The sequence below is a fragment of the Hydra viridissima genome, unplaced genomic scaffold (genome assembly GCF_058129835.1).
Source record: "Hydra viridissima isolate aposymbiotic clone 2 unplaced genomic scaffold, HvirCarnegie_v1 scaffold_12, whole genome shotgun sequence".
NCBI lineage: Eukaryota > Metazoa > Cnidaria > Hydrozoa > Anthoathecata > Hydridae > Hydra > Hydra viridissima.
Genome location: NW_028324311.1, coordinates 6792380 through 6864468, shown reverse-complemented (window position 1 = coordinate 6864468; position 72089 = coordinate 6792380). Strand labels below are relative to the sequence as shown.

General features: G+C 28.0%; 4 protein-coding genes and 1 long non-coding RNA gene across 12 annotated transcripts in view; 4 read left to right on the top strand and 1 right to left on the bottom strand.

The window, feature by feature from the left end:
• The window catches only part of LOC149881012 (uncharacterized), a 1407-nt gene extending 20 nt beyond the window's left edge, over positions 1 to 1387 (top strand). Inside the window, exons 1-3 of the long non-coding RNA XR_016445776.1 lie at positions 1 to 19; positions 529 to 583; positions 714 to 1387. The exon at positions 1 to 19 is cut by the window's left edge and continues 20 nt beyond it. This is a non-coding gene — a long non-coding RNA (uncharacterized LOC149881012). The remainder of the gene's footprint in view (positions 20 to 528; positions 584 to 713) is intronic.
• A 16627-nt stretch (positions 1388 to 18014) lies between these two features.
• On the top strand, positions 18015 to 52282 carry LOC145194259 (centrosomal protein of 192 kDa-like). Of its 3 annotated transcripts, none has more exons than XM_090068434.1 (36): positions 18015 to 18149; positions 18387 to 18589; positions 18742 to 18815; positions 18965 to 19039; positions 21755 to 21933; positions 22082 to 22145; positions 22594 to 22705; positions 22901 to 22962; positions 23436 to 23633; positions 23808 to 23936; positions 24055 to 24126; positions 28166 to 28308; positions 31236 to 31420; positions 31622 to 31658; positions 31851 to 31959; positions 32189 to 32326; positions 34144 to 34185; positions 35652 to 35716; positions 36364 to 36504; positions 36724 to 38037; positions 38123 to 38476; positions 38849 to 39008; positions 39139 to 39269; positions 39701 to 39909; positions 40944 to 41533; positions 41740 to 41929; positions 42153 to 42424; positions 42624 to 42931; positions 47850 to 48048; positions 48153 to 48328; positions 48457 to 48516; positions 49355 to 49411; positions 49617 to 49717; positions 50124 to 50328; positions 51510 to 51574; positions 51752 to 52282. In XM_090068434.1, exons 2-36 carry the CDS (start codon positions 18408 to 18410, stop codon positions 51882 to 51884), a joined length of 6531 nt encoding a protein of 2176 aa, XP_089924560.1. In that variant the 5' UTR covers positions 18015 to 18149; positions 18387 to 18407; the 3' UTR covers positions 51885 to 52282. The 3 variants fall into 3 exon arrangements, with proteins under 3 accessions (XP_089924560.1, XP_089924561.1, XP_089924562.1); XM_090068435.1 differs by having other exon boundaries at positions 18020 to 18149; positions 22597 to 22705; XM_090068436.1 differs by lacking the exons at positions 18015 to 18149; positions 18387 to 18589; positions 18742 to 18815; ... (4 more) ...; positions 22901 to 22962; positions 23436 to 23633 and having other exon boundaries at positions 23893 to 23936; positions 24055 to 24170.
• Positions 52283 to 54892: 2610 nt separating this feature from the next.
• LOC145194387 (ubiquitin-like FUBI-ribosomal protein eS30 fusion protein) lies at positions 54893 to 57287 on the bottom strand. Of its 2 annotated transcripts, XM_080072017.2 has the most exons (3): positions 56990 to 57285; positions 55290 to 55345; positions 54893 to 55135 (listed from the first exon to the last, which is right to left on the bottom strand). In XM_080072017.2, exons 1-3 carry the CDS (start codon positions 57207 to 57209, stop codon positions 55004 to 55006), a joined length of 408 nt encoding a protein of 135 aa, XP_079928143.2. In that variant the 5' UTR covers positions 57210 to 57285; the 3' UTR covers positions 54893 to 55003. The 2 variants fall into 2 exon arrangements, 1 of the variants encoding a protein (XP_079928143.2); XR_016445637.1 differs by lacking the exon at positions 54893 to 55135 and having other exon boundaries at positions 55288 to 56605; positions 56744 to 57287.
• A 502-nt stretch (positions 57288 to 57789) lies between these two features.
• On the top strand, positions 57790 to 61871 carry LOC145193919 (transmembrane protein 208-like). Of its 2 annotated transcripts, none has more exons than XM_090068767.1 (5): positions 57790 to 57918; positions 59092 to 59181; positions 59738 to 59791; positions 61068 to 61256; positions 61538 to 61871. In XM_090068767.1, the coding sequence occupies exons 1-5, from the start codon at positions 57913 to 57915 to the stop codon at positions 61673 to 61675; spliced, it is 477 nt and encodes a 158-aa protein (XP_089924893.1). In that variant the 5' UTR covers positions 57790 to 57912; the 3' UTR covers positions 61676 to 61871. The 2 variants fall into 2 exon arrangements, with proteins under 2 accessions (XP_089924893.1, XP_089924894.1); XM_090068768.1 differs by having other exon boundaries at positions 57893 to 57949.
• Positions 61872 to 64531: 2660 nt separating this feature from the next.
• LOC145194409 (uncharacterized) lies at positions 64532 to 71098 on the top strand. Of its 4 annotated transcripts, none has more exons than XM_090069550.1 (5): positions 64532 to 64556; positions 66818 to 66863; positions 68051 to 68084; positions 69480 to 69576; positions 70325 to 71098. In XM_090069550.1, the coding sequence occupies exons 3-5, from the start codon at positions 68053 to 68055 to the stop codon at positions 70646 to 70648; spliced, it is 453 nt and encodes a 150-aa protein (XP_089925676.1). In that variant the 5' UTR covers positions 64532 to 64556; positions 66818 to 66863; positions 68051 to 68052; the 3' UTR covers positions 70649 to 71098. The 4 variants fall into 4 exon arrangements, with proteins under 4 accessions (XP_089925676.1, XP_089925672.1, XP_089925675.1 ...); XM_090069546.1 differs by lacking the exon at positions 64532 to 64556 and adding an exon at positions 64794 to 64938; XM_090069549.1 differs by lacking the exon at positions 64532 to 64556 and adding an exon at positions 66051 to 66132.
• The last annotated feature ends 991 nt before the right edge of the window (positions 71099 to 72089 follow it).

Below are 72089 nucleotides of genomic sequence, written 5' to 3'. Positions count from 1 at the left end.
AATGCTTTAAATCTTCAAGGTAACTCATAATTTAAAGATCTTTTTTAAATTTGTCAATAAACGGGTAAAATTAAGTCTAATTAAAGCCGATCAATCTTCATGTTTAACACATGAAACATAAAAATGAAAGAAGCTTAAGAATAAACAATACACACTACAAAGTGTAACACATTACTAGGGCAACCAAAAGCATGAAAAAACATTTTCTTTTTTTTTTTTCCTAATTTTTAACAAATAAGTAAGATATTTGTCTGTTACGTTAAAAAAAAAAAGATACATTTTGAGATTTATTACTTAGTGCTATTTTTGCAAATTGTGAATTTCATTGAATATTTTTGCAAATATATGCATATTAATGCATATTTGAGTATAAAAGCATACTTTTTACAGCATAATCAAGCACATTTTGCATAAAGGTATATTTTTATAGAATATTTTTAAAAAATTTCTCACATGCAGTGAAATTATATCAATCTAATTTAATAACTTTACTTTATTTTAATAATTTTTTAGTATTTTTTATTTTAGAAAAATTCTTCTCTAATAAATTAAAAAGTTAAAGATTTTTGTAAACTATTTTTGTGTAAGTCTAGTTTATTTATTTGCTGAGTAAATCAGATTTTATTTCATTATTAACAGAAAATATTTTTAAGCGTTGCAAATTGAGGTGGGTAATTTATGTAAACTTTTTGCGTGCAATAAATCTGTTTCAGAGAAAAAAAATATTCACTGTAAAACAGCACGACTCTGCAGCTTCTACACAGAAATTAATTGGGGAGACAATCAATTTTAAATCCAATCAAAATTCAAATCAATTAAAAAATTCTGTAAGATATTCACATTTTGCAGAGGATTAGTGTGACGCCTTTGTAGCCGCAAATATACCCCTATTTTTTTGAAAAAGTAGACGAAGTGGAAAGTCTCATCTAAAGCCACTCCTCCGATTACTGATGCTGCAGGAAGATGAGTAGAGATTCGTAAGATTCGTAGCAAGTTTTATTATTGGAATATTAGATCCTGACGATGAGTTGAATAATACAAATTATTATTCAATACCGAATACTTGACAAAGCTAACCATAACACTATTGCTTTTTGGCTTTTTGGTGAATCTTTCAAAATTTTGGCTGAAGGTTTTGAGAAAGATTCTATTTTTTGTTTATTTCAGATGCTGTACCATATATGGTAAAAGCAGCACGAACAATTAAATCATTTTACTCAAAAAAAACCCATTTAATTTGTTTAACAAAGTATTTTAAAATAAATGGCCATTTTTTCAACTAAAATATCTCTTAAAATACTGGTTAGAAATTGACGTTTTCTTTCAAATTCTTTGTAATTTATATTGGTCAAAGCGAGTACAAATTTTCAGGATTCTCGTATAATTAATTTAAGAGTTAAGTTTAAATTAACTGACCTTATACTTTTGACACTTTTTTATCGTTGTATTTTGACCGAAATCTCTTTTTGATTGATTTTGATACCAAAATAACATTTGTATTTTAATTCTTTTTAATTTTGGTTATACAATTTATTCCAAATAAAAATTTTAAAAAAAATCTGTCTTCTTTTTTTTTTATTTGTTTAAAAAAAAACATAGAAATAGTTTAAGTAATCGCTAAAAAAATCTAAGTGAACCTCATATTTTTGAAAGCCACTGTACTACCAGGAGCCTGCAGCTAAAAAAAAATTCCATCAAAACTTAAATATCTTGAGTTAAAATGTATTATTATTATTCACGCACGTCCTTAAATTATTATTATTATTCACGCACATCCTTTGCCTAGAAAATGCATGTGCATTTATGGAAAAAGTTCTTATTAAAATTAAAATTAATTAAATGCTTGTTTCATTTTAAATAAAGTGCTAAATTTATTTTTAAAAAAATGTCTTGCTTGTTAACTATAAAATGAAAACATTAAAAAGTTAATAAATTTTCATGTTTTTCATTTATGTCGTTCTACGGATAACACGTATTCGCCAGAATAAAACATGAAGCATGTAAGTCTATTCATTTTCTCACTACCACTAGATTACCACCGAAGTGGCTGCCCTGAGGGAAACTGTTATAAAAATCACTCCGTGGAGAAATATTTCTTTAAAGGTGCTTATTAGCAAGTTTTTACAATATATCTATCGCAAATATTTATTTTCTAATTTCTAAAAAATTGATGAGCGTTACTTTAGCATCAGAATTTTTTTTAAAAAAAAGCCAATAAGAAAAAAAAAAAAGACATTTAAATGTTATAAGTGTGGACAGCAGTCCACACTTATAACATTTATAACATTTATAAGTTTCTATTTTAACTATTGCATAAAATTATTTGATAATATAGTTTAATGTAAAGTCAAAAAAATCTCTTTCCTTGAAACAAAATCTGCTTATCCCAGCTTTAACCAGTTTATGTTAACCAAATCCATATAGATTCCTCCCCCTTCTTTTCCAGCCGGAAAAAAGTGTATGGTTCAGCAAAATATTTTGGATATTTTTTTATTAGTTTTAAATGATTTAGTTAAATATTTTTTAACTCATTTACTTTTAACTCTAACATTTATTTTTTATACTCTTTTTTTTGATGGTCACCTTAAAAACTGAAGCTCGTGAGTTAAATATTGCAGCTTCATCTGTAGTTTGTAATAACTTAAAATTTGTATACCAATTTCTTTCAATTGTTGCCTTATGTCAAAAGCCTACAGAGTAACCTTGTATGGAAAAAAGGAAATTTTTGCATCAACTGTAATACCATTAAAACATCACCTTTAATCTAAAAACCTACGAAACTCGATAATATTTCAAAATTTCTGTAAAGTTGTATCGCGACTTGTACTTTCTGAATTAATGACGTCAGAGCAGTATTGAAAGTCATTTTTCAAATTTTTCACGAAAAAAAAGTTTCTTAAGTAACCTTTTAAACATATTTAAAAAAAATCATTTTTTTTACAAAAACCTAAAAATATCTTTTTTTTTCCTTTTTAAAAGTTAAAATTGGAAGTTAATATCACAAACGAATTTCACTTTTTTTTTGTTTTTCAATAGTTTGATTTTAAGTTTTCAATTAAGAGAAATTTAAGTTGGAATTTATGAGAAAATAAAATACGTTGGCTAAACTTATTTTGCTGTACAAAAATATTTTCGTTAGCATTCCACATTTTAGGGGTGAATAAAATTCTTAAACGCTGTTAAATTTTGGAAATAAAATTTTCTACATATATATAAATTGATGAAGGCAAAGAGCAGTTGTACGGACTTACTTATAGAAATCCCAATATAATTATTTGCTCGATAACTGATACATCGGTAGAAGAGATAAAGCGAAAAAAACAAAACAAAAAAAAAAACCAAAAAAAAAAACCGGTATAGCAGTCTAAAGTTAATCCCGTCAATAAATACTCCCGGAGTATTTATTTCCTAGGAAATATGTACTCCGGGAGTATTTTTATCCTAGGAAATAATTACTCACGGGAGTAATTATTTCCTGGGATAAAAATACTCCCCCAGGATATAAGTACTCCCCTAAAGTTGAATTTTGAAATATATAAATTAACACTGAATTTGAGGTGGCGCGTCGCATCTCTCTGATGCGTACTGATTAAATAATTTTAAGCGTAACAACATTGGGGTAATTCCACATCAAATCACCCAGTCCATTGAACCATGTGTCTTCCTTTTGTGTTATATTTTGACACATTATTCCTTATTATAAAAAAATATTACATGCAAAATTTCAGCTAAAAATGTTGAGCGGTTGACAAGATACTGCAATTTTAATATCGACCTGGTTTCCCAAAATGACCCGGTTTTCATAACATTCTGAAAAAACATTTTTCTTAAAAAAATAAGAAATAAAAATGGCAAAAATATGAAAATAAACATATATAATGTTTTTTTGATGCTGAATTCAATAAAAGTACTTAAAATGCTAAAATATAAAAGGAACATGCTTAAAAGTTAATAAAACAACTAGTTTCTATAAACCAACTTTGGGGCCCAATATCTCAAAACACCCCTGTCAAATTTTTTTTTTTTTTGCTGTTAATATTTTCAACTGCTTATAATCTTACTAGGCACAAAAAATCTAACTGGAAAAACAACTGAAACATATGGAACTTTAATTTCAATGATCTATTACTTTTTCAAGAAATTCCCAAAAAATATTTGTAAATAAAATAAAAATAAGTTAATCGTAATTTAAACAGTCACTTAAATATACAAGATTTTTAAAGGTATTGAAAATGTCAGTTATTTTGACTGTGTTTGTAATAGTTTACAATATTGTTCCCATTTTACTTGTACTTCCTCTATTTCAGTATTTTCAAACACATTGTTTCTACCGGAACTGGAGCAAGCTTGTGGAACAGATAGTTTTTTCAATATGTTGGTGTTGGGAATAAAACAGTAGTCGTCTCTTTCAGGCCAGTTAAAACAGATTGATGGACCATTTGGGTGAAGAAATTTAACTTTAGCATCAACTTTTTCTAGGTTGGATTTAGTTACAATGCCGATCCATTACTACACAGACTACAGCTACATAACAACCTAAAGCAACAGTATCAAGTTGAAATATATCTTGTTTCTTTTTAAGATTGTGGATTATTGAATAATTAATGTCCGTACTACACCTCTTTGCCCCAACCCTGTTATCTCTAAGATCATAAATTGATGAAAGCTACCAGTACCAGGTAGAGTTGTTACACCAGTGTATCTTTCTTTTTGCTCTTCATGTTGCAATTGTAAGTCCAATCCCTTTATGTAAATGAAGTTAACAACCTTGATTTTCTCAATACAAAATTCATACATAGCTTCTGATGTGAGAATTTGGTTTCTGTATGGTCGTTTTAAACTTTTTTGTGCTGTTAACCTTTTTACAGTACCACCAATCCCATTGCATTGTGACTTTCCATGGGACGTGGCAAAAAAGTTCCATTCAACTTTAAGGTCAAATTCACTTTCTAGTTGGCATAGATTGTAAAAGATTTTACAGCTTTTGTACTGTCCTGCGCAACCATCAATTAATATATGTAATTTAGACAGATTGAAAAATTTTTTGATAAAGAAATAATTCAAACCTTTTCAGAATCCCTCTGTTGTATATTTTTTTACACTGATAGATATTGGTTATTTTCTTTATAGATATATTTATATATATATACAATCTACATATATATATATGAAATATATATATATATGAAATTGTTAATTTGTTAAAATTTAAATAAAATTTACCAATAAATATTGTTTTATAACTGAACTTTTTATAAACTAGTTATTATAAACTTTTACAAAATGTAGTTACCAAAATTTTAAAAACAAATGCACATCAATATCACACTTATTCAGTTTTTATATAAAAACATAACAGGATGTTTTTTTCAGTTGTTAAGATCAAATAACTAAGTTATCATATAATTAAGACTTCCTTAAATATAACAAAATTCTTTTTTTTTTTTTTTTAAGGAGTCTATAAACTAAATATAATATTTTACAGAATTCTATTTGCATGTTTTTTAAAATAATTTCTTTAAAAAGTAATAGATCATTGAAATTAAAGTTCCATATGTTTCAGTTGTTTTTCCAGTTAGATTTTTTGTGCCTAGTAAGATTATAAGCAGTTGAAAATATTAACAGCAAAAAAAAAAAAAATTTGACAGGGGTGTTTTGAGATATTGGGCCCCAAAGTTGGTTTATAGAAACTAGTTGTTTTATTAACTTTTAAGCATGTTCCTTTTATATTTTAGCATTTTAAGTACTTTTATTGAATTCAGCATCAAAAAAACATTATATATGTTTATTTTCATATTTTTGCCATTTTTATTTCTTATTTTTTTAAGAAAAATGTTTTTTCAGAATGTTATGAAAACCGGGTCATTTTGGGAAACCAGGTCGATATTAAAATTGCAGTATCTTGTCAACCGCTCAACATTTTTAGCTGAAATTTTATGTGTTAACTTTTCTTTTTAAGATGCAACAGCCAAAGAAATTTTTAAAAAATTTGAGGACCCATGGTTCAAAATTTTCTAAATTTTGGGTGATTTGATGCGGAATTACCCATTGGTTAAAAAACAGATGGTTTTTACAGTATTTTTACATTGAAAAGAGGTTGCATCTTTTATTATTTTACTTCCTTTAAAGTTTTCAAAAATATTATAAAAATACCGTGGCACCTCCAAATTTTATCAAGAGGATATTTTTTCTTTCTACTTGTACCGTTTTTTTTGGTAATCGGCTTTAATCGGCATTTTATTGGGTTTCCCATGGTTAATTTTTTATTTTTATTTTAAACAGTTATATCTTGTAGTATTTAGAATCCTTATGATTCCTTGGGATTATCATGAGAAAATCCCTTATTAAAAATTTCTTCCTAATTTTTCTTTTCTAAAAAAATGCTAATACTGGAACCCAGCACTATTTTTGGCCTGCGGTTTTGGTACAAAAAAATAATTATAAAAGTAATTATTTACAGTTTATAAAGTTTTACAGTTGTAATTATTGTGTTTGAATACAATATTTATAAACAAAAAAAATTCTTTTGAGGAAAAGGTAAAAGATGCTGAGACTTTAAACATGATAACAAGTGTCCCCACATTTTCAATACATCAAAGTTCGTTTCCATAGGTGATTTACCTGCTAATAATTCGGCTGCAAAGGCAACAGCAAACAATCCACAATTAAAATCATCTGTTTGTTTTTGTACAGGCAGAAAAGTTATAAGTAAGTCTTCATTACTATTAACATTGTTTTTATATAAAGACTGAACACATTTCAAAGAAACAGGATTCAGTGAATCATAAAGACTATCACAAATATTGACTCTTCCATTAGAACAAAATGTAAGAAACCAATGGCATGAACCATTATGCATAAGTTGAATATGTTCAGTATTGACTGGCTGGTATGGATTATTTGAACATTTTTGAGAATTTAGTACAGATTGGAATTCTGCATTTGGTCCTAGCTGTTTACAAATAAGCATTTGGGCAGCATCCATGATGTTGTCATTTAGCCACGAATTATGAGACAACAAAATCTGTTTATCTTCATTTTTAAGATGATAAAGATTTGGAAAATTTAACCATAGTTTTTGAGGTTTTAAAGCCTTTTTTGAGTCAACTGAATTGATTATTTGATGTGATTTCCAAAATGTTTGTTCAACTGTAAACCATGAATGTTTTTCTGCACAAATGATAATCCATGCAGACTTCCATTTTTCATTATTGACAATATTGTTCAAGCAAGCTGCAACTCCACTAAAAGATCCAAATATTTTTAATAACTTTTGAATACTTACTTTTATTCTATTGTTCCGTTGCATTAAACTTGAGAGTTCGTGATCTTGAAATTTAAGGAAAATACGCGGAAGAAGAAACTTTTTTTTTTGTTGCAAAATGTTTTTAAATCTCTTACAGGTATGATACAACGATTGATATGTTTCCGTAACAATAATGGATGTTTTCACTGCACTAATCAATACCATTTCAACAACTTCGTCAGGTAACATGCACCATAAACCTGTAACTTTTTCTTCAGTTTCAACACAAGAACTCAACATATCATTATATAATGACTTTTTATTTTTATCAATGTATGGCTTAAGTAAAGTAACGTTGTATTTTTTCTTTAGAGTAGTATTTTTTTGGTTAACCAAAGTGCACAAGTTGTTTTTAGAAATTGAATGTACTGTATATGGACCAAGCCATTTAAATGAAAATTTTCCTCCTTTTCTATCTATCCTTTTTTGATTTTTTAAAAGAACTTTATCATTAATTCCAATCAAATGAGGTGCTTGATGGCGTTTATTATAATCTTTCTGCTGTTTATTTTGAGCAGTTTGAATGTTTTTGAATGCGGTATGGTAAACTTTTTCTCGTAAAGAAATAAAAGAAGTAAGAACTGCATCAAAAGTTTCTCTGTCAAAACTTTCAATGTCATGCTTTTTAATATCAACCATTCCGTATTTAACATCTACAGGTAAAGTGGGTTCTCGATTATATAATAGAAAAAATGGTGAATATTTTGTTGAAGTGTGCTTGCTAACACGATGTGCAAATAAAATTCCTTCAATAATGTAGGGCCATTCTACAGCTTTTTCATCAAGAACTTTAACTAATGCTTCTTTTATAGTTCTATTCTGACGCTCACATAAGCCATTAGATTGGGGATGGTAAGCAGAAGTTACCCTTTGCTCAGTTCCTGTCATTGCATGCAATTTTTCGCTGACTTCATTTACAAACTCTCTTCCTTGATCATTAATTTGTATTTTAATGCACCCGTGTCGACAGGTTACTTCATATAAAAAGAGTGCAATTGAATCAGCAGTTTTGTTTTTAAGAGGTTTAGCTTCTGACCATTTTGTGAAATAGTCTATACAGACAACTAAATGTTTAAAACCATCAACCTCTGGCAAATTACAAACATCAATTCCAACTTGTTCCATTGCTTTACTTACAATTGGAATGGAATGCAGTTCTGTTGAAGAACTTATTATTCTACCATGTTTTTGACATTGATCACACTTTTGAATAAACTTTTCTACGTCGAATTTAATATTGTGCCAGTAAAACCTGCTAAAGATTTTGTGATGAGTTGCATCTCTTCCACGGTGCGAGGCCATTGCTTTTGCTTTGGAATTTTCACTAAGACCAAAATGAATGTCAGATATTATCTTTTGCTGTTGATCTTTACAAGCAACGACTAACTTTTTGCTACGGTATAGTAATTGTCCAGATAAAATGCTAAAATTTTTGAAAGCTTTTCGAAAATTAGATTTCTTTCCTTTATCAGCTTTAATTTCTAGAGGATAAACTTTTTCTTTAAGGTACTTTTCAATTGCAACAAAATCAACATGTCTCGCCATTTTTTATTTTAAGTGTGTGTAAAATTTACTTTCGATATTGAAGGAACAATTTTACGACAAGCGATGCATCGCAATGTCTTCAAATCCTTTTTCAGCCTTGATATACTACTAAGTTCACTTGGTTTTTAATAAGTTTAAGAACTTAACTATAACATAATACTGCTCAATTTACCACAAAACAGAATTTACAAATGTAAAATCAATTGTCATTAAAAGATTGCTTTTCGAATTTAATTTAAATGGTAATAAGTACTCTCATTGGGAGTACTTATTTACTAAAGGGAGTATTTATTTACTAGCTTAAAATGACTGGGGGAGTACTTTTTGACTAGGAAATAAGTACTCCGGGAGTATTTTTTTACAGGGAGTTATTTTAAGCTGCTACACCGGCGCATTAACTTACGCCCGTTAAACATCGTACATCCATACCGCATTAACGTTAGAGGTGAAATTGAAAAATGATTTGATTGAAAAATGCTTTCAATAAGTTCTCTCTTTCTACCCTCAGTGAGGAAGACAAAAAGTCATGATTTCATTAAGAAATAAAATGTTCGGAAGAAACGAGCTCATAGCAAGATACATCCTTATCTAAAATAGGAAAAGAACGCGTAAACAAGTGGCGAGTCACATTCAGGTACTTGTCAGAAAGCATATGCGAAGAGCACAGAATAACTCATGTAATGAAATAAATGACCACAAGACAATTATCTCCCGAGTTTTAACTTCTTTTGATAGTATTTATATGCCTTTGGATTTCCCTACGTGAGAGTAAAAATCTCGTAATTCATCGGTATTATAAAAACGTGGGAGTAAAAATTCACCCTCTGAAAGTTTCCTCTGAAAGCTTCCTCTAAAAGCGCCCTCTGAAAGCGTCCTCTGAAACCCTCCTCTGAAACCCTCCACTGAAAGCGTCCTCTGAAAGCTTCCTCTGAAAGTGTCCTATAAAAGCATCTTCTGAAAAGAGATGAAGTTCTTTTTCTTTTTAATTTTTAATTTTTAACTTTTTTTTTTTTTAGCTAACCTTTTTTTCTAAGAACTTGATTAAGATGACTTAAGCTTTAATGTAGTGCAAAATGCAAAATACATGAGTTAAAGAATGTCTTTTGACTGAAGATAATAAATGAAAACGCAAATTTTGTACAGAAAAAAATGTTGCTCATCTCAAAAACCATTTGCATTCAAAACAAAAGGGTATTACTATAGAACTTGGAGTTTTGGAAAGGAGAAGAGTTCGAAACAACAACCATAATGAAGGTAACGGTGAAGAAAATGCTATTTTCGTTTTACGTAAAAAAGTTAAATTTGATTTCGATATAAACGATACAGCAAGAGATTTCATAAAATCGATTTTGATGAGAAGTTTGCCAATGATAGCCGTTGATAACATAGGGAAGAATTAAATGATTAGAAAGGCTCTTCAAGATTTTGGTGTAACACGCAATCTTCAGAAAGAACAAAGAACTTACTCTTAAAACTGCTGATCAAATTTATGAAATTATTGCAAAGGATATAGAAAATGTATATCCACCATTAATGTTTGATGTTTTTTCTGTAAGTATTCGATATAAACAAGATAGAACTTTGGGAATGCTCACTCAGCACAGACAACAACTTGGTGCGGTTTTAGCTGATCAGCTAATTATTTTGATTGCGAAAGGGACAGATGGTATTTACTCAGCTTGTTCAGATCAAGGAAAAAACATGATTAAAGATTCTGATGCTATCAAAGAAATGCAAAATCAAATGATCATTCATGATGAATTTGTTAAGGAAGTATAACAGCTTGATTTAGAAGATTTTGATCTGCTTGAACAAGTCAAGTTTGAAGAAGTGGTTGGAAATTCTGAAGATGCAGATGATAAGATCGAAAGGCTATCAGGTACTCAGAAACAAGGGAGAAAAGTAAATGTGCTAGAAAGTAATACTAGTATCAAAATGTTTTGTTTACCAATTAGCTGCAAAAGACGTAGCAGAGTTATTTCGCCACTCTTGTTGAATTATGAAAATTTATGAGAAATTCACAAGCGCCTAAATATGATGCAATTTTTGATGATCTCAAGTGACCACGCAAAGATATTGCTTCGAGATGGTAACTCACGATATATAAACAAACCGAGAATCGAAATAACCGCGAGCTAAAACTAAATGATGAAACCCGGAAGATTATGGAGGCAAAAATATTTCAGCCGATACTTTATGCGATGAAGGATTTTCAAAGATCAGACAATACCAAGTCTTTTTACGATGGATCAATATTCATCATTTTCATAAACTCTCAAACTTGCTGAAATATCTTTACAGCCTGAATATGTACGAAATAAAGATTTAAGGTCAAAGAGTCAAATTTTAAAGAAAGGTTTTTCTTTTAAGTGTTCAAAATTTTTTTTTAACTTTTAATAATTCGAAAATCAGTTAGATTACTCGTTATTTGATAAACAATAATTGATATCTCTTCTTTCAGGAGGTCAACGTCAAAGCATACAAAACAAAAGAATTCATCATCAAATAACAAATAATTTATATAGCGAGCCACGTATTGGTGTGAATGGAAATTTTAACATATCTTGAATAACTCAGGTCAAAATTGATCCAGATTTTAGAAGTTTTGCAATGGTCCACACCCATTTGAGAACTCGACTTTCGGACATTAAACGCGATATTAGTAGTTAGACAAAATCTGGATTTGCTTGACAAAGTAAAATTTTCTTTGTTAACTTAATGATATAAAAAAAGGTTCTATTTAATGTAACTTGTTTGAAATGGAATGTAAAACAAAACCCAAATTTTAAATCTTGTCTTTGAACACGCAGAAAAATAATAAACTTTTCTTATGAGATAACACAGACCAACAAAAATATTTTGAACTCAAATCTGACATCAGGTTTTTTGCAATGATTTTTTTTTGGTAATTTTGATAGTTCACACATTTTTTCCGAAAATTTTTTCGAGCGAAGTTTTTTTGAACAAAATCTGAATAGAAGATTTGAAACTCATTTGAAAATTCTAGGTAAATTTTTTATAAAATTAATAATGTAAAATAGGGTCAACTTGTCTGATGCTCCAACAATAGTCTTCCATCATGTCTTTTTCAAAACGTCTTTGAAAAAGGTTATCCATTTTCTTAAGATCTTGGTGGAACCGCTCTCCTTGATATAGTCATCTTGACCAGGAAACTGATTAAGATGATTATTTATAAAATGAAGTTTTATACTCATTTCGTATCCAAGAGCACAAAAAGCTTTCAACATTCTGACAACTAAATCTGCAGAGTTTTCTGCATTTTTATTTCCAAGAAAGTTTTCTTAAAACAGTCAAAAACGACAACCAAGCTGTTTTCTCTTCGTTTTCCATTTGTTTTAACAAATCATTTATCATTAGTAAGATTTTTTTTTCCTCTATTGACAAACCTGGAAATACGCTTTGTCTTCATTTTTCTAGTAGCAGGAGATAAAAATACCCCTTCAGTATGGCGGCCGCCGCTGGTTGGGAGGCAGAAGCCACTGGAAGCGGCTTCTGATTCTCCAAATTATCATGCCTCCAAAACATCTTCTAAGGGCGACCGCTAGTGGCTTCAGCTTCCCGAGTGGCTGGCGGCCATTCGGAAAGCTGAAGCTCTAGAAAGAATTCTAACGGCGGCCGCAAATATGGAGGTAGAAGCCACTGGAGGTTGAAGCTAGAACATTCTACGAACAAAAAATTCTTTTGGAAGCGGCCACCAATAGCTTCCGCCTCCCAAAAAAGATGGCCTTTTGGCAAAAAGTTACTTTGCCGCCGAGTGGCATTATCAACTCTGTCAAATTTTAAAGGCCAATTCTAAGAGGCCTATTTTTAGCAAAGATGGCTGCGCAATTACAGAGGATAAGCATATTTTATCTCATCCTAACTAAATATAATATTACAAGTATAAGTAAAAAAAATGGGATTTTGTGTTTTCATACTAGTGAATAATATATTTATAAACGTATATAAATGTGTATATTACATATATTTATATCTAATATATATTTTTATATATGTACATCATTTAAGAATTCTAAAATTCCTGAATGGCATTCGGTGACTTTTGCAATTTAATGCTGCATCTAAAATCAAATTGCAGAAAATATTCCAAATAAATATATAAAGTAAATGTCTAGGATAAATAAAACTATCAAGTATAAGACGATTTTTTAGGACCCAGCTTCCAGTCAAAAGTTGTACCAATGTAGCAATGGAAACTTTCGTGATGAGATCGAATTGGTTACGTGCCATAATAAAATATTCGTAGATCATTTGTATCTTGTGGCTAAGCACCAAAAAGAAGAAAAACGTATTCAACCTCATCATCTATCCTGGGAATACCAGAATGACTTCATTGAGGAGTGCGGCAAATGGGTGGTTTGATAAATTATTCGCGAAATCAAGAGATCAATTTACTTCACCATCATCACGGACGGTACTCCCTATTTGTCCCACACCAAGCAAATCACTTTTGTTTTTCCAGTTTTTACGTTTTAAACAATAATCAGTAGTGTAAGATTAAAGAATGTTTTCTAAAGCTAGAAGATCTAGAAAAGAAAAGAGCTGATTTAGCTAAACTTAGCTAAGAACTACATATAAAAGACAATGGTCTTGACAAGTTCTACCCAGCAGCCTTGAGTAAAAAAAATTCACCAAAAAAGTTTGGCATTTTTTTCATGAGAAGAGATATACTAGTCAGTGAAAAGCATCTAGAACTTCTAAATAATGTTTATGCGAAAGGACTACATTCAATTTTCCATCAGGTGTGTTTCGCTTCGAATCTTTCTGACATTTCCCGTTACCGCTTCTGAAGGTGAGAGATCTTTCAGCAAGCTGTCTATCATTATAAACTAAGTTCTAAAATGGGCCGGTGTAGCAGCTTAAAATAACTCCCTGTAAAAAAATACTCCCGGAGTACTTATTTCCTAGTCAAAAAGTACTCCCCCAGTCATTTTAAGCTAGTAAATAAATACTCCCTTTAGTAAATAAGTACTCCCAATGAGAGTACTTATTACCATTTAAATTAAATTCGAAAAGCAATCTTTTAATGACAATTGATTTTACATTTGTAAATTCTGTTTTGTGGTAAATTGAGCAGTATTATGTTATAGTTAAGTTCTTAAACTTATTAAAAACCAAGTGAACTTAGTAGTATATCAAGGCTGAAAAAGGATTTGAAGACATTGCGATGCATCGCTTGTCGTAAAATTGTTCCTTCAATATCGAAAGTAAATTTTACACACACTTAAAATAAAAAATGGCGAGACATGTTGATTTTGTTGCAATTGAAAAGTACCTTAAAGAAAAAGTTTATCCTCTAGAAATTAAAGCTGATAAAGGAAAGAAATCTAATTTTCGAAAAGCTTTCAAAAATTTTAGCATTTTATCTGGACAATTACTATACCGTAGCAAAAAGTTAGTCGTTGCTTGTAAAGATCAACAGCAAAAGATAATATCTGACATTCATTTTGGTCTTAGTGAAAATTCCAAAGCAAAAGCAATGGCCTCGCACCGTGGAAGAGATGCAACTCATCACAAAATCTTTAGCAGGTTTTACTGGCACAATATTAAATTCGACGTAGAAAAGTTTATTCAAAAGTGTGATCAATGTCAAAAACATGGTAGAATAATAAGTTCTTCAACAGAACTGCATTCCATTCCAATTGTAAGTAAAGCAATGGAACAAGTTGGAATTGATGTTTGTAATTTGCCAGAGGTTGATGGTTTTAAACATTTAGTTGTCTGTATAGACTATTTCACAAAATGGTCAGAAGCTAAACCTCTTAAAAACAAAACTGCTGATTCAATTGCACTCTTTTTATATGAAGTAACCTGTCGACACGGGTGCATTAAAATACAAATTAATGATCAAGGAAGAGAGTTTGTAAATGAAGTCAGCGAAAAATTGCATGCAATGACAGGAACTGAGCAAAGGGTAACTTCTGCTTACCATCCCCAATCTAATGGCTTATGTGAGCGTCAGAATAGAACTATAAAAGAAGCATTAGTTAAAGTTCTTGATGAAAAAGCTGTAGAATGGCCCTACATTATTGAAGGAATTTTATTTGCACATCGTGTTAGCAAGCACACTTCAACAAAATATTCACCATTTTTTCTATTATATAATCGAGAACCCACTTTACCTGTAGATGTTAAATACGGAATGGTTGATATTAAAAAGCATGACATTGAAAGTTTTGACAGAGAAACTTTTGATGCAGTTCTTACTTCTTTTATTTCTTTACGAGAAAAAGTTTACCATACCGCATTCAAAAACATTCAAACTGCTCAAAATAAACAGCAGAAAGATTATAATAAACGCCATCAAGCACCTCATTTGATTGGAATTAATGATAAAGTTCTTTTAAAAAATCAAAAAAGGATAGATAGAAAAGGAGGAAAATTTTCATTTAAATGGCTTGGTCCATATACAGTACATTCAATTTCTAAAAACAACTTGTGCACTTTGGTTAACCAAAAAAATACTACTCTAAAGAAAAAATACAACGTTACTTTACTTAAGCCATACATTGATAAAAATAAAAAGTCATTATATAATGATATGTTGAGTTCTTGTGTTGAAACTGAAGAAAAAGTTACAGGTTTATGGTGCATGTTACCTGACGAAGTTGTTGAAATGGTATTGATTAGTGCAGTGAAAACATCCATTATTGTTACGGAAACATATCAATCGTTGTATCATACCTGTAAGAGATTTAAAAACATTTTGCAACAAAAAAAAAAGTTTCTTCTTCCGCGTATTTTCCTTAAATTTCAAGATCACGAACTCTCAAGTTTAATGCAACGGAACAATAGAATAAAAGTAAGTATTCAAAAGTTATTAAAAATATTTGGATCTTTTAGTGGAGTTGCAGCTTGCTTGAACAATATTGTCAATAATGAAAAATGGAAGTCTGCATGGATTATCATTTGTGCAGAAAAACATTCATGGTTTACAGTTGAACAAACATTTTGGAAATCACATCAAATAATCAATTCAGTTGACTCAAAAAAGGCTTTAAAACCTCAAAAACTATGGTTAAATTTTCCAAATCTTTATCATCTTAAAAATGAAGATAAACAGATTTTGTTGTCTCATAATTCGTGGCTAAATGACAACATCATGGATGCTGCCCAAATGCTTATTTGTAAACAGCTAGGACCAAATGCAGAATTCCAATCTGTACTAAATTCTCAAAAATGTTCAAATAATCCATACCAGCCAGTCAATACTGAACATATTCAACTTATGCATAATGGTTCATGCCATTGGTTTCTTACATTTTGTTCTAATGGAAGAGTCAATATTTGTGATAGTCTTTATGATTCACTGAATCCTGTTTCTTTGAAATGTGTTCAGTCTTTATATAAAAACAATGTTAATAGTAATGAAGACTTACTTATAACTTTTCTGCCTGTACAAAAACAAACAGATGATTTTAATTGTGGATTGTTTGCTGTTGCCTTTGCAGCCGAATTATTAGCAGGTAAATCACCTATGGAAACGAACTTTGATGTATTGAAAATGTGGGGACACTTGTTATCATGTTTAAAGTCTCAGCATCTTTTACCTTTTCCTCAAAAGAATTTTTTTTGTTTATAAATATTGTATTCAAACACAATAATTACAACTGTAAAACTTTATAAACTGTAAATAATTACTTTTATAATTATTTTTTTGTACCAAAACCGCAGGCCAAAAATAGTGCTGGGTTCCAGTATTAGCATTTTTTTAGAAAAGAAAAATTAGGAAGAAATTTTTAATAAGGGATTTTCTCATGATAATCCCAAGGAATCATAAGGATTCTAAATACTACAAGATATAACTGTTTAAAATAAAAATAAAAAATTAACCATGGGAAACCCAATAAAATGCCGATTAAAGCCGATTACCAAAAAAAACGGTACAAGTAGAAAGAAAAAATATCCTCTTGATAAAATTTGGAGGTGCCACGGTATTTTTATAATATTTTTGAAAACTTTAAAGGAAGTAAAATAATAAAAGATGCAACCTCTTTTCAATGTAAAAATACTGTAAAAACCATCTGTTTTTTAACCAATGTTGTTACGCTTAAAATTATTTAATCAGTACGCATCAGAGAGATGCGACGCGCCACCTCAAATTCAGTGTTAATTTATATATTTCAAAATTCAACTTTAGGGGAGTACTTATATCCTGGGGGAGTATTTTTATCCCAGGAAATAATTACTCCCGTGAGTAATTATTTCCTAGGATAAAAATACTCCCGGAGTACATATTTCCTAGGAAATAAATACTCCGGGAGTATTTATTGACGGGATTAACTTTAGACTGCTATACCGGAAGTGATTGTGCTATTTGGTGATCCTTTCGATTGAACCTAATTTAGCCAGTAAGATATCATATGAAGAAGCCATGTCAAGTTTTGCCGCTAAGAAGGCCTGCAAATTGTATTTCTGTATTAAGGCTTAATGTTAATACAACTATAGTACAAATTATTTTAAGTAAATCACAGTTTTTTACGAATCAAGATTTATGAGATATGATTTGAGCTTTTCTATAAAGATAAAGAAATGAAACAAGCATTAAATATTTGTTTGCTTTTTATTTGTTAAAAGTTCGGAATAGAAGAAGTCATCCATTTATATTTCAGACCGAGGCATCAAAAAAGTTCTCTGCAGGCCTGGTTACAAGAGGGATGACTCAAAATATTAAACTGGACACAGCCTCTCTCGCCATCGTTTTGTAATTCCCAACTTCACAAGGTTAATTAAAAGCTTCTAATTGACAGTTCCTAGAAAAACAGTCAATTTTATTTTACATGCTATGCATAATATTTGTATAATTATGAAAACTAAGCAAGTTACATTTTTGTCATACAATAATTTACGGTATTCAAATAGTTCTATTATAACAAATACTGTAGATGTAGGTTTTTTTAAAAAAAGATAAAAACGCTGATAACTTAGAGTATTGACAATCGACATTATTTAATTACTCTTGGTGTTGATAAGTCAAACCCTATTTAACTAGAAATTAAATGGTAATTATATATGCTAGTTAGAAATTAAATGGTAATTATATATATTAGATAAATTGGACAAATATTTTTCAGATTAAAGGCATATTTTTCCAATTAAAGGTTTCCCATTCTTATTCAATCAATGGTTTATAAATGAAAAAAAAGTTAAGGAATTTACCTCGATTAACCACTGGAGAAAATGGCGGGATTGGTAAAAATACAAAATCGGTATTTGAAATAAACTAGCTTTAATTCAAACGAGGTCCATGTGAAACAGTTTTATGAAAAGTAAAAAGGTTAGAGGCATCCAAAATTGTTAATTTTTAATCTTAAACTGCCTGATCTCTTTTTTTAATAACCTAAGTGTTACACCTGATTGATGAGAAAGAAAAAAAGGAAAAAGTGTTATGACAAATTGCACTCCGTTAAAGTATTATGGCACCTTTGAACATTAAAATATTTAATCTTTAATTTCTAAAGATAATATAAAAACTTAAGTTTTTAAAACCACATTGTTTTAACTCTTACTATAGCAAGCATAGCCAATCAATAGAATGGATCAAAGCTATATACCAGATTCACCCGACTCACAGCTGAGTGATATTTCATTTCCTTCTCATGTAAGTGGGCTTGAATCATTTAATTTTGATGAAACTACAAAAGGTGAAGAGGATTCAGATAATGGAAGTTTAGATACAAAACAAAGAACTTTGAACGGGAGCAAGTTGAACAAGAGGTAAGAATAGTTTTAAAAATAAGTCAAGTTTTTAAACAGTTAACATTTTAATGGCAGTTAAAAACTGATTTAAAAATATCATATTACCAATATCATGTAGGTTTATTGTATTTCTTTTTTATATAACATTTATCTAATTTTTTATTTTACAGAAAATCAGCTGTTCATAGTCAAGAAAAAAGTCACAGCTCTTTAAGCTTATTTTTAAAAGTTTCTTCTTTGCCAAGTAACTTTTTTGCACCTTGTAATGTCAAATTTTATTCATATCTTTTGCATACTCTTATGTGTAAAAAGTATCTTTGTATACTTAAGTCAAATTGTATAAACTAATTGCATTCAAATTTTAAAAATTAAAATTTTTATTTTTTGTTTTAGAATCACTATCAACATCTCAATTTAACACACTTAATGAATCTTCTATTAGTATCGGCAATTTAGAAGCAATACAAGGTTTGATAAGTAGTTTTGATTTTTTTAAGTAATAAAAATTTAATATTGTTGAAAAATAGTTTTTTTTTTTTAAAGCACACGAAAATAACAAATGGTGCAAATTTAAGAATTGGTTATTAATTTAGCACATGCAGTTCTAAATATCTGATTTTGATTACTATTTTAATTAAGTATAAGCAGTTTGCAGAAAGAAGAATTTTGAATTTTTTGTCAATTGACAGTATTTTAAGACATGATAAATACATAGCAATTTATTACATTTATAAATATATTAATTGTATTTTCAAAGTTGTTAATGTATAAAAAAAAAAAAAAAACAAGCTAGTCATTTGACTTGTCATCTATTTTTATATTTTGTGTTTCTGATACTATTTTTCACTTCTCTGATCATCAGGTATTGATTTTTCTGGTATAGCTGTTAAATGATTTTTTTCGAAAATCTATTAAATATTTTTTATAACTATATTTTGTCAACTCAGTCCATTATTATTCATCTCTACTTCATATTATATTGCTTATTTATATTGAAATAAATTCTTTTTGTTGTAGTTAGAACATTAAAAGATCAGAATACTTTATTAAAAAGTTTAATAAGAAATCAAAATATATGTATTAAATGTTATACGTATTTGATGTATATGTATTTTTTATTTAATATATAAACATATACCCATACATAACATCATATACATACACATGCATATATACACATATATGTATACATATGTACATATTAGTGTTGTTATCGACTTTAACTAAATCGACTAAAAGTTGACTAATTGAAAGCTGAAATTATTTCACTTTTTTTGACTATGGATTTCCTAATAATCCGCTAAAAGTCAATTAAGTCAAGTAATCAACATAACATTCTTGTTTCTATGTTTTCACTTGATTTAATTTTAAATAATTTATCTTTTAAAGACTAAACTATTTTTAAAGACTGAGCCATGCATAAAAATATCATTCATAGCAGTTTTTTTAATTCAACCAAAATATCTGAACACTGAATCTAATTTGCTGTATTACATAAACTTAACTCTTAGCTTACTGCATGTAGCACCATTTCATTAATGCTTCCTTTTTCTCATTATAGTAATCAGTTGATGCTTTTAAAACAAAATGTTAAGTAATGCGTTATGGTACTCTGTTAAGGGTGCAAAAAAGTTTTCTAAATCTACCGGCCCAAAAAAAGTTTAGCTGTCCAATCTGCCCCTACCTATCTATGCCTCTGTTTTTTGTTAAGTTTTTTGTTAATTCTTTGTGTTAATTGTTGTGAAAAATGATATTAAATGTCCATCTGTGTTTTTTTTCTCTTTACTTTGTGATTGTAATTTCCTTTTTGTTTTGTTTGTTTATTCGATTTTAGTTCATTTAATAGATTAGATGAATTAAAATCAAACTAAGAAAATGTTCTTGATATAATAATAGCATGTGTCATTACAACATTATTACATACCACATAGTTTTTTTGTTTACTCTCTTAAAGTTCTATTTGCTTCATAGCATCTAAAAAATGAATTGTCAAGCAACATTAAAATATATGATTATGATAAAAGTTTTTTATTCAAAAATTTCGACTAAATTGACTTTTAGTTAACTTAGTCGATTTTAAAAATATGCTAGTTGATTTTGGTCAACTTTGAAAAATATGTTAATCAATTTAGTTGATAGTTGAATAATTTCAAAGTCGTAACAATACTAATATCTACTTCTTCCCTTAGCAACTCAACAGGGTTAAAATTCCAGGATTGAGGTGACCATATCATATTTTATAGCAAGCCCTCACTTTTTTTTCTATATATTCTCTACATGTTATTGCATTTTGTTTGGGATCATTATCCTATTGCTGATCAAAGTTTTTTCCAAATAAATGTAGTCCTAATACAACTGCATTATTCTTCTCTTTTAATCCTCTTTCAATTTGCTATGGATCCCTGTAATGTCACCTGTAACGCTTGATAAAAATATCCCCAGACCATAAATGAGCCACCACCATATTTCACTTAAAATAATACAGGGTGGTATCATCTCTTAAGTTCTACACTGTAAATGTGTTTGTCAATTTTAGATAAAGACCTAAAATTTAGATTCATATCTCCTAAGAACATTAGACTAATTCATCTTATTTTAATCACTTTATGTGATTTATTTTTTTTAGCAGTAGTTTTTTTTTTTTTTTACATAAATGCATCCTTTTAGACAATATTCTAATAGGGGCTATTTCACTTTTTATTTCTGTTGTTGTCAAATTCAGCTTGAATCTAAGGAGCATTCAAATCCCTATTTCGTTTAGAAATAAGTTTTATGCATAAATTATCTGCTTTGGATGTAGCTGAAGGCTTTCCTATTCTTAGTAGGTAACTTAAGATACGATGGGAAGAAAACCTCTTTATTGTCCTTTGAACTCTTTTTTAGCTTCATATAAGTTTTTTTAAAAATTGTGGAAATTAGGTAATAATTGTTTAAACATAATAAAATAACAATTCCTTTTAATTAGTTTAAATAAATCACATAAGATATGCAAGTTTATAAAAATGATCCCAATAGTTTGGTTGGTAATTTATATACCCTTTACAGAATAATTAACATTACGGCATTATTGTGATGAAAAGAAACATTGAAAACTAGCAAATGAGTAATAAGAAAATATTTAACTGCTGCATGTTTAAAAAAAACTTTCTTAACGAAGAAACTAAAGAGTTTTTTTTTTTATAGCAGGCAATCAAGATAGCTTTCTAAATTCCCATTCTGAAGATGTAGAAAAAGAGAAGAAGCTTCTAGAGTTTTTAGATGAAGCAAAGTTCACATCAGAGAGAAAGGAGAAGGACAAATTTTCACTTAGTGATGCTATAGAAAGTACCTACCAATCAAATACCAATAGAAAAAAAGAAAAGGTATTTAAATGTAAATCTTATATATTTAATTAATGACAATTGTACGTCATAAATATCTATGTAGTAAGTTTATTATACATCATGATGAATTTTTGAAAATTTTGTCATTTTTTTTCTTTTTATAATTTTTTTTCTTTTTATTTTTCAGTCTCTGACATATTTTGATTCACCTGAAATAAATCAAACAGAGATGGACAGTCTTTTTTTGAAAGGTGTTATGGTTACTTTTTGATAACTTAAGCATTCTAAAGCATGTTAAATAAATTTAACATGGCTTAGAATGCTTAAGTTTTTTCTATGATTATAGAAAAGTATTTAATATTTTAATGTTTTGTTATGAAAAATGTTAGTAAATATAAGTAAATGTATAAAATTATATGTAAATATATATATAAAATAGCTCTAAATGTAAATACATGCAAATGTCAAAAAACAAAAACAATTTAAAAACTTGTTATGGTGGAGTTAGTAAATAAATCAGGTATAAAAAGATTTTTGGTTCTTTTCAAACCTTTCAAATTTTATTAATTAGGGTTAGTAAGTAACAAGTAATTAGGCTTGGTAAGTAATAAGTCATTAGGGTTGGTAACAAGTACTAAATATCTAAAAAAAAATATTTTTACCTAAGTAAAAATGTTTTACTTAGATTTTTTTTTTAAGAAGTGCGTGAGCGGTTGCAAATGTCAAAGGTAGATGCAAATGATAACTCCTTCATTGATACAATGACTCTAAAAGACTTAGAAGAAAATGATGACAACCTTGATATTAGTCGGTAACTAGATTTTAAAATCAAGTTTTAAATTTTCAAATTAACATTAAAGCTATCAGGGTTTATTGAGGCATTAAAATCAGTTTTTTTAAGTTTTTCAGCTAATCTGTTTCAGCTTGTTATGTTTTTAGGATATTTTAATATTTAGCGTGTTAAGTCTTTTCACCATTTTTTAATTTTATGATGTTTTGTTTTTAGAGCAGCAATAGAAGAACTTGAGAAAAGTTTTGCACTTGCTCTAAAACAGACAAACAATCAAAGTAAAAGTTTATGTTTTGTAATAAGTACAATGCATAAAGTTAGCAATAAAATTATATTACTTATAGAATACTTAGAGTCAAAAATTTGAAAATGTTGTATGATGTTGAAAGAAGAATCAAACTTACTGTAACACATCAAAACATATAGTGATGATGTAACACACCAAAGCCTATAGTAATGATGTGGTAGAAGTTTTAAATATTTTGTAATTGTGCAACTTTATGCAAGTTTTGACCTTTTTGCAAAATAATTCTTAAGATGATCCACAAGGTTGTCATCAAGAAATAAAATTTTTAACATTTAAAAGGAAGCTGTTTTTATCATAGGGATTGAAAACATTTTACTTTGTATAATGTAAAAGATCTTTAAGTAATGTTTTTAACTTCCTCTACCATTTAAATACATGAAAAATGTATGAATTATTTGGACAATGATTGCAGTTGCTTATAATAATGGTGCTTTTTTGGTCTAGATAATGTTTATGACAGAGACCGTATTGAGAGTGTCTTACGGCCTAATTTGGATGGAAGCAGCAGTGGTAGTGATAGTGATAGTGTAACTAGTGGGGCATCAAACTTTGCACGCTCAGGTTTAGGCACTGGTCTTTTGGCACAACAAAATGAAAGATCTAATTTGCAAGAAAACAATCTTCATTTAACCACAATTCCTGGTTTCTCTATCTAATTTTACTTTTTATTTTGTATATTATTCATTTATTGATAATATTCAGTAAATATTCTTTTAGTTTATTAATTCCTATATCATGTATATGTTAATTGTACATTAGTTTTTTATGTTTTTTTTTGCTTTTATTTTTAAAATATTTTTATTCTTGTTCATGTAGAGCGTCAAATAGCTGAAGGAAGTGACATGGGACAAGATATAGATGGAGATGGAGGGGGAGGAGGTGATGGGAGCAGTGGAAGTAGTGATAGTGATGTAGGAGGAGGTGATGGAGGTGTGTCAATGAGAGGTAATTCCAAGTTTGTAGATCTTTATTCTAAATCTCAGTTCATAAAAGTTTTTCAGTACTGACCTTTAATTTCACAAATGTTAGAAATTAAAACTAAAAAATGTTTTTGTTTAATAAGGTGCTCGCTTGATTGTAAATACAAACTTTCTTCGGCTTGATGGCGAATCTGATGATCGGATCACTCCTCCTAGTATGGATTTTCTCTATGAATTTAAAGAATAATAATTGATGCTTGTAAGAATTTAATACAATTCAAGTTAACAATACTAAGCTACCAAGTAAATGTTTACTCTGCCTGTTCTCAAATAATTTTGCTTATGTTTGGTAGCAGCACACTTCATTGTTACAGTGTGGTTGTTTATAATAGCATTTTAAATTTATTATTAAAAAACGCTTTGGTTTTTAGTAACCATATTTACCAGTGTGTAAGTCAGCTTGGTTCATTCTACTGTCTATGCTATCAGAATAACTCTAATAAAAACATCTTTATGAAACTCTAATAAAAACATCTTTATGAAAAACAATTTTTTTTTACTTACAAGTATTTCTTATAAAAACTAAAAAATTTCTTCATGAAAAGCATGATGGCGTCCATAAAAATCTGTTTTTTAGTTCTCATTTTTTTGTAAACAAAGAGAAATGAAAACTAGTATAATTGTATTTTGCACAAAATATTATTATAAAAAGTTTAACTTTTCTGCAGTGATGGAGCACAATAAGATCAGGTCATTTTTACTTTGTTAAATATGTGCAATTTAAGATATCTGAAAGTAAATAATATTCTTGCCTATCAACAGAAAATAAGCAAAAAAGATGCAAATATTGTGTTAAAAAACAATTTCAATACATTGTAATTATATGACTAGCCTTGTACCTATATTGGTGCAAATGCTAGTTAAATCAACACTGTAGTTGTAAAGAGAAGAGACTCAAAAATGATTACATAATGAAAAGCCTATGCATCCTTGCTTGCTCATGGGTGAAGTTCCATATGCTTAAGTTGGCAAAATTGTACCTTGAAAAGAAATTGTCAGTGGCTATGGTGCAAAATCCTCTGATTGACAAAATGAAACAAAATGACAAAAACTGAACTTTCCTGAAAGGATAGGTAGTTCAGTTTTTGCTTGCTGCTTCCACCATGCCAGTGTCAGTATTACCTCCATTTTTAGGCCTTCTTGTTTCTTGATATTTATTTCTAATTTAATATTTAGATATTAGTCTATTTCCAATTTGATAGGTGGATTCTTGAGTGTCTGATGTAAGGTAGTGATGTAAGTTAGAGCTTGAGGCAGGGTGATATATTTTCAAAGTATTCTTTGGTTGTGGAGTGATTGTCAATGAGCTTTTGGATATATTCATTAACATCAAGGAGATGTCCATGGAAAAATGGATAGAGGTAATTGACCTATTGCAAATTCAGAGGTTTTTGGCCTTAATCTAAGAATCTCCTATTTAGTTCTGATATCAAATTCTTTAAGAATTGCTTTATTGATTGATTGATTGCTTCCCTAAGTGAGTTGATTGTGTTTTTCTTTCTCAATGAAGTTGATATGTGCAGTTACTTTCAACAGTGACATGTCAATTTGGATTTCTGTGTCTGACAATAAAAAACTGTAAGTTCTTTTACTGATTTTAGCATTGTAATAATTGCTTCAAAGAATAAGAACTGTTCATCTTTATCTGCAGTGTTCTTTGAATCATCACCTTCTGTATCACATAAGGAGATGAGTGGGACCTTCAGTTGAAGCATAATATGCAGTATGTCATAATGACTGTTCCATCTCATGGTTACTGTGAAGGATATATTGAATTAATTCATATCTAATGTGGAACAAACATTTTTCTATGAAAAACTGAAAGCTGTTGAGTTATGAAGCTTGGTAGTGAGTGAGCTGACTTTATGAAAAGATTCTTTCAATTCTTGGGTACCCTCAACTGTTGTCTGCAGTGTATTGTTGAGTTTGTAATCATTGCATGTGACAGAACCTTCTTCTTTAGTGATTAAAAACACTCTTGTCTAGAGCACATTTCATATTTTTTAATTTGTTTTGATATGAATTTATTTTTCCACAAAAAATATTTAAAATTTATGATAGTTAAAAAAAAATTGTTTTCATTTGTGAGCCACCACAAAGCTGAACTGCACACAACTGCACACCACATGGTATAAGATGAATGAACAGGTATAAAGTGTAAATGCTACTTAGTAAGTAGTACTTATCTATATATTTTTGTTGAAAAAATTTCAGATCAAAGATATTGTTGGAGCCATGATGAATGATGATTAGTTTGCTTTAGTTGTTAAATGTTGAACACAGAATGAAAGGTGATACCAGACAAGAATTATGATACCTCACAAGATTTAATTAAAATAACAATACCAGATGAGAAACAAAATTACAGTTCTTTTAACTAAAGATTTTCCTATGGTGCTTACAGAACTTTATGATTTAGTTTAGATTATAAGGAACTTTGTGTAGTTGTGTTGATATATAAAAAGAAAAAAAGAGCAAATGAAAACCAAGTTATCTCTAGCAAGTGGTTTCAACATCAAACAAGTAGATTAACTGCTTTCAAAACTTACTTAGTTAAAACTAAGAAAAGTCTGCTGATTTTTAAACATAAATTTTTTTAATCATTTAATCAAATTTATTATGTGAGAACATCAAATCACATCAAAAACATCTTGGCATACTGTGCAATGTGGCATTTCAAAATTTTCATTATCGTTTTTTTTTTTATTTCCCACAGGATAGAATAAAAAATACCATTTTAGATGTAAGTTAACTTGACTTCTTTATTGTAGTTCTGATGACAACTGTGCTCTATCATGCTCAGAAAAGAGTAAAACTTGTGATGTCATCTCTGAACCATAAGTTTTAGTAAAAAGGGATAACTAGAAGTTAATATAAAGAGATAAAATGGTTCACTTAAAAAATCATACTGAAATTTTAATATAACTTTACATAACTAACAAAGACTTTTTCACATTATAATAAAACTTCAATATAGAAAGAAAAATTTAAAGTAAGAGATTTGACTTGACAACTTTTCAAGTTTTTTTTTTTAAAAAAACTTTCTATAAAACTACAGGGTGGCCAGCGGTCCTTGAAATCCTTGAAATCCTGGTAAAGTCCTGCAATTTTATAGGTCCTGGAAATGTCCTGGAAAAACACCCCTTTTTACAAAAAATCCTGGAAATCCTAGAACTTTTTTTTATAGAGTTATATTAGGAAAACAAGAAAATGGAATATTATATTATTCCGTTTTCTTGTTTTCATCTTTTACAAAGTTTTTAAAAAAAAAGTTAAAAAAATTTAAAATTTAAAAAATTATGTATATATGATTTATATTTAACACACAAACAATTATGTATGTATGAATATTATGTATGTATGAATGATTTATATGCGTATTCAAAAATAAATATTTAGTTGTTTCGTTCTAGGACAATATATTTTGCATTTACTGGTCCATTTTATTGTCGAGAAAAAATCAATATATCCTTGAATAACCCAAAAGTTCCTTGAAAAATCCTGGAAATATCCTGGAATTTAAAATTTACTTTTAGCTGGCCACCCTGAACTAAATTTGTTTTATACACTAACAAATATAGAAATTACAGATTATTGAATGTAATAATAATTTTTAGTGTTATTATAAGCAACTTACTAAATATGCAAATAATAATAATAATAATAGTGCAAATTACTAAATATACAAATACTTAATATCAAAGTATTGAATTACCAAAAAAAATAAGTTATTAAAGTTGTTGAAAATTGATAAAAGAATTTCATTATTTTTAATTAAGAGATAAAAATTTTCTCTTCAAAAAATTTTCTTTTAAAAAAATCAATTCATTTAATTTAGTTCCAAACCTTTTTAAAATATTCCAATAGTTGCCACTGTTATTATCATCATTACCAGTTTCCCAGCTGTTCATGGTAAAGTTCAATCAACAACAAAACATCTTGTGAAATTTTTTATGAAATATTTTTATAGCATTTATTATTATTTAAAGACTCTAAGCAATATACAATATTTTGACATCTAATGGTGCTTATCAAATTAGGTGTTTTCTTGTTTTGCATGCAAAGTGCTCATTGAAAGCTGAAACTTATTGGCAAAATTGTTAATTATGATAATGGCAATGCAAGTCACTCTCAAAATTATTCTTTGGCAAGTTTCTGCTGTAAAAATAGAATTTTTAAAATTTTTTTAAAAAGATCGCGAAAGACCTGTTGGTGGTTCTTCAAGTCAGGAACGACAAGTGCAATTTTCTACATATATTCAGATGCAGCAAGCTGCAACAAGCAATTCAAGTGATTCAGGAGTTACATATCAATCAGGTTCATCAGATCATAAATCAGTAGGTTAACTTTAAACTTTTTTAAAAAAGTTCTCTAAAAAAATATCATGTTGAGTCACTTAAAATGATATATTTTTTTTCATTTGTTTTTCTTTGTTTCTTTTTATCATACTCATGTTTTTTACTTCATCATGTATCATTTATTATGTGTTTTTTTATGAAGTATGAAAATCACCAAAAATATGCAATCATATTAGGAACACTGCTCAATTATTGAAAAGAATTTACTATATTGATGTTAATATAAAAAAAAAAAAATTTTAAATAAAAAGATTTTATCTTAATTAGTAGAATACAATTTTAAATTATTTTGAATTTGAATTCATTTAGGTCTATTTACAAAAGTTTAAAATTAAATTTCTGATTAATCAATAATTATTTTGACAATCAAGTATTTTTACTTAAATACTTTTTTAAAATTCATTCTATACATTTTCATATAGTCACTATCAGGTCAAGTTACTTTTTTAATGTGGTGAACTAAGCCTTAGTTTTTGTGATCAAATTTTTTTTTCTACTGTTTCATATGAATTGATAAACTATTCTTTCTAACTGGAAATAAACAACTTATTGCTGTTTGGATTGGATCCATATTTTATTACAAACTATAAGATATTTATGTTTTCTTTTTATTCTTAATGCGTCTACATGGTAATTGATGGAATTTTAAAAACAACTTATTTAAAGTAGAACCACTCATTGATGTATTGTCAAAAATCATCTTAATTGAAACATAATTAATATTTAATAAATAGAAATCAATAATATATATTGATTTTTATTTTTTAAATATCAAATAAAAATCAATACATAGTAATGATTTCTATTTGATATTTGAAAAGATATCAATAAAACATATAAGGTTTATGCATTACACAATCAAATCTAAATCAATGTTTTATATTGATTTTTATTTGACAAGTAGAAAAATAAATATTAAAACTATTACACTTAACAACAAATATTGCCTGTTTTCACATAAAAATGCAAATTTAGTTTTAAAATCCTTAGGGATATTCTCCCCATCTGCTTTCATTCGTTTTTGAAATATAATAGTATTTCTATTCAAACAAGAATTAAGGTTTATGCATTACACAGAATATCTCATCAAAGTGATGTATGTAATTGCATATTAAAGCAGGAGACTGGTAGGTTTAAAGAGCTCGCCCTTCTGAGAAAATAGTCAATAGTGCTGCTTAAGTCTTAGGCTGTTGAGTGGTGTTTTATGGGTTTGGTTTTACTTTGATACTATTTTTTAATCACTGCCTTAGGACATGCTAAAAATAAAGTGTTGAAATACTCTTTTGAAACAAATGATGCAAAGTAGATTTTGCTTTAATCCAGTGGGACTTTTTATAAAATCTATTTTTATGCAATTTCATTTAATTAATTTTATAGTTATTGTTTTTGGCCTTGATAATAGTTGTACTTAAGCCTATCATTTAATGATTTGTAGGAATTAGTTTTGTTCCAAAGTTAACACTTAATGTCAGTATTATCTGCTTATTAACAAAAAGTAGACAAAATAAATAATAGGCAACATGTTATTTTTCTGTTCATTCAACCATTTATTACTAATTTCCAATTGTACCAATGGTCTCTAATTTCTGGGAACAATCCCATTGAATATTTTATGTAATATACTTATCCTCATATTTTACACACAAATATATGATTTTTGACTGTAGATGCTTTTTACCCATATTTTCTAAACCAGCCTTCAGTTTTTTAAAAGCAACAGAATGTTCTTGTATACCAAGAATGGTGAAAAAAGTAGTTTCTATAGACTTCAAAAAGAGAAATGTCTATAGACTTCAAAAAGAAAATATGGCAAAGGAAAAAAAAAACAAAGCACTCTAAAAAACTCTAGGTTATAAATTTGTGTGTAGACTCCTTGTGTTAATGCACCTGTCTTTTTTTTTCTGTCTGCATTCTGTACAGTTGTGGTACTTATGCAATTGAAATTGAATGTAACTGAAAACCATTTGATAAACATGAGATATGACAATCACCATCAACAGTTGGACTAGAATGATGCAAGAGAGTTACTTGTTATAGTCATATTTCTATTGTTTTTACTCTTTTTCATTTACATTTCTTTTTTCATGTATTAATTAAAAAATTGGAAAATGGTTCTCACAACTAGAAAGTGGAAAAAGGCCTACATGGATCAACCTAATCCATATTTTTTTGTGCATTCATGGTAATGCAGTAAACATGAATATGGCTACATGTAACAGTAGCACACCTGACCTAGAAATAAATTTATTTTTGGTTGTAGCACACATTGTTCATTTCTGGATTTAGAATGCCATGAAAAAAGTACTGATATATCTTTAAAGGTACTCATTGCAGGAGCCTGTTGGTGAATGTTGGTTAAAGATGTTTATGGTTGCCATAAATAATTTGTATTTAAAAAAGAAAAAAAAAAAAAAATGAAAACAGAAAAGCACCATGATAAAATTAATTCAATATTTTACATACTCAAGAGGCTTACTATGATAACCAGTTATGGTTATGTTTTGGTTGAATCATTTGTAAAAAAATAAAAGATAAAAAATAAAAAACAGCTATAAATTTTTTGAGAATTTTATAACAATTAGTTTACTTTTAAAGAGATAGCACTTAAGAAATAGTTTCTTAAGAATTTTAGTTGCAATCAAAATTTAAAAAAAATCCATTTGAAGTAGTATCTGAAAATCCATTTGAAGGATCTGAAAATGATAATTGCTTTGAACAAGATCTGGTTAAAATTTAATGTAGTAATTGTAGAAAGCTACAATTTTTTTTTTAAAAATCTAAACACATATATTTTTTTAATCAATGATATATAAGACAAAGGAATCATGAGAGATAATTTTTCTTAAAATGTGGAACTTGTTTTTTTTTTAAAAGATATTAAAAAAAAGTTTGATTCTGTTTCTTAGAAAACTCAGGATCTGGATGGGCAAGATTCACGATTATCAGCTCGCTTTTTTTTGGCTGCTAGTACACCCTTTAAAGATCAAAGTGCAACACTTAATTGGTTGCATCAGAGCAGCTTCCATAAATCAACAGCAGAACCAGTTCAACAAGATTATACTATGGATACACCAAGCTCTACAGTTATGGGGTATTTATATTTTCTCTTAACACAAATCTATGTTTTTATACAGAGGTATAAAAACATAAATTTGTGTGTAAAATAAAAGAAACATAGACTTTTTGTTCAAACAAATTTTTCTTATCTAAAGATTAAAGTTTATTAAAATATTTTTAGGTGTTTCAATGTTTATTTACAATGTTCAAAATTTTTGTTGCTGTTGTTGTTTAGACAACTTCGTCAGCTGCATGGAGAAGCACCAGACTGGGTATAAAACTTTTTTAATATTGTTAAATTTTTGTCATATGGACTTATTTTCATATTGAGAAAAATAATGGTTTTTTTTTTGTTTGAGTTTTGTTGATAAAAGACTGCAAATTATTCGTACTAATATAATAGAATGAAATTAACTGAAAGAGACTTTTTTTGATTTTTCTTTCCTAATATAAACATTTTTTAGACATTTAACTCTCCAACTATGACGGCTTCAAAGTTACAACATACCAATATTCTTGGTCTTGAAAAATCTGAAAATGATCAAACTATTACTGACAAAAGTCAGCATCAAGGTTTAGATTTTTTTTTATTTAATATCAAAAAAACTTTAACTTTACTTTAATGCATATCTAATTTTCTTTTGGAAATTGTAATGCTCATTACAAATCATTGAACTAAACTCAGTAGAATTAATTAATTGTAAATCAAATGCTGCTCAGGTAGACTGCAGAATCAATTAAAGTACTCAGGTATGATAATGTGGTAAAATGATCTTTAGTTCAAAATGCTGTATTTTTCTAGATTCACCGAATGCTTCGAAATCCTTGAAATATTCAACAGTTAAACCATACAATCCATTTGAATCAGTACAATCCAAATTTTTAAAAAATCCATTTGACACAGCATCTGAAAACAATAATTGCTTTGAACAGGATCTTGGTATAACTTGATATAATAGTTGTTGAAATTTTTTTTATCTATCTATCTATATATATATACAGTACTGTGAATAATTTTTAGCCCACCATAAGTTTATAATTATTTTTGATTTTATCGTAAAAATATGAAGGACTTATGAAGTAAAAAAAATCAGCTTTATAGACACATATATTATAAACAAAAATATCTAGAAATCATTTGATAAAATATGATACAAAAAGAACGAACAATTAATACTTCCTATGTCTGCCTTTTGCTTTGATCACAGAAGCGAATCTCCTGGGAATTAATTCACATAAATTTGTAATGAAATTTTGTGGAATATTATCCCACTCTCTTTAAATATTCGAAAACATTCTTTGACATTTTTGGGGTTATATTCAGCCTTTTTTTTATCCAAATAATCCCAAACATGTTCAATAATGTTCAAATCTGGACTTTGAGGAGGCCAGTTTATTACTTCAAGAACTCCCTCCTCACACATGTCCTGTAAATATTTTTTGGCTACTCAGAACAATGTTTGGGATAATTGTCTTGCTGTAGAATGAAGTTATTACCAATTAGTCTCATTCCAGATGGTATTGCATGATATCTTAAAATTTCTTTATACTGTTCTCCTGTCAGTTTGCCATCAATTCTGATTAATCCACCTACTCCAGATGATGAAATACAACCCCAAACTAAAACAGAACCTTCCCCATGCTTGAGTGTTGGATGTAGACAATCAGGGCGATAAGCCTCTCCTACCCTTCTTCCTACATACTGTCATCTTCTGCTACCGAACAATTCAAATTTTGATTCATCTGTGTATAGTACACGGTTTAACATTCCTTGCGTCCAATTATTATGCTGTTTTGCATATTTAAGTTCTTTATTGGCACGACCTAGTAAAGGCTTTCGAACTGCAACACACCCTCTTAACCCAGCTTTTAGTAAATGTTGAATGCAAGATGAGGAAACATTTGTTCCAGTCTCCAAAGCTTACAAAACATTGTGTCCATGTTTTGTAAGCTTTGGAGGTCTTCCACTTTGAATTTTATCCTCAAGAGATCCTGTGTTTTTAAATTTTTTTATAATTTCTCTAATGGCTGTCCTTGAATATTTTGTTTCTTGGACAATTTGTCGTTGAGAATAACCTTCTTCATGAAGCACGATAATTTTTTTGCGTTCCAGTAGTAAAATTTTACCCATTCTATTACTTAAATAACAATAAAAATAATAATACAAAAGAAAAAAAAAAGAGAAAAAAAACAAACTTAAATTAGAAGAAGTTTCGCTCTTAAAAAAACAAAAAATAATATTAAACACACAGTATCTATGAAATATCTTTGTAAACTGTACTATCGTCTAATATGAAGCCTTCACAGCAATAAATAAACAAAAATGCAAGAGCAAACTAAAAACAAACGAGCAGATACGAATTGGGTTTAGATCAGCATACAATAAAAATAAACACGTTAGATATCTAAATACAAAAATCTATGTAAATTATTGATAAATATTGCTTTTGTTTGTTAAAATAGTGTTTAGTATTGTTTGAAGTTAGACATTATTTTATATAAAAAAATAATCGGAAGCTATTATTCAAAATCTGTTAAAAAAACATGAGTTTTAACAAGTGAGCTAAAATTTATTCACAGTACTTTGTGTTTATATATATATATATATATATATATATATATATATATATATATATATATATATATATATATATATATATATATATATATATATATATATATATATATATATATATATAAATATAAAAACTTTTTCAAGTGAAAAGAAACACAGTAAAATATAATCTTAAATTATAGGTAGTTCATTTACAAGTGAAGAATTTCACAATAACAGTCAAGGTAAAAATTACTGTTGTGCTTAATGCAATTTTTCTGATCAATTTCATAAGTTCAAATAATTTGTTCCACACTTTTGTGATAAATGGATTTGCAATGTATTTTTTTGAATCCTAAGGTATATAGCCTATTTTGCCAAAAGGTTTACAAAAAAATATATCATGATTTGTGATTTGTGAACATTTAAGTTAAAGTATTTTTTTAAGTAAATTGCAATTTAAAAAATGTCTGTGAAGGTTTTTCAAATGCTAATCCTGAATTGATAGTAAAAATACCTGAATTTTATTAAAACAAAAAACCCAAAAAAACAAAACAAACATTTTGTTTGTTTCCCAAAATAATATGATAAATACATTCCAAGCTTTTAAAAGAAAATTAATTAGAAATGTTTTATATCAAGACCTTAATTAAGATAACACCTATAATTAAAATTGATTTATATGATATAAGATTGATTTATAAAATGATTTATATTTTATTTAACAAATTTTAACTTTGTAAAAAAGTAAAAGAATTTTTTTCAGTTAAAAAAACAAAATTATAAATTAAGGCTTTTAGTAGATACATTCCCTAAATTTTATAGGATTTTCAGCAGATTTTCCAGACAGTGATGTCTTTTTTGGAATATTTCAAAATCTGATTGCAAAATTAAAAAATATTTATTTAGTCAGTTTAACCAATTCATTCAAACTTATTTTTAGCATTTAAATTTTAAATTTTTTTTTTCAAAATTAAATTATTTTTCATGAGAAGTAATCAACACATAACAATTAATTTTGATGAGAAAGGTAATTACAACAACTTGGTTATTTTAAAATGACCAAGATGGTTTTAATTGAGCCTTAATTCTGTGATCCATTTACTTAATAAATGATCCATATATTTAAAAAGGCTTTTAAACTCACTTTAAATGTTTTCTTCTATTAATGCTCATATAACAAAGTTGAACAAACTTTTTTTATAAATTCTTAGAGTTTTAAATCCTTGTTAGTAGTAATTTCAAGAACTGTATAATTTTTTAATATATAATTTTTATATATATATATATATATATATATATATATATATATATATATATATATATATATATATATATATATATTTATAGTATTGTAGAAATTATGTTAATATTTCCAGTAAGAGTGCTCAATACAACGTAGAATAAGTAGAGCGAATATATTATTTTTTATTTAAACTAAATAATTAGCTTGGTTTATATTACATTACTTAAAGTTTCACGCAATAGCGATCAACAGATGTTATCATCTGATGATCGCTATTGCGTGAATATCATCTGATGATCACTGTTGCGTGAATAACATCTGATAATTGCTATTGCGTGAAACTTTAAGTAATGTAATATAAACCAAGCTAATTATTTAGTTTAAATAAAAAATTATATATATATATATATATATATATATACATATATATATATATATATATATATATATATAATTTTTTCTTAGATTTAGAAAAAATGCTGACAGAAGATGAAAGAGTTATTGCTCAAAACAACAACTCCATATACAAGGTATACTTTTGCCTACTATATATATGTATGTATGTATGTATGTATGTATGTATGTATGTATGTATGTATGTATGTATGTATGTATGTATGTATGTATGTATGTATGTATGTATGTATGTATGTATGTATGTATTAGTTAAGTTTTATTTAACCTTACTCATTTAGCAGAAGATTCTTCAGATTTTGTTATAAACCATAAAAAATGTAATAACAAAAAATATACAAAAAAATAAATGGAGTGTCCACTATGATGACATTAAAGTTTTCTTATTAGAAATTTATTTTCATGGTGGAACTTTGATTTTAGCTTGCTTTGTTTACTAAGTTCAACTGCAATGTGATAATGTGGTATTTTTCTGTCAAGCACAGATTGCAATATTCCATGTAAGGATAAGCTCTACACCCTTATTTTTACAATCCGATGTAATATATAGTATGTAATAAGATTATAATGCCATGGGATTATAAAAAAAAGAGGGTAGAGCTCATATATATGTAATGTTGTTCTTGCTGAGTTCATATATATGTCATGTGCTTACTGTTCGTAATGCACCTTTGAACAGTTCATAAAGGTGCACTATAAACAGCAAGAAAGTTTTTTCTGAAAAATTTTCTTAAATCTTTTTGGTTATCTTTTATTGCAAAAGGAATCTGAAAAAAGTGAAGTTGAATGGTCAGCATATTCTGGATTACTTACCTCTACATCTGAATCTAATGGTCGTGTTAGTAGCTACTTTAAAGTCAAATCAAATGAATTAGGAAACCTTTCAAACACTGAGGGCCCTAGGGTGATTTGTTAATTTTCTTGGTTTTCTTCCAATCTTATATTTTGTATTATAAGGTTGGATCACATGGTTAAAACAAATTAAAGTTTAAAAGTTGTCACCTTTATTAAGAATGTATTACATTATTTTGATAATTTATATTTTAGTTGTATGCATGTAAAATAAATGTTTTTATATTAAATTAAAAAAAAAAAAAAAGATCTATATTTATTCTTTATTTAGCCAAAGTTTTCTGATGACAGTCATATAATAAAAACTCCACCATCAATAGATCCATTGCCCTTGCTAAAACAAAACTATTCCTTTGATCATGATAAAAGTTTTTCCATTGAAAGGGTGACTAAGTTGAGTCAACAAAGTCCTAATCAGGAAATTACAGAATCTCAATTTCCCTCAAAATGTGAAACACCGAAATCACTGCACTTGACGCATAAACAAACTTCAGATACTGTTTTTAAAAAGTGCAAGCAGCCAACTAAGATGACTCCTCAATTAAATCTCACTAAGATCTCAGATGAGTTGCAAAACAAATCATTTACAATTCCAAAAAATCACAGTGAAGCTAGCAATTTGTTTACAGACATTCAAGAAAGAAGGGTTAGTATTATTGGGTTATCAAACAGTCAGATTATTGAACTTGCCAACTGCATTGCAACAATGACAGGGACTAATTTAAGCCTTGTTTATAAAGTTTTGGATCTTTTATCAAAGGAAAAAAAGTTATCTGAATCAGTGAAAAAACATAACAAATTTGAACTTAAAACTGATGTTGCAGAAAAAAGTAGATCACAAAAGAAAACCCCTGTATCTTGCAGCAATTCTTCTATTAATAACAACAATGATGATGCAAGTATGAAATTATCTACAGTGCCATTAAATGATCAACATAGTTCGTTCTACACACCCAACATATCACAAAATCCTGCTGATCAAAAACATAACACTGTTCGCCTTAATGAAGGAGGATTTCATAGCACACAACTTGAAATGGAAAATGTTCAAAATTCTCTTTATAAAAAGAATGGTCTATCAAATATTTCACCCTTAGTTGAAGTCCAAAATTGCTATCCCAAACATGTTTATACTATGCAAAATTCATTACCTGAATTCAGACTTGAAAGCAAGTTAGGCCTTGTTACTCGCAAAAATGCATCTCTTCCTGAACATTTAAGATTAGATGAACTACATTCATTACACCCAAGGGAGAAAATGTATGAAATACAGCCCCTATCTACCACAAAAAATACCAGTCAACCTGAGTTTTATTCCAAAAACACATCTACTTTTGGCAGCTCTCATGGCATTTGGAATCATGGAGGTTCCACTCAATCATCGATGGATATAAAGAGACACCACTCAGTTGAATATCTCAAAAAACAGCATTTATCTGAAAGTGTTATTTTCCCCTCAGAAATAAATTTTGATGTAGTTTGTGTGGGCATTGCTCAAAGCAAAGTCTTTCAGTTGCACAATTCAAACAACTTTTGGTTGCAATGTCAGATTCATTCAATATTTGTTGCTCGTAATGGAAGAGAAGTATGATTTAATGCTTTGTTGTTTGAAAAGAAACATGTCAATTTTTACTGGTCAATTAAAAGCATTATTATTTTATTTATGCTAGGTTGAAAAAAGTTTAGAACAGCCATTTATATTTCCTCCAAAAATACAACTTGAGCCACATGCTTCAGAGGATTTGAAGGTGAAATTTCATGCTGTACATCCTGGTTCTTATGTAATGAAAATTGAAATTCTTGTTGCACCTCTAGTAGTAGAACAAGTTCCTATAAGTTGGACACGTGTAGGAAACATAATGGATGTAGTTGCTGTTGCTGAATTCCCAGATATAGAGGTTTTATTAGGCGAGAAAAAAAGTATTGATTTTGGGCTTATAGGTTATGGTGCTAATACCACTCAAACATTGTGCATTTTAAACAAAGGAAGAGCTGATGTACCAATCCAATTATGTATAGCTTCCGTAAGTTTTTATACATTTCTTTTGTTGGGTTTGTTTATTTAAAAAATTTCTAGGCAAACTTTTAAAGTTATTTGTTTGTTATTTACCTTAGAAATTTATTGAACTAAATTAAAAAAACTAGTATATAATTTAGTGCATAAATTTTTATTATTTAGTAAATAAAATAATATAAAAATGTATGTTATTGTATATTAATATTGTATATTATTTATGTATATTATTGTATGATGTTGTGTTTTATTGTCTTAATGTATATATAAAATATGTTTAATATGTAATTGAAATACAAACTTTTAAAAAATTTTTGTTTAAATTTTGGAAAATAAGTTTAAAGACTTTTTTCCAATTTGAATGTCTACATGTAATGTCTAGGGTACATCATCAAAATATTTTACATTTGGAATGACCAAAGCTGACAATTCTCTTCCCAACTTTCTTTCAATCCTAGCAGCTGGACAACAGCGACCTGGTGTTGCTTTGGTACCTGCAGTAGTGACTTTGAGATTTACTGCTCCTGAAAATTCCAGGCAATGTTAGTTATTTTTATTTCATGCTTCACATGCATTTTGGGTGCCATGTTTTAAGTGACATGTTTCTTTAAAAAAAAGTTGTGAGATATTTTTAACTCCAAGTTTCCTCAGTGTATTACTTTTTTTGTTTAGATTTGGGATGTGAGGAAATTGCTTGTCAAATTGATGTACAAACTGAAACTGATCCTGTGTTTCCTATAGCGAGTATAGCAATGAAAGCTAGAGTTGGCAAAGCAAGACTGCACTCTTTGAAGACTTTGCAGGTAAATTTTTATTTTGTTGTTTTCAGATTTCTCCTCTAAGTAATGAAATTATTTTCTCCTTGCTCACTACAAAATGCCATTGATTCAAAAATTTTTAAAAACATTGTAAATCATTACAACTGTAAATCTATCATCCTAATGTTACTTGGTACTTACCAAGTTAATGTTATTATTGTTAACATGGTAAATCTCTTTTTAAACTTAACAAAAGTTTACTACCAGTTCAATATCAACTTTAATTTCATTTGATCAGGAAAAAATTTAGTTCTGAATATGAAATTTATTCTTTGTACACATGCTAACGGCTCCAAATTACTTTGAAACCAAATCATCTACCAATTTTCTTCACATATTTTCAATAAAATGTTGATGTTTCAATTTGCTGCTGGTTATCCTTAATTTTAATGCAATTTTTTAATTTCCTCAAATAGGTAATTGAGTTCTCTTGTAATATTGGTGAAACAGCTGTTCGCCTAATACCCCTTCGAAATGCTGGTGCTATTTTGATGGATATTGAAGCGAAAATAGTTGAGTCATGTGATGAATTCTCAGTAACTCCAATAAGCTTGCAAATTAAACCAGAGCAAGAGTTAAATCTAAAGGTTACTTTTAACCCAAAGAAATCCTCATTGGTAAAAGGGTAGATATTTACTTTTTACTTCTAAAACTGTTAAATCATAAAAATTTACCTTTTTTTTAACCAACCTAAAATTGATACAGTATAGAATCAAAAATAAAATCATCATTAATCTTTTTGTTTTTTCTTGTGTTTATTCTTTGTTTTGTATTCTACCTTTTCATGCAAATTTTTATTTCTCAAATAAACTTTTTATTTGTAAGTTCTTAACAATTTACTCATTTTGCTTAACTAATGTTTTCGAAAGAACTATGCACAGTATCTTTTTTCATCTCAAATTCTCATCAAAAACTGTATGAATTGCTTTTGATTAAATTTAAAAGTTTCTTATTGCTCAATTTGTCTAAAATTTAGTTCCATCCAAAATAATCCAGGGAAGTTAAGTCCAAAAAAGATGAAGGTCATTCATTTGCTTTTTATAAGTCTTGGGGTTCAAGCAAAGCTCAATAGCTTTTTTAATACTTGACTATGGGATAACAAAGATTTTTCTTATAGCTTGTGCAGATTGAAGGATTTCATCAAAAATCCTCCTCTATTTGTATCTTGAGTTTTATGATTTTTGTATATGGCTGAGCTTTTGTAATATCAATAAATTTAAGATGTTGGATGGGCTTATTTCTATTCCTGATGTACAGCTCATATTGTATCACAATTTTGTTTACCTTTTTCTGTGCAAGTCAATAATTCTCTTTATTCCATTACGATAAAAAATTACTGTTTAATATCCAAATAAAACATTAAAAGACAAAATACATAGACAATTTAAAATGTTTTGGTTCTCATGCAATTAAACAATTGCTGACTTACCTTGTATTTTTCTTGTCAGTTTTCCATACCATTGGTATTAAGTTTTGTATTCCATTTTTATAGTTTGAATAATAAAAATTATGTAATCAATTATCAAAAGTACTTATTTATTTAGAATTTTATAAGTGATAATATCTAAAAAAAATTATCTTTAAAAAAAGTACTTAAAAATATATAAAGTTATTGTAAATATCAAAAATTAAAATTAAATTTATTTGCTTTTTGTACAGAAAATTGGTTGTGTCATTGTTACCTGATGGTGACCAATATGAATGGAGTCTTCATGGCAAAGTTATTTCTAATAGTATTATTAGTAAAAACCATGCTCCTGCATTACTTTGCAATAAATTAGCAATGAATTGGAGTGGAGTTGAAGTAGGACAATCTAGACAACAAAAGCTTGTTTTACGGAACTCTTCTGAGACCCAAGCTCTTAACCTTAGCATTGCTGTTGCTGATAACCCATCAAGTTTCCAAATACAAAATAGTCATGAATTTGAACATAAAGATTTGAATAGGTTTGAAGTGGTTTTAAAGCCTCAAGCTGAATTTCCTGTCTATATTTTATTTATTCCTTCCAAGATAGCTTTTGCATCTAGCTCTCTTGTTCTTCGTGTTATTAATGGGTCTACAAAGTTTTTAATTCCACTATCTGGATATGGTGGAGCAAGTAATCTTGAAATAAAAGGAGCTAAAAGCATGAATGATAAGCTTTTTATTGATTTGGGGCAAGTGGGATATGGTAAAAAAGCAATAGTGAACATAATCCTCAGAAACAATGGTTCACGTGCAGCTTTTGTATCAGTTGATTGTTATTCAGGTAATTTAATTGGTTTAATTTTTTGTAACTTTTACTTATTGTTTTTGTATTAAGAAAAAAAAAAGGTGCTAAAGGAGCTTTTTCTTCACTAAAAATACATTCTTGAGAAATAATTTTGTATTAGTGAATAAATAATACTTAAGTTTTACATTTCAAATTTGCTGTATTTTATAAGAAAAGTTAAGTGATCAAATTTATATTTTCAGATATCGCATCTTCCTCTAGATACCCCGAGAGTAAAATTGATATTTCCCCAAATAATTTTATTTTAAAAGAATACTGTTCAGAGCAGATGACAATTCTTTTTGAGAGTATAAAAGAGTTTCAAGGATCTTTTGCTCATCTTGTTATTGTTTCTGGTGATGAAATATTAAGACAACAGTATAAGAAGAACAGGTTACTTTATGTTAAATTTTTTTTTTTTTTTTTTGTAGTTTTCTTACAGTTTTCAGCAGTTTTGTTTTTTAATGAAGTTAAAAAACAAAAGCACACTACAAATTTTACAAAAATTTTAAACTAGAAAGTAATAAAGATTATTACTCATCCCAAAGTTTTTGTCTATGAAGTGTCTTTTAGAATTCTTTATTTAAAAAAAACAAATTTATTTTTAAAACTTTAGAAAACGTTCAAATCAAAAATATTTCATCACACCCTTTAAACTGGAACTTGCATGCTTAGATAAATGGTTTTCTGGCGAAAATGATATAAACAGCGATCTGGCTTATTCTGGAATAAATGATTGGGAAAATTTTTTTGCAGCAAATATTTCAACAAATGTTGTTTCTCTAGTTGCTTCATCAATTCAATTTGAGGACAGCATTGTGTTTAATAATAAGCTGCAAGATGGCATGCTTCAGTTTACTCCTGCACAAAAACTGAGTTTAAAAAAAGGTGATTAACTTAGGTGATAATCTAATATAGACTTTTACTTAATCTCTAAAACAGACCACATTTGTGACTTTTAAACTGCTAAACTACAGAACAACTCCTAACTATCACATGTTTTATCTCATAATAAAAAAGGCTTTCGTTATATAACACATTATAGTATTTTTGAATAGTAAACATTATTTTAAATTTTTATTTTTAGGTAATTCAAATTCAAAAATTCTTGATAACAAAATGATGTCATGGGAAGTCACACCAAATGAAATAATACTGAATGCTTCAAATAATAATTCTAATGTTAAACTTCAGCTGATCAATTACACTGATATTAGTCTCTCCTTCGAATTCATCTGGCCTGCCCAAACACTCATCATAAACCCATGCAAAGAAAAAATCCCAGCAAAGAGCAGTCTAGGTATAAAAATAAGTGTAAAGCCCTCATTTCTGTCTCAACCTGAAGATATTCCATGGTTTGGTAGTCTTTACATTCAGTGTAATAATGAACAAAAGGTAGTGTTTTTTTTTTAATGTTAATTATAGAATTTAAGAAACTTTTTTCCCTAAATTTTTGTAAGAACTCATTTTGTAAGTTCTCATCAGTTCTGATGATAATCTTTATCATCAGTTTTAAGCCAGTAATTATTTTTTGATCTAGTATAGTAAATGATTATTTTCTCTTTAACTTTTCTTTAGTGAAGTAGTGTCTACTTTTTTTACAATTTTTATAAATAACTTTTAGTTTGATTATTTTATGTAAAGTTATTCTAAAAACTTCACTTATTAGTTCATAGAAATTTTTAGGCATTGGTTTTGCTTGAAAAAAAGCAGTTTTCAAGTAAATCTTCACTTTATTTCTTGTCTTGGTCCATAATAAAATATGGACAATAAGATAAACAGAAGTCTTAGCTTAATAATATAATCAATTTATCATGTCTAAAACCTAAAAGCAAAAGTATTTAACTTTAAGTTATGATAGCAGAGTAGCCTTCTTCTTGAGCCTGTAATGTAAAATGACAATTTATTTGTTAATGCAAGCCATCTTTGCATAAGATAAAATCCTATATATTGTTCTCATTTAATGAACTTAAAAGAGTTGATCAGTATTCTCAAAATCAAGGAATAATAACATTTTCCACCTGTAAAAATTCGAAAATGATAAAAATTAGTAATATTCAAAGTAATCAAATGTTAATAAAATTTTTTATTAACATTTGATTACTTTGATTATTACTTGATTTATGTTTGAAATGAATGAAGATTACCATTTGTACAGTGTTTCTTTAATTAGTCACAATATCTATTTTTTTAAAGAAAGTTTTAGCTGCTGTTTCAAATGCAGCTTGTCCATTGGTCTCCCAAGGATAGCACTAACTTAAAGCAGTTGTTTCATGACTTGCATTTTGTTGAATCTACTTCTCATATTCATGGTCATAATATGTACTTTTTCTATATTGATTTTAAGATTCTTGGACTGTGTGGCATGTCCATAAAAACTCAAGAATAATTCATTTTAAAGTGATACAAAGGTCTACATTTGCGTTAACCCTAACTTTTGGCATACATGCATGGTATCAGATGGTGAGCTATGCATGCATGTCATAAATCAGGTGGTGAGCCAAAAAGTATCATAATTGGAGGAACATGGCCTTCCTGCACTCATACAAAGTACTGTGATTTGTTTGTTTCCTTTCAACAAACATCAATGATTCAAGTAGTTTTGTCTTTAAGCAATAATTTTTGAGGTTTAAATACAGAAAATAAAAAGTGGAGTTTTTTTTTCTTGAAATTATTAAAAATAATTGCTGTTAACAGCCCTATTAAATAATACAAAATCACTGCTATTAACAGCAAAATAATTGCTATTAACAACAAAATTATTATTATTAACAGCTCTATTAAATGTCATTTAGATGTTATCTCAAGTTTTTAAATAGAAAGATCTAGATGTAAGTGTATGAATGTTTAAAACCAGCCAGAACAAGCTAGATTTTTCTTTTGGCTGAATGGTTGTAAATTATTTTTCTTTGCAGTCAGGTCATTTTTTAAACAATTGCTGCACACAGCTCATTTTTTAAACAATTGCTGCACTCAGCTCAAAGAATTCTATATCCATATCCATCAGATATTTCTCAAGCTAATTCTCTGCTTCAGTACCAAATAAAAGCAGCCATGATCAAAAATGATTCCTCATACTTTGTTACTTCATTCTTCCTGCTGTGTTGAACCATGAATCTTAGGATACCATATTCTTTTCCTGCTTTCATTTCCAGATTTTTATTTTCTAATGTAATTTATGGCCTTCTCCATTATCCGATTAGATTAACTCTGTCTATTTGTTGTTGTAGATATTAAAATTATGGTGTATGTAATTTATGATAATAGCAGCTAATAGCAAAGTTTGGTCATAAGCTATATCGTTATCTTAACAATAGCAATAAAAAGTGAGTTATTTGTTTAACAGTTACCCATTAACAATGACATTGTGTATGCAATGATTTAGTGTGTACCAGCTAACCTTATAAATCTAAATTAGTCACAGAAAAATGCATGTAAGAAATGAATTACATTACTAAACAACACATCAAAGTTTAAGATATATATTTCATCCATAATGTTTCAAAGCTCAACTTAAGTAAATATATTTAAATGTTCTTCCCTATAATTATAAAGCAAAATATTAGTAGTAACTCAAATCGATCTCAAGGCATGCATAAATAAAATATTAAATATATGCATGTCTTTATTCCCGATTTACATTATACTGTCAAGCACCATTTTAGCTGTTTTGTAGGACAAAACAGCTTGTCATGCCCCAAGCTAAACTGGTTCATTTTACCCTGCCACAACATTTAATGCATTATCACATTAGCTAAAAATGATACCACCTCAATGCTACATATAATTTTCAAGAAAAACTTAAGTATATCTGAATTTCAAAGTTGTATTATAGTTTACTATGATAATTTTTCAGCATAATAAATTGATGAAAAAAATGATTGGTGAAATTATGTCAAAACAGTATATTTCAAACAATTTGTTGTATTTAAATGGTCTTATGCAACAAAAGTTACTTTTTATGAAAATATATTCGAATTACCAACTGAAGTAAATGTTTTTAGGTTGTTTTTTTAACAATGCAGTTAAATTTACTCAGTATTAAGACTCATATATATATATATATATATATATATATATATATATATATATATATATATATATATATATATATATATATATATATATATATAGTCATAATACTGAGTAAATTTAACTGCATAGTTAAAATGTAACTGGCCTAAAACATAATCACACACACACACATGTGTGTATGTGTGAATATGTTTTAGGCCACTTACATTTTTTCAAAAAATCCCGGAGAATTTTTCTCTAATATTTAAGTTTGTAGTTCTATATTATAAACTTATTAAACACATGTATTTCACACAAAAATATGGAACAATTAAAAACGTTTTAATGTCGAACTTCATAAAAAACTCTTAACATCTACTGTGTCCTCCTTTTTTCTTAAGCCGATATTTGTCAAGGAATAGATTCATACAAATTAGTTATAAAATCCTGGGGTATGTTGTGATATTCTCTTTAAACTACTTCAAAACATTCTTCACCATTTTGGGGAGCATGTTCAACCTTCTTTCTGTTCAGGTAATCCCAAATATGCTCAATTATATTCAAATCTGGACTCTGGGGAGGCCAGGTCATCACTTCCAGTACTCCTTCCTCTGCCATTTCATTTAAATAATTTTTTGCCACTCAGGAACAATGTTTTGGGTCATTGTCCTGCTGCAGAACAAAATTATGACCTATTAGTCTCATTCCAGATGATACAGCATGGTGCCTTAGGAGTTGCCCCTCTATTTTGATCAAATCACCTACTCCAGATGAAGATAAACAGCCCCAAACTTGTAAAGAGCCTCCTCCGTGTTTAATAGTAGGGTTTAATTACTCAGGCTGATAGGCTTTTCCAACATATTCTTCTTCGAACATATTGGTGTCTTTTTGTTCCAAAAATTTTGAGTTTGGACTCATCGGTGTACAGAACCCGATTAAACATTTCTTGGGCCCAATCTTTGTGTTGTTTTGCATATTTAAGTCATTTTTCTTTATTGCCATGCTGTAATAATGGTTTTCGAATTGCAACACACCCTCTTAATCCTGATTTGAGTAGGTGTCATCAAATACAAGAAGAGCTGACATTTTTCCCAGTTGCTGTGTTAATGTCTTTTGCCAACTTGGTTGATGTTTTTTTTCCTATTTCTTAAAGAAAGGGTTTTTAAATATTTATTGTCATCTTTTGTTAGCTTAGGAGGTCTACCACTTTTCTTTCTATCTTCAAGGGAGCCAGTTTCTCTAAAATTTTTAATGATTTCTGAAACAGCAGTCTTTGAATATCCTTTTTTGGACAAAATTTGGTGCTGCAAATAACCTTCTTCGTGAAGCACAATAACTTTTTGTCTTTCTGTTAAAGATATTTTACCCATTTAATTAACCTAAAAATGCAGATTAAACATTTAAAAATGAAAACAAACATTTAATTTATCTAAAAATGCTAACTAATAACTTTGTTTAATTATTTTTAACTATTTGTTTAACTGTGTTCAAATAAATAACAATTTTTTAAAAATGTACCAAAACCCATAATTATTGTACTAAATTCATTCTATGATTGCACTTTATACTGTCAAAAACAAAAAATGAAGGAGTATGAACATACATACATACATACATACATACATACATACATACATACATACATACATACATACATACATACATACATACATACATACATACATACATACATACATACATACATGCATATATATATATATATATATATATATATATATATATATATATATATATATATATATATATATATATATATATATTTAAAACGAAGAAACAACAACTAAGTATGGTACTTAAAGTTTCATGCCTAATGGCAATCATCAGCCATGAAATACCTAAAATATATATATATATATCGCTCTATTTATACAAAATATTGAGCACTCTTCTACGAACACGAGATATTGTATTTGAAAATAATACAACTTGAAATAGCTATATATATATATATATATATATATATATATATATATATATATATATATATATATATATATATATATATATATATATATATATATATGGGGTGTTCTGAAAAATTGATCAACTTGGAAATATTATTGTTTTGGTTAACAGTTTTGCAATTTTATTCTTCTGGTTTACAATTTACAAATATTATTCTTCTGATCAACAGTTATAATATATTTAGTAATTACATAAAATAATTTTCTTCAAAGTTTTATTTATGTTTTTATGCATTTTAATTTTTACAACAGTCACTATTATTTATTGTAATAACTTTACTTTTCTGTTGTATGTTTTAAAACATTTCTTAAAGGAAGTAAAAGTTTACATACGAAATGATGTCATTAATGAGCTATCCCCATATACATCCAATGCAGAGATGAATCCGCTTGAAGTGCAAGATGTATCTCTTATACCACATCAGCATAAAAGCACAAATGACATAGATCCTGTTGTGATTATTTCACCTTGTATTCTTGAGTTTAAGGATACTGTTGTTAACATGAATGATGGTATGTTTTATAAAGATGTTTTTCTAATAGCTTATGTCTATTTTTGTTTTTTATACTCCAAAATCATTTTTAGAAATAGTAATAACTTGGTGATAATTTTTTAGAATCTATTATCTCTGTTCAAAGTTTATTTTCTAAATCTTGTCGATGGGTTTTATCATCAATTGCTCCTCCATATTTTAAAAGTTCTAATGGAAGAGGTGAAATCTTGCGAGCCACTTACTCTGCCTTTAGATTTGCTAAGCATTCAGGAAAACTTGGTGAATACCAAACAATGCAGGTGAAAATTGAAATGAGCTCTTTGAGTCACTGAGCTTTTATTCTTCTGCCTCTCCCCCTCCTTCTGCATTTCTGTTCCTTGTCTCTTCTACTGTTTTTCTCAGCTTTTTTTTTTTTTTCATTTGTTAGCTTTCAGTTACATTTCATCCTCGAGCATTGGGTATCTACTCACAGTTTTGGGATTTTGAGGTTTGTTTATCTTAGTAATTGTATAACATAAATTTAAGGTACATTTATGTAATATTTATTATTATATGCAAACCATAAAGAGTGTGTAACAAATATTTAACTATATTTGTCAAACCTCTAATTACAATTTGTTGATAATATTTATGTACTTTATCAACAATAACTTTTATATAGCACATCAGCTTAACAAAAATTAACAACCAATAAAGTTTTTGTCCCTTTTTATTACAAAAGAAATATGCACCACATTTTTAAAATGTGAAATTTTAATATAAGGTTTTTGGAACAAATGAAATTGATATCACATAGTTAAATAGAATAAAAGGTACAAAAGAATTTACAATTTTCCTTTTTTTGTTGTTGTGCAATGTTAATGTGCACATCTGTATTTTTTTGTTGCAATATAAATGTGCACATCTGTATATTGCCACAAAATCACCACCAAATAGATTCAAATTGTGTAGCACAAAATGATGGTAACTGGCAATTAAAAACTAAGTTAAAGCCAAGAAAGTTGTTCTAATTTTCATTAAATCTAATAAAGCATTAGGTATTAAGGAAAAAGGAGTTTTCGAATAGCATTGCATTTAAATTAAAATGCAGCATAAGAAAATAGAATTGCATTTAAATTATAATGCAGCATTTATAAAAAAGTGTAGTAATAATGGCAAAAACATTTTGATTAACATAGCATTTAAATTAAAAAGTATTTTTCCAACTGTTTTCAAAATAAAATGTTTTCTACAGTAAATGGAATTATTAGTTTTCTTAGGAAAATATAAGTTTATGAAAGAAAATTTGTTTATTCCAATTACTAGGATTTTGATCTTCATTTTAGATTATGTTTGAGGGAAATCATCCTTCTAAAAAGCACCGTCTGGAACTTGTTGGAAAAGTAAGGCTTGATTTCAATTTTTCTGCAAAATTTAATTTTTATGCCAGATTTAATTCTGTAACTATGATAAAAATTTTTTTTTGAATTAAAAATATAACATTTGAAACATCTTTTTTCATATACTTTTTTCTTCCACTATATGTTGAATGATGGATATGTTGAGTGATGCAACATCTTTTTCTATATTTTCTTTCTACCTTTACAGGGTATGTTCAGTGATGCTGAAATTGATGTTTCAGCTAAAAAAGTTGGAACAGCCAAACCTATTCCAAAAAATCAAGCCTTTGTTAACACCACTGATATCAAGTACAATTTTTACATAATTTTTTATTTATAATGTATTTTTATCATTAAAATGTACCAAAATATGTTAGCCAAAATATTTCTTGTTATGAATTTAAAGATACTGCATAGATGAGTTAAAAACAAGATATGGTTTTATTCTACATGAAAACTTAATTGCATTTTATGTCTTTTTGAAATCTTGTTTTTAAATATATGCTTAGCTAATTAACTTTATAAAATATATAATTAAAAACCAATTCAAAAAAACAAATGATTAAGAAGCAATAGATTTTATATAGATTTTTGAATGGCTATTTATCATATGTAACTAGTTGTAATCGATTTATCGTTCCAAAAGTGTTTTTTTAAATAATAAATAAGGACTTTTAGAACGATATCTCCTTTATAATGATAATCTCCTTTATAGCGATAATATTCAAGAAATCATTACAAAGCCCAATCCATTAGCCGCTGACGATGTATCTTACCAATTACCAGTCATTTCACAAAGTTTGCCGAACGAAGGTAGCGTTTTCATAAAAGACGAGAATGTTATATTCAATTCAGTGACTGTCGGTGAAATCGCTGAACAAAAATTTCGACTGTGTAATGATAGCAAAGAAATACAAAAGGTTCAGTTGTTGATTTTTTATTTTTTATTTTTTAATTTTTTTTATCTACCAAATCATAAATTGGTTCACGAACACTCAAGCTTTATGATTTTTCTAATTTGTTGTAGAAGAAGATTTAACTATAGTTGAAGTTGTGTCATTTAAAGTGTAGTTTAATAAGTAAAATTTAAATGAGGAATGAATTAGATTTCATTACCAATAGATTTTAAAATCACTCAAGATGTGTAATGGGTTTTTCTTTCTTTAAAATTTTCCAATGTCTAACCTCTCTCAAATCTAACTTTCGGTTTTTAAAAAACTCTATTGTCAGAATTTATTTATTTGAATAAATTTTATCCTTCGGTAAACATTTCTAATATATAAAATTAAAAAATAAACATAAATATTAATGCAAATATACTTTTAATTCAAAGCATATATTTACTGCATTAAAGTAATCTGACAATTATTAAATTATGTTTTATTTATACGCTATATATACCAGGGCTGTGGAGTCGGTAAGCTGCTGTTCCGACTCCGACTACTTGATTTTATCATGGACCGACTCCGACTCCTGACTCCGACTCCTTCATAAGTAACCACTTTTTAACAACAAATTTACTGTAGTAAAATATTAACATTGGCTATTTCATCACTATGATACAAATAATCCACCACTTAGTGCTTTAAACAGTATTTATTAGAAAATAGTTTCTGAACAAACAACTTTTCTAAACTCTTGTTATGCAATAAACTCTAATGTAGTCACTAATAAATTTATGAATTTGTCAAAATCATGTTTGAAATATTGTCAGTTGGACAAAAAGAACTTGTTCTTCTTTAAGTTCATATTCTTGAAGAATCTTTTCCACCAAGAACTGGAGAAATTCATTGGTGCCTTCCAGTTGTTGTAAACTACAATTCCCATTATGTCTGGATGTCCTACAGCTATCAGAGCATCACAGGACTTGTAGTTTTGTAACAACTGGAGGGCTAGAGTTTGATACTTGTAATTTAGACTGACAGAACATTAAATATTTTAATGAGTGACATCTATAAAATTAAAATTATGAAACTTTGAAAGATTTTTTTAAAGCTGGAGTCGGAGTCGGTACAATTTTTCCGACTCCGACTCCGACTCCAGCCAAAATGAGCTCCGACTCCACAACTCCACAGCCCTGATATATACATTTTATCTTTAGGTACGAGTTTCTGGATTCCAGCCCCCTTTCTCAGTTATAGCAAAACATTTGCGACTTTCTATAAGGTAATTTTTGAAAGAATTTTATATGTTTATATGAAACTTTATTAATTTATATATAATATCTGCACATGAATGTTAAATTTAGTTACATCATCATTATTAAATTGTGAAATATCTTGAATATATCTTCTCCTCTTGTAAACTTCCATGACATTTTTGAACATTTTTAATCGTTTTTAGACCTAAAAGCTACATTCGTGTTCCTGTTTACTTTTCTCCTACGTCACCAAAAACATCGTATGAAGGAGTTCTTATCGTATCGCCTGAGCGAGGTGATTCTCTCTGTGTAAAATTAAAGGGAATAAGCTTATGAGTGGAACACATTTCAATTTTTCGTTAAAAGAAGTGAATTATTAGAATAATTTTTTTAACAAATAGTATTTTAACTAAAAAATCAAGAATGACTAAAATTATAAATTACAATATATGAAGAAATTTTGAGACCTTTTTTCGTTTGATTTTTATTTGATTTTGGTAAATTTTAACATCTGAAACAGTTTGATTCAAAGTTTTTACGTTATAAACATGAATAAGTAAATATTTTTGATAAGTTGAAAACTTATTTTAATTTTGAACATTCGTAATAAAATATTTATTAAATATTTTCTGTAATGAGACTAACATGTAATTTCCTTGTTAGTAAGTGTATTTATAACTTTGTATATATGTAATATATTTTTGTACATTTCTTCTAATACAATCTGATTTTTCTACGAGATTTTAATTTATTAATACGTGCGCAATTTTGAATAATTTGAACCATTTGGTATAAAGATAAATATATTGCGCAATTTATTTAGAACTTTTCAAATCTTCTGTTTGTTTTTTAATGCAGTGCAATCATTTGGCCTCTTACTATCGTTTTACGTAGCAGGTGGCAATTACTAAAAATTTCAATTCGAATTGAAGATAAGAGTGACCCTGTTCTTTTTGCATATAATCTTATAATCACGCTTATAATAAATTTGTAGAGGGCCAAAAAGTATTTTTTGGTAAGTTGATCTATGGTTGCTTTACTATTTTGCATTTTAAAATTCTATAAAAAATTCAGTTAAAACAGTTTAAAGGGTCTTCATTGATCTACAAAAACCTCATACTACAAATTAATCGCGGACTTTGAAATGATTGAATGAATATCGCTTGCTTGTTTACCGAACAAATATAAATTAGAAGTTGGCATCTCATTCAAACCAGCGTTTACATTTTCCTTACTCAAAGAAAGAATGGTCAGACAAGAAACGGCTCTAAAATGTATCAACCTACAGGAGAATTTCAATGAATTTCCGTTCAAACTAATTTTACTTGCGTAAAATGTTACATACAATAAAAAAAAAACAAAGTTTGAATTTGCATGAGTTAACTTGAATTAACTGTTGTTCTTCGCTTAAACTTCCAGTATTACATAGCTCGTAAAAGTGTGCATCGACAATTTCTCTTTCAATAACTGTGCAATATCTTCAGATTCAAATGTCTTAATTTGTTGATTAGTTGGTTGGTTCCGTTATTACAGTTAAACAAGTTTTATGCCGATGTGTACAAAATTCAGTAGTATTTAATTCATAGTATTGAACCTTACAAATTTTAAGTTTATTTAACTCCCCATATATTTGAATAGATTTATGTCAATACCAACCCCGCCAAGCTTCCTTCTCATCCCAAGCTACCAATTTATTTAAGGTTTCAGATAAAATATCGTCTTAACTATACTTTAAGTTATATCAACGAGGTTAGGATTAATTTGTTCTATCCCCCATTTTAAACTTTGGGAGAAAACGAATTATTACTTTTAGTATGTAATGATAACTTTTAAATTACACTTTATTTTTTAACTTTTTTTTCTAAATAACTTGTTTAAGTTATTTAGAAAAAAAAGTTAAAAAATAAGTTATTATTTCTTTAAAAAGTAAGCTAAAATTTTAAGTAATTTTTACTTTTAGAAAAAAATTAAAAACTTTCTCCCAACATTTAAAATGGGACGTACAAAACAATTATAACCTCGCAATATGAACAAAATAATTCTAACCTCGCGATATGAACAAAATAATTCTAACCTCGCGAAATGCTTTTCTTTCTAAAGCCGTTGCTACACTGGTTGCATATTTTTCCGTTCTGTCTCTCCTGTAAATGTTCGATAGGAATGAAATTATCGTTGTCAAATTATCTTCTTCAAAAAACAACTTTCTTTTCAGTTCAAATATCCACTGCAAAATTTTCTTCAATAGTCTTCTGACTAAGAAAATAGCCATTTTAAATGATCCTTTATATCGATATAGTTGTAACGGCAAGTTACATAATAAAAACAGACTTAGTTCGCATCTTAGACACCCATCACCGTCATCACTTGATTGTTTATGAATACCACTTCCCTGTTTGATTCAAGTAAAACAGTCTTAAAAAAGTTTTTTTTCCAAACATTCTTCACTTTCTTGATCAATTTAGGATTTTTTCTAACATTCATTTTTCTCACCAGTTTTTCTATTTTAAAGAATTAGCCAAAAAAGTTCCATAACCTTATTAGAAATATTAAAAATTACAAATAAAGCGGAAAGTTTAAAATTACTCAAAGTTTACTGGGAAAGAACGAACCAATCACAACTCGTTGAACATATATATCTAGAAAAAAAAAAAAGTCCATTAAAATTGATGAGGTCTTAGAATAAGTTTTTTTTTTTTTTTTTTGCAATAATGAACTCCTAAAACTAATATTATGACCGTCAGAAAATATCATATTAAAATATTAGTGAACATTTTATGTATGTTTTTCTGCTTCATAGAAATTAGCCAAATCTCTATTGTTTTCAGGATTTATTATTTTGCTAAACGATGAGCATTCTTTACAAGAAATATCTCAAAAATGTTTTTTTCGGTTCCGTCAGAAATTACAAATAAATCCTGGCGTAATTTGCTTAAAAAGCTACGTGGAAGATATGAACATTTTTTTCAAATAACCAAATGAAAATTGTTCAAAGCACAGTTTACATTGAGGTTATTCTGCGAGTCTATATTTTATTTTTGTTATAATTTTAAAAATACGTTTTAAAATACCAACATGATTATGTTAACACTCTTTTCAATTCATTTTTACTTTCTACTTCCCCACAATTGGTATTTATTATCTTTTAAGTGAGAAGAATTTATATTAAATGCAGCATTTATCAAATTTATTTAAACAAAACAAACAGAAAAAAAAACTGCAGTTAGGAGGGGTTGACAAAACATGCATTAAACAGGCAATTTAACAAATCACCTAATTTTGAAATTAGAATTTGAGCTCAACTTGGTTCCCCCATTTTTGACCCTCACGCGCAATAACGTCAACTATTAAGTGAAATTTCATTTTTCCTTTTTTAAATTTCTTTTTCTCTGAACCTCTGACAAGGACATACATAAAGAGAAAAATAAAAAATTTAATATCAATAATTTTATTTCAAATTAGGTGGCATTAGAATTTGGTCCACGTCTTCGACCGGGAACTACGACAACATTAACAAAGCGTTGATTGTATTGATGCCTGCGTTTTGCCCGACCAGTTAATGCTTTCTTTTTCTTCTCTTGTTTATCAACCTAGAAATATAATCATATATAAAGCAATAATCATATACCAAATAATGATAAAATCATAATCATTTTGTAATGAAAAAATTATCCTAAGGGGGGTTTATGCTGGTTTAAGTAGTTTAATGTGTAACAAAAGAATTGAATTCCAGGTTGATAATACCTTTGGAGTTTGTCCCTTGACTTTACCAGCACGAGCTAAGGAGCCATGGACTTTACCTATAATACAAAGCAAGAATTGATTGTATATATAAATTATAATAAGCAAATAACAATTCAAACCACTTCAAGTTTTTTATGGTGCTGTTTAATAAAAACATTTCATAGCATAAAAGCAGACTAAAAGGACCATCATCTTTTTAACACTTTTTGAATTGAAATTTACTGTAATAAATGGATTAACTTTTTATGGTCAATAGGTGTTTGTATTACTTGTTGATTTTCGTTATTTAACAGATTTTGGAATTTAATCTTTGACCAACAGGATATTAAATGTACTTTATTCCACCAGATCCAGACAGCATAAATTATGAACCACCACTCTAGAGAATGATCCAATATTTTTTAGTTAGTGAAGAATAGCATTCAACAAAGTTAAGGATATGATTCATGTGTTCCAAACAACCAGTTGATTCTTTACTATTTTACATAACTCTGGAGTCTTTTAAGAGATTTTAAATGATCATATCTTCTTTTCATTTGCAACACACAAAGTTAACACATACTTTTTTAAGTCAATATTAAGCATCACCATTTTTTGTTTGTTTTTAAAAAATAATTATTGAATAGCAATTCTGCACAGCCATAAAGGGTCAAAACAAACCATCATAAGGAATAAGAAGTATCAATTCTTTCTGGAATCTTGTAAATTTGAATGTCTTCATTCTTTTATATTTGCTTTATTTCAAATGACTGATATAGAATTAGGCACTTTATTCATTTTTACTTGTTAAAAACTGAAAAAACAAAATGCTTATGCTTAATTATTATACCCCTCTTTTTCTTTTTTAATGACATCACAAACTCCTACTTTGGAAACTCTAAATTAAGCTGCAGCTCTACAATGAGATAAAACACTTAAAACATCTTTAATGAGTTCCTGTTTCTCCTGCAAAATTCTTTTTGATCTTGCCATTTTTTGAGAAATTGTATTTTAAATATTACTTCAAAATTACTAAAATAAAGGGGGCAAAAATTGCTTGTCACAATTCTATCTATGCAGTTTCCATTTAGCTTTTTTTTTTTTTAAAGTTATGGAACAACACAATAAAAGTAATAACAGCAATTAAAGTCAAAGCAACACCTGGTACCTGCTATAAAAATTCTATTAACTTTTAACAGTAAATTTCTAAGACACAAAGAAAAAAGCAGTAAAAAAGTGAGCTATTATTTTAAGCTGCTACTTCTTTTTAGCTGTATATCATTAACATTGTATTTTGATAGTTAATTATTCATACAGCAGATTTGAAATTACATAAACTGGTTAGCAGAATGTTGAAAGGTTCTGCTTACCAGCTTATGTAATTTCAAATCTACTGTTCATTATGTTTATTCAGCATGCATATTTTGTTATAATGACATAGAGTAATATACAAGTATATTATAAAAATTTATTACATATTTCAGATTTACTTATAACTCAGTATAAGTTCAGCTTCTCTTGTTTGTTTAAATTTATATATAGAATTATAAGTGTCATACAAAGATACATGAAATTGAAACAAATTAAAGCATATTGGCATAATTAAAAAAAACTAAGTATCTATTATACTATAGAATCATTAAAATTTGAAACTTGGCACATTAAACAACTTCCTCAACTTAAGGCAGAGATGTCAGATGTCTTATATTAAAACTTTTTACCTCCAAGAATTTTTACTCCAAGATGAACAGTAGACAAATTATCGATATAGCTTTCAGATAAAGTTTTTTCATCATCCAAACAATGACCGGATAATGTAAGAACTTGACTTTCTACTGGAACTCCACTTCTAAATGATATCAACTCTTTTAAATCGCTGACTTTAATGCTAGGACTTAGGTCATATGTTGTAATAGTTTCCCCATGAACGAAGAACTGCATTTTCAATGAAGAGCGCAACCCGCTCACGATGTAGCCGTTTTTAAAAGGATGTTAAATTAGAGACAAGTTGCGCATGTTGTCTCGCATAATAAACCATCATGGTGAAAGATATGAACCTCCGTTTGAGAGCTTTTATTGACAAACTTACTTGATGGTTAAGCCTGATTTTGAAATTTGATTTATCACAGCGCTAGTTCAAAAGTTTAGAATTCTTAATGAATAAAATTAAAAACACGGTGCTGCAAGGAAAAGAAGAAGGGAGAGGGGGAGCTAAAGAATCTTTCGCCTCCCCATCTCATTTACGCACTCGGTCTTTTTGGCTTTGGTATATATTTTTTCTTCATACTGGTCAACTTAGCTTTTTTTAGCTTTTTTCTTCCACCTAAGAATTGTGGTACCATGGCTATTAAAACACTTTTTTTATGTAAGGTTGTAAAATGAACTTAGTTGATCTAAACAGTCATTTCATAAAGTACGATTGAAAAAAGCGATTCTTTCTGTTTACAGGTATACATAAAACTATTTTTCCATAAAGCTATGGCTTGAATATCGGGTTAATTTTTGAATATTTATAACGTAAATTACACCGTATAATTTGCATTTTCACCTTTTCCCACGAACTATATCGACGGAGGAAACACTTTATGTGCTGAATCGACACCATTTTACAGAACGTAAACCGACTGATGTTTCATTAGTCAAGATGGCGGTAAGTTTCGTACACGATTTCGGAGAATCAGGTTTGATACCTCTTTCTTAGATTTGTTAATTTTTATTGGTACTGTCAGTTAAAGTCCATTAATTTTTGAGACTTTTCAAGATTAAACTTATTTTTTTCTGATAATTACAGTATTGTCATAAAGTCAAAGGGTAGTGAGTAAATGTTTTGATCATTATAGCTTTTAAACATTACAACAAACAAACAGTTACTTTTTTCTGAAATTTAAAAAGAAAATCTAAAAAAGGTTTCTTTAAATTCGGTTTAATATCTACTAATATATTACTCAAATCTAAATTATACAAATATAAGTAAACAAAAAACAAAACAACCCTTATATAATTAAAAAAAAACCAACTTAAAAAACACTGCATGAAGGTAAAGACTAATCACTTAAAAAAGGAAAACTAATTAAATGATAAATACTTTGTCATTGGGTAGTTAGACATCAATTAAGCATGAGATGGAGTGTATAGGGTTCTATTCTTTGCTTGTGCTTGGTGACAGACATCTTTAGTTCTTTCAAATTCTACAAGCTGATTGTTAATAGAGATTTAAAACTTTTAGCTGTTGCCCTCCACTTAAACTGACATTGTAAAACCATTTAATAAACCAGTTTTGAACCTGCTTGGGTACAGTAACATCTTGGGCACAATAGACACCTTCCACTTCTTTGTGATGTGTGACAACTCTTTATTTAAAAATTGATACTAGACTGTGTTTGTCTCTTACTCTTGTAATTAGTGAATATCCTTATTGATGGTAACTATAGAATTTTTTTAAGTTGGTGCTGGTAAAACATTAAACACATGGTCTTGGTATTTCATTAGCATACTATTGTTATATATTGTGTTATTTTTAGGTGTAATTAACTCCAATAGCTTAGTTGGTTTAATTAGCTAATAATGTTCCTATATTAAGTTGTAAGTTTCATACAATAAAGTTATATCTGTCTCCTATCTTTATGGCAATAAATAATGGCAAATTTTAATGAGTTCCTAATTTCTTTTTTAAATATGAATTTTTTTTTATTAATTTAAATGATTTCCTTTTTATGTATGTATGTATGTATGTATGTATGTATGTATGTATGTATGTATGTATGTATGTATGTATGTATGTATGTATGGCTTTAATAATTGATAAATGAAGATATTTTTCTAGCTTAAAGATTTGAAGAAAGGCCAGAAACAGATTGATAAAGAGAATGCAAAAAATCTACAATTTTATGCATACATCATTCTTGGTGTTTTAGTATGTGCAGCTATTTAGTTTTTTATTACAAATGAAAAATGAAGCATTCAGACATTTTTGTATTCATACTCTTTATGTATTTTGTTATAATAGAATGCTGTATTCTCAATCTAAGCATACAATTGAGATTTTGGATTAGAGAAAACATAAATTTTTTTGCTAGGAAACTGAGTTCAACTCTTAACTGATCAGATGAATATTGGACTATGGGTTTTTTATATTAGCATTGTTTATATACAAAACTTTACATATATGAGCATTCATAATATCCATACAATTTTGTTGAAAAGTGAGGAAACAAGAGCTTCACTAGCAAACTTTTGTGGATCCTTTTGAAAATTCTCTTCAAATGTAAAATTTTATTTAAAATAGGTTCATGTAAAAATTTTAATATTAAAAAGAATAATAAAAATTACATCCAAAGTTTAAAAGAAGCCATTCAAAATTAAATCAAAGGGATTCACAAATGATAGGGTGTATTGTTATAGAATGTATTATATATGACATTTTATAATAAAATCAGGCTGTGACTGTTATTGCTTTTTAATTTCAATAGGTCATATACATAGTTGTTAGCTTCCTGTTCCTTGAGCTGAGATGGTCAACTTATGTAAGTGTATTTAGTTTTTTTGTGTAGACTAAATTTTTCTCTGTTTTTTCTGACATTCGGAGCTTATCTTATTAAACAAAAAAAACTGAATAATGCTTTTGCTCTTCATATGGCTTTCCATTGGTAAATAGTGTTATTGTGATTGCATAAAACCTAAGTTAAATTTAAATCAAGGTTACTTTTAAGGCAAGGTTTGAAGTGTGTAGTTAGGAAAAAAGTTTTTAACAGGTTTTGTTTTTTATATCAGAATTGTCCTATTATTTTTGTGATATAGTCATCTCCCATAAAATTGTATACAATCTTTTTGACAAACTTTTTAAAAATTAAATTATTTTTTTAAAAAAAAAAAGAGTACTCAAAAAATATCTAAAGGAAACAACTTTGTCTGTTTTTACAAACAAAGTTGTTGTTCTACAAACAAAGTTGAGTTTTCTGGGAATAAATTATATCCATGTGTGATGTGAGTACATCTAACTGCTCAAAAAGACCATTGAAAGTGTTACCAGTGTCTAGTGAAGCTTGATTATATTTCTCTTTTGAAATTTTAGCTAAACAACATTGTTGACTTTTATCTTTAACCACAAGCAATTCTGGAGTCTTACCTTTCTTGATAAACTTGCTTGATTAACTTTTGAATAAATAATGCTTTATAGTTTTGTATTTTGTGATCAAATTATCAATCTATAAATATCTTTAATCCATTCTTCAAATGAAATTATGTCTATCCAGCTTCTCTAATGGCTGCAGTACTTAGAGGCTAACCAGAGATTTAGACTTACCATGAAAAATGGTCTGCTTCCCACTGCAGTAGCTACTCCCAAGCCCATGAAGCATAAATTTTTGTGTTAATCACCAGCTCAAATATGATTCTTTGTTCAAAGAAGTTTTCCAGCCAACCACAATGAAACAAATATAATTAATCTGAATTTAAAATTGAATGTTAAATTATTTTGTTTGCTACATTAAGTCAACTGTTAGAGGCTTGTTTATTTTCTCTGCAATTTAATGCAATTAATTTTTAAAACTTGGGTAGATATGGTAACATCTTTGCTTCACTCAGCCAACATTTAAAGATTACTTGATCTAACAAAAACATTTTCTCAACATTTGTATTGTTTTCTCTACCTTTGTGTTGTTTTCTCAACCTTTTTGTTGTTTTCTCAACTTTTGTGTTGTTTTCTCAACCTTTGTGTTGTTTCTTTTCTGCAACACTTCAAAAATATTGTCTTTATCAATAACAACATACTTAAGACTTGTGTTTTTTAAATAATTTTAGCTTGGTTTTTTCATTCCAACCTTTATCTATGCTGGTTCCTACAAGTTTTTAAGTAGTATGGTATCAGGAGGAATGGATCTGGCTATGGAAGGTGGCATGGCTGAGCATGCTAAAGATTTGTTACTAGTTACTGCTATCGTTCAACTTTTAAGTTTAATTTCAAATTATCTATGGTTGCTTTGGCTTGTAGTAAGTTTCTTTGTTAATAATTTAATATTTTGATTTAATTTTTTATAGCATTATTCTTAAGCTCAAGTTGAATTTAAATTTGCATTTTTGCAAGTCTGTACTTTTGTATCATGTATGATATTAAATGATTAACTAGTTGTATTATTTCATTCATGCTGACAGTTGAAGAAAAACTTTTATTAGTATCCACAGCAAAGTTTAACTGTAGATCACATCTACTAATAAAATTTGCTTACAGATTCGCATACTATGTATATTAAAAACTACTTTTTACATATTAGGTTCCTGGGCGTGCCTTCTACATGCTGTGGGTAAATCTTTTAGCCCCATGGTTCTTTGCCCCTCCTCCACCTGAGATGGATGAAAAGCAGCAAAAAAAGCAAGAAAGAAAAATGAAGCGACAAATTGTTTATAAATAGTTTTTCATACAAAAGAAGTCAAACAAAACGAAAATTCGAACTTGGTTTTAGTTAGAGTTTTACTTATTATAGTATCATTATTCTTAAATAATATCATCTCGGATAAAAGAGTAAAGATTTAATAATAAAGATTGGTTAATATAATCAATTTCAAAGCAAATTGTTCTTTTGGATTTCCAAAAATTAAAAAGAAAAATGCTTTAAATCCTGTTTATATGAAACAAATTTTAAAAAGATTGTTGAGGATAGTTTTGTTGAGGAATTTTGAGATTCTTAAAAAAGGATTTTTCCTGGAAAAATGTTATTTGGATTTGAAAGGTTTTTTATGGGTGTATATAATTTGCATTGGAATTAATTATTTATTTTAAGTTAAATTGTAATCATTTGTTTGATTAAAAATAAATTATTGTTTTTATTTGGGATCGTTGTGAAGATATCCTTTTGTTTGCCGTTGGAAACAGATGCTGACATCATTTTCAAATAGGGTTTTTGTGTTTTTTTTCATACGAAATCGCAATCATGTAAATTCTTAACTTTTTTGATTTTTGGCAAATTAGATAACAGATATCTTCCATCAATTCATCAATTAAATAACAATTAGATATCTTTCATTATTTCTGACTATTATGGACTTCTTTCAAAACTATCACTTATATAACCTTTGGCTACTGGAACAAATACAGAGCCTAAAATTATATTATAATCTCTGAGACAGGATTGTATCAGTTTTATTTTTAGTAGAAACTAAGGACACCTGTTAAGGACATAAAAAGCTTTTCTAATTATTCTCTTGCAGTTTATTGAAGGACCAGATCGCTTAAAAAAAAACCTGTTCGTTTTTAAAATCCCATGAGTTTTATGACTTAATAACAACATACGTTAAAAAATCAATTTTCCGTACGTCATGCAATTCATTTTCACTTTTGAGCCATCAGTTCTTCATTTACGCATCAATGAAAGCTTACTCCTTCACGTAATATTTTTGAAAATAAATTTAATGTTCTCAAATAATAAAAAGCTCAAACTTAAGTTATCCAAGTAATATTTCAAAAGATACTTTCCTGCAATCTTGAAAACAGTTGTGGTGTGATCTCACAAATAAGAATCTGAGGAGCGATTTGGAACTTTAACTCTTAAAGTTATGAAGAAATTTAAAATTATTCACTTATTGAAACAATTTAAGGACTAAAAATATCATCACGATATCATGAAGCTTGCTCTACTGTCACTACTAGCTCTTTACCAATGCTTCTTTATATAACAAAGAATGATCTGCATCCAAATTATCAATTGCTCAGAAAGTACTTTTAACGATTCCAGTGTCAGCTACAACTAAAATCGCTTAAAGTAAAAATACAACTTTTTCTATCTTTTTATTTTATATATATATATATATATATATATATATATATATATATATATATATATATATATATATATATATATATATATATATATATATATATATATGGAAAATGTAAACAGCGGTAATAACTTCGAAGCGGATCTCAAATACGCGTAGACCAGCTTCTAACATGCCAGGGTAAATTAACTCACATTTACAAGTTTCAATAGAAAGAAAGAGTATTTTGAATGACAGAATGTCATTTTTAAGATTTCAGTTTATAAGTCTCTTTATTATTCCGTTAACAAAATTTATTACGATGTGAGATAAGCTTTTGGCTCCGCATTTTGTCTGGCGCCAAAAGTATTAGTAAAAATCCGGTTTGTTTTTTCTTCTACAAAAAAATGAAATTGTAAATATTTATTTTGGATCTATTTTTGTAATTGCAGTCATAATTGTCTCTAAATTCATTAAAAGGGTTATTAAGTGTCACTTGCCTTTAATTTAAAAAATCTCTTACTAATTAAGAGACTGTCCTGTTGTAAACAAGATATTTGGTAGTCTACTTGGGTCGCCAATTCTAAGTGGTAAAAAGCGCTCTCTTTACCCGCACACACCGCCTTTCTAAAACAAAATGAAATAGAGATTTAGTTTTTGATAAATTTTTTAAGCAAGCATTTTTTTTAAAAGTCATCAAATACCAGATTTAAGGGCTATACATCTCAAAAAAATGCTAATGAAAAAAAGATTGTTAAGTATGAAATATTTATGGATCCGTCTTTTAAAACATCGAACATATTTTTATTTTTAGAGCCAAAAAAAAAAAAAAAAAGCAATTAGTTTAAATGATTCGGGAAAAGAACAATTAAAAAAACGATTTAATTATCTAATTTATGTCAAATGTTTGCAATATTAAAGTTTTATGTTTTGTACTTGTTTAGAGTTTTTAAAATTAACTTGGGTGTTGTGGAAAGTTCGATAAAAGATTGGAACCAGCAGTTGTAAGACACGGATCATATTTGATAGATGCAAATCCTAAAGTTCTGGACGATCAAAAAGAGTACAGTAAGACAGTTTGGCAAAAGTTTTGGTATAAAATTTCTTAACATAAATTTTTCATGTTTAGAAAAGAAAGTCTCTTTTTGAAAGTTTTGTGGCAAGTAACAAATAAATTTAATTAGGTTGAACTACTGATTTTAAAAACTAAACGGATGGAGAATAAATAGCCCCTCTTCCGTTGCCCTCACTTCCGCCACCCCCAATTTCTTTCTCTTTAACCTCGTTTGTGTTTGCTTTCAAATAAGAAAATTCTTGTAAAATAACACTTAACTCTCTATGGCTATGTTTATATTAGAGTTTTTTTTAAACGGAATCCCAAATACTTTCGGTTTCTTTTCCTTTAAAGAAAAAATATCGAAAACACTAAACAGATGAAAAACACTGCTCATTTGATTTAAACAAAATAATTTACGTCAGAACTTAAATCAGAAATAAATATCAAGATTTACATCGAATCAAAAAATAGCAAAATAATATGTAAGCTTCAGTACTTTTTTTCATCGTTTGTTTCAAAGATATGCGGTTAAGTTCTCGGTCACTCAAGACGTTTTACTCGCTTCGACTCTCTCCACCTTTACAATAAGTAACTTTTTATGAGAAGTTTAGTTAAAGACTTATTTGTAATTATTCCGAAAATGGCAATAAAAATTTGCGTCATAAGTAATTAGTAAGCCCTAATAATTTTTCGTAGCTTTTCAAGCCAGAAATGGTTTTCCCCAAATGTTACGCAAGAATTTGTTTTGAGTCAATTAATACAGAAACCGTAAGTTTGAGATGTAAAACGTAGGACTGAAAAATGTTGATCGAAGTTAAATAAAGATTATTCTTAGTAAAAACTCAAAGTTGAATATCTCTAAAAGTATGTATACAACAGTTATAAAAAAATTCAGTTTTAGTTTCAATTTTATCTTGTTGGTTTGATACTTAAATAGAGCTCACAAATATAAAGTTCACTACGTCACTATGTTAGAGATTATGTTCATTTTGTTGTCAGCAGCCTTTACATTTTTTTTTTCTTTTTTTTTAAAAAATTTGAAGGGAAAATGGGGAAAAAATTTGACTAATTTTTTACATTTTTTACAAGATTCCCTATTTCTCTAACTGATAATTAAAGTTATTTTTAACTTTCATGGCATATTTATTATCACTATATATATATATATATATATATATATATATATATATATATATATATATATATATATATATATATATATGTATGTATGTATGTATGTATGTATGTATGTATGTATTAGAAGTACATACGTATCACTATATGCATACATATATATTTGTAATAATGTTGGTAAACAAAACTAATTCTTTCGAAAAATTTTTCAAAAAATCTTTTTTTAGAAAAAGTTGCACTGTCCAATTTTTTATAAAATTTAGTATGTAAATCAAATCATTTGATTTAAAAAGTTATACAAAATAAACAACAAACTTGTTTTTCAAGCTTTTGAATAGATATAGTAATTAACTCAAGCTAAATAACATGGTTCTTATTATACTAATAATAATGTTGTGATAATACATTATCTGTAAGTGGTATTAATGTATTATCTGTAATATATATTATCTGTAATTATAGATAAATACCAGTTATAGATAAAATTTGAATTATTCCTACTAGCTATCTTAAATCAGAATTCTGCTGTTAATTTAGTGCTCTTAAATTGAATTTAAATTTAATAACAGTCAAATTTTTACAAGAACAAGAAAAATCTTTACTTCCTTGATAATTCCTTTGAAATAATCAAGAATTTATAATTATGCATTATATGTAAACAAATATTTAAAATAGAGTTAAAGTGTATTAAGTATGGATGGTAACTAGTGGTCTTTCAATAGCATCCAATATTGAATCAAAATTAATAATTCATTTTAGTAAAGGAGAAGCTATTCATTCTTTTTTTTTAATTGAAATTTTCCATTTTTAACTCATCTCATATAAGTTTCACAAGAACTGTTAATGGGTTTTCTTCTCAAACTTTTGTTGCTTAATGAAATAAAATTTTCTCAATTTGGCTCCTAATTTTTGAAAAAATAGAATGTATAATTATTTTTCTATTATTTTGTAATATTATGTTGTGAGTTAAATTAGATATTACTGTTTGTCTGTGTTTATTTGTTTAAATGATATTTTAATTTAATTTTGAAGTGAATTACCTTAAGTCACTTAATCAAATCAAAAAAAAGTTTAGTTGGGTATTATTTTTACTTTTCTAATAAAATCAATGACATGCTATTGAAACTACCAAGGACTTCTTTTGAGCTACAAATATTACTTTAATGTAAAGGATTTGATTTTTAAATTTTTTTAAACTGTATCATATATCTTCAAATTAGAATAACATAGATTAAATACTCAATATATTTGTGTGCTTTTAATCACTGAGGAAATAATTCAATTTTCTGAATATACTTCAAGAAAAAAGCAATTGATGTTTTAGTATGAAAGTTACTTGTATTTTTTTTTATATATATATACACATACATACATACATACATACATACATACATACATACATACATACATACATACATACATACATACATACATACATACATACATACATACATACATACATACATACATACATACATACATACATACTTATATGCCATGTGGAAGTGATTTTTGATTCAGTAAATAACTTATGCTAGATAAAGAAGTGTTTTTGTTTATATGTAAGTAAAGATATTGTCAATCACAGTTGCTATTACTGTTATTTTAGAGCAATTTATTATTAAAGCTGTAAATGCTGCCTCGAACTTCATAAGGTAATAAATTGTTAAATCACTTTTATGTTTATAAATTTCTTAGAAAGTGTTTTATAAGTAACTAATTACAGCACCATTCCTATAAAGTCAAAAATATATATTAACTGATTGAGGAGTAAGAGTATCAACTTTCTCTAGTTGGCAATCAATCTAGTTGGATCATTTTATATTTTCTAAATGAGTATTTTTTTGTTTCCAGTTTATATTTTCATGATTCTAGTTTGAATGCATTTGAAATCAACTTTGAAAACTTTCATAATGATACTGTAAAAACTTCAAATAATGAAAGCTGTAAAAATGTTACATAAACTATATCTTGATAAAGGTGTTTTTCAAAAATTTGGAATCTTTTATTTTCATCTAGAAAGAGATATTTGATTTTTATGAGATTTAGATAAAAAAAAATACCCATAACGCAAGAGTTCAACCTTGAGTGTGAAAAGTTTAAAGTTTTTTTTCCTTTCAGCGGTTATGTTTTTCCAGAAATATGGCTCAACCAGTCTATTACCTGTTGATTTATTAAAAGTAGAGGTTGAAATTCATTTATTGAGCTGATCATTAACTTTGTCTTTAGTTTTGAAAGTGTTGATAAAACTGATGTAAGCTTTTGATGGTTCTAATCAAAACAAAAACTAATTGCATTTTGCTAATTGGTGTATTGTGATTGATTAATTTTTAGAATTTCTATTTATAAATTTTCAGTTTAAAAATATGTTTCTAGAGTACCTAATTGAGTAAATTTAAAGATTTTGAATCTTTGTAAAGTGCCATATGTGCATAATAAAAAAATTCTGACTGAAGCTTTAACTTTAACCATGTTTAGGCAAAGAAGCACCTTCAGCTACATATGTTATGAGGATTTAAAGATTTTACATTAAATTACTCTGTTAGTCATATTACAATTAATCTGTTGTTAAATATGTTATTGAGCATGAAAAAAAAAAGTGATAGTTGCAGTTTATTTTAAAAGTTCATTTTAATAAGCACTTAATATGCAAAATCATCTTAACATAAAAATAAACTGTGAGGTTTTCATTCTTGTGCTTTAAAAATGATTTACTCTATTATGACTTATTCGATTTGTCAGCTGTTGAATAGTGTCCAACTTGTTTTTATTGTTGTTTGCAAATTTCAATAAAATTTTATTGATTGTTATCATGCTTTTAAAATTTTTTTTTTGGGTTTAGAGATGTCACCACGTACAGAAGTACTCTTTTATATGTAAGCTTATCCCTTAATATTATCCTATGCACTGTTGTTTATTTTGCAAATATTTTTCAAAACCACTTAAGTTCAGTGTTTTTGAAAATATGGTACAATTTAAAAACATTTTTTACAAACATTACTTTTATAGAGCCTCTCAAGACACCTCTAGTTTCCTGATTAAAATGATGTTTTTTTTTATGTTAAAAAAAAAAAACATTTATTATATTGATTAAATTATAATTAAATTTTTCCAAATAATAAAAAAAAAAAAAATTAAAAAACTGCTGCATTTACTACTCAAAACAAGCCCAAGTTTCCTGATTAAAACAATATCTTTTTATAGTTAAAACACAGAGAAATAGTTATATTGAGGTATAAAAAAGTCTCTTTAATGAGTGATTTTTTTCACTGGTGCCAATGCTAAGTTTTGGCCAAGCTAAGTTTTAGCCAAGCTATGTGGAATAGAGAAAGAAGTTAGTTCATTCTCAAAAGTTTGGTTGTCACCTCCTCATCAAAAGCCATTTTTTAAAAAAAACACACTTTTTTATGGAAGTTACTCACATATATTCTATGCATAAATGTTACTTATGTATAAATGTCAATCCACCAAATTTGGTGGAATTCTTCTGGTTTAAAAAGATATACACCATCTGGTGGAGTTTGTCCAAAGATAATGAGTGTCTATGTGCATTCACAATAGTCATCTTTTGGAAATATTGTAGCATATCCATTAGTAGGTAGATGAGAAGAATGTTTTAAGATCTTTGATATTTTGGAACCAAACCCCTTTAAACTCTAAAGTTTTAGTTAGCAACTCCCATTCGGTAACACCCAAAGGTTTTACTTACATTTTGGAGCATCAGACACATACAAAGCTAGCTGTTCATTTTGCACAGTTAAGGGCACCAAACTGGTAAGGGTTGAGACTCATATTTTTAACATTCTCAGCAATCCTCTATAAGTTTAACATTCTACTTTAATGATTTGGAGATATATATTTGACATTTTAACTTTATTTTCTTTCAATCAGTAAGAATTAAAGTAGTTATATTATTCATTAGATGTTTTGTTGTGTCAGTAACTGACACAATATTTAATGAGTGCTACAGTTATTCAGTATATATTAATGTGGTTTTTTAAAAAATTTGTTATAAAAACATACAATTGTGAAAATATTTTTTACAAAAAATTGAGAGTTGCTTTGAGAATTTTTGAAGGAGTCCTAGAAATATTTTTTTGATTTTTTAAAAATAAATTTAAGTTTTACCCTAGAGTCAAAGCAAGGTTTTTTTTTGAGATTTTGAAACCTGACATTTAATTTATGTGACTTTCATTGTGTACCCATTGTGAATTCTTTTTGTAGATAGAATGAGATTTGGCAACTTTTTTTTATTTCCATCAATGTTTTAGTGTCATCGTTGTGGTTGTTGTAATAAAGCTGTTGTTTTGGACAGTATACCTCTGCATTAGAAAAAGGAAGAGGTCTAGACAATTAAGAGATGCACGTGTAAGTTACCTAAATGTTGTTAAATTAAATTATGGCAAATGGTTTACTTTCTTGAATGTCTCCTAATAAATATAAATTTTTCTTGTTTTTAAAGAAAGTATTAAAATCTATCAAACTGTTTTTATATTTAAAAAATTTATTTAAAAGTTATAATACAGATTTTTTTTTTTTTCCTTAAATAAAAACCTATATGAGAATTGTTTGAGTTATTTTCTTGGGTTCGCTGACATTCAGGAAGGTACAAAGAAGATGCAACACTCTTCTTCTTAATCCTGGCTATGTCAGTGGCTTAAAGGCTATGAAGATATGGCATATTGCTTGTCATCTAAAAGTAGTTTAGTCTCTATGTTTCAAAATGAAAAGAGTTCTCGAAGATCTCTGTGTCCCCATTCATTTCAACATCTTTTTTTTTCATTTCAACCTTTTACTTAGATGTTGAAATGAATGGGGTCTATTGGTTGCAGCAGAGAGGCCTGTAACAAAATATTAATATTTAAGCTGATAAAGATAAATAAGATAGGAATTTTTAATTATATATAAATAAGATAGGATATATATATATAAATAAGATATAAGTAAGATATATATAAATAAGATAGGATATATATAAATAAGATATATATAAATAAGATAGGATATATATAAATAAGATATATATAAATAAGATAGGAATTTTTACTGTAAGTTTCTCTTTCTTGATTATTTCATTTTTATCTTAATTTTAAGCTTCTTTTTATCTTAAAATTAGGCTGTTGACTTGTGCTATGAAGAGCTTCCTGCCGTACCGCAACCTGCTTATGTTTTTAGTGGATTGACTCCTGAAGACATAAGACAAGTAGTTCTTATTGAGTCTTTGCCAGGTTACCAGCACAATGACCCTTACAAAGTAAATGCTCCTCCTCCGAAGTATGGCGAATCATTTTGTTCCAACTCTATTGACTTTGACATTAACGAACCGTCAACTCGAAGATCAACAGTCGATGCATATATGCGAAATGTTGAAACCAGCGATTTATCTCGGTTATTAGAAAACGAAGAAGACGATTACATATGTATGCAACATGTTACGTAGAACAAACCTTGCGAACTGGGCTCTAACAGAGATCTTTCTATTTCGGGTAGATTTTTAGCGCATAAATGTAGTTTTTTATTTTATAATTTCTAGCATAATTAATTTCGCTTCAATTTACATTTTAAATGATTTTTCGCTTTTGATAAAATCGTTTGAAAAATATAATGATTAGCTTATTCTAGTTTATATTTTATGAGTTTTTTTCGGGTCCTTTTTTTTCCTTACTAAACCGGCTCTTTTTGTAATCAAGTCTCATACGTAGGATGGACTTTCAAGTCTAGCTAAGAAGAAAACAAGCGATATTTTTTTGTGCGCATTTAAGTTGTAGGTATAAATTTGAAGACTTTGTATTTAGTTGTTGATATTTATAGCAGCTATAGAAAATTTTCAAGCAATTTAATTTGTTAACGTATTTGTGTATATACTTTTGTAAATACATATATAAAGCGATACTGTTTTTTTCTTAAAAATCTCTTTGGTTCATCTTTCTGTCGTTTCCTTTTATTTTTAACATTATTTTTTTGTAATGTTTCGTATGTAAAAATATAAAACATTAATTTATAACAAATCCTCGTTATTGAATCTTGTATAAATTTATACCAGTTGTTTAAATATATTTTATATCTTGATGTTATTTCTCGATGCTTTTTCTCGACGTTATAAAAATTATTTTTATTTGAAGAGTTTGATTTCTTAAAATGAGGACTATTTCTGTGTTTAAAGTTGTTGACGCTAGGGTCATATACACACCTCTCCTCAACAACAAGACATACAAGAAAGTTACCACAAAAACTAACTGGTGTTTCTCATCAATACCTCTTCCAATACCAAAACGTCTCTTGTCCACTTTGTAAAATCATTTGGAAATGGATGGCTTTTTTTACTTTAAATAGGAACGAGGACTGAAAAGCTTTTGATTGTTGATAATAAGGTATTCAACTATCAAAAAAAAAATTAAAATAAAAAGTAGAGAAGAACCATTTTAAAACTGGACAGCTGATGAACTATGCTGGTTCAAAATCGATTTCAGTTTTTTACAATGAGTATTTTTAAACACGGTGGCTAATTTGCTTTGACCGTTTTACAGTCTCCTTTTACCGAAAGATTTTTTTGCAAACAAAGATATTTTGTTTTACATGTACTTCTCGTTAGAAGAACTCGATTACATGCACTAATCTCTCGTTAAAAGAACTCGATTATCATTCAGAAAATTATATAGCTTTTGAAACACATATTTTAATTTTTCTGATCTTCTCTAAATCACTGACTTTCTCACTTTCACCTCCGTATCATCAAACCCAATACGGGTTCTAACTCTCTTCCAAACTATACATGTTAGTTGAAGAAGGTAAAACAGTAGAATTCTTTCTTAATCCACTTAGAATAGATTAACCTCTTAATTACATCTCACCAAATCAACTGCTCCTTTCCATCGGTGTTT

Coding starts and splice junctions, on each gene's coding strand:
- LOC145194387 (XM_080072017.2), bottom strand. CDS start 57,209: ATGCAGTTCTTCGTTCATGGGGAAACTATTACAACATATGACCTAAGT. Junction 55,346..56,989: donor TGGAGTAAAAATTCTTGGAG/GTAAAAAGTTTT, acceptor TTTGTATTATAG/GTAAAGTCCATGGCTCCTTA. Junction 55,136..55,289: donor TCAAGGGACAAACTCCAAAG/GTATTATCAACC, acceptor TTATATTTCTAG/GTTGATAAACAAGAGAAGAA.
- LOC145194259 (XM_090068434.1), top strand. CDS start 18,408: ATGGATCAAAGCTATATACCAGATTCACCCGACTCACAGCTGAGTGAT. Junction 35,717..36,363: donor ACAACAACTCCATATACAAG/GTATACTTTTGC, acceptor TTATTGCAAAAG/GAATCTGAAAAAAGTGAAGT. Junction 49,412..49,616: donor GTCTGGAACTTGTTGGAAAA/GTAAGGCTTGAT, acceptor CTACCTTTACAG/GGTATGTTCAGTGATGCTGA.
- LOC145193919 (XM_090068767.1), top strand. Junction 59,182..59,737: donor ACATCATTCTTGGTGTTTTA/GTATGTGCAGCT, acceptor TAATTTCAATAG/GTCATATACATAGTTGTTAG. Junction 59,792..61,067: donor AGCTGAGATGGTCAACTTAT/GTAAGTGTATTT, acceptor AAATAATTTTAG/CTTGGTTTTTTCATTCCAAC.
- LOC145194409 (XM_090069550.1), top strand. CDS start 68,053: ATGTCACCACGTACAGAAGTACTCTTTTATAT. Junction 68,085..69,479: donor ACAGAAGTACTCTTTTATAT/GTAAGCTTATCC, acceptor TCAATGTTTTAG/TGTCATCGTTGTGGTTGTTG. Junction 69,577..70,324: donor GACAATTAAGAGATGCACGT/GTAAGTTACCTA, acceptor TCTTAAAATTAG/GCTGTTGACTTGTGCTATGA.